Source organism: Epinephelus fuscoguttatus, linkage group LG2 (genome assembly GCF_011397635.1).
Source record: "Epinephelus fuscoguttatus linkage group LG2, E.fuscoguttatus.final_Chr_v1".
In the NCBI taxonomy this organism is placed as follows: Eukaryota; Metazoa; Chordata; class Actinopteri; order Perciformes; family Serranidae; genus Epinephelus; species Epinephelus fuscoguttatus.
The window spans coordinates 20,646,400-20,718,488 of NC_064753.1; the positions used below are offsets into that span (position 1 = coordinate 20,646,400).

General features: G+C 41.1%; 1 protein-coding gene across 1 annotated transcript; it reads right to left on the reverse strand.

The window, feature by feature from the left end:
- Nucleotides 1-1,411: 1,411 nt before the first annotated feature.
- On the reverse strand, nt 1,412-49,752 carry spata17 (spermatogenesis associated 17). Its single transcript, XM_049602105.1, has 10 exons — nt 49,652-49,752; nt 48,547-48,636; nt 47,296-47,377; nt 45,792-45,842; nt 42,956-43,059; nt 35,979-36,102; nt 28,027-28,269; nt 20,914-21,062; nt 19,638-19,746; nt 1,412-1,797 (listed from the first exon to the last, which is right to left on the reverse strand). Exons 1-9 carry the CDS (start codon nt 49,717-49,719, stop codon nt 19,665-19,667), a joined length of 993 nt encoding a protein of 330 aa, XP_049458062.1. The 5' UTR covers nt 49,720-49,752; the 3' UTR covers nt 1,412-1,797; nt 19,638-19,664.
- Nucleotides 49,753-72,089: the final 22,337 nt, after the last annotated feature.

Genomic DNA, 72,089 nt, shown 5'->3' on the forward strand with positions numbered 1-72,089 from the left:
CGTAGTTACAACAGACCTAAGACACAACAAGGAATCAGAAATTCAACCCAGCTCTATTCCATCTATCGGGAAGCAGTGTGATATGCTCATATATGTGTCGGTATAGTATGGGAATAGGACTGCCCCTGATTAAGAATTTTCCTGGTTGACCAATAGTCGTCATTTAGTGCCATTAGTTGACTAGTCGTCCGTATGTAGCTTCTTACATGTTTCAGATGATACATCATGTTTGTAGTCGACCAATGAAGATGAGTTTACATATCACCTTGGGTTCGTCCTTCACTTTCTCAAAATGATCCCACACTTTGGATTTCCTGCCCGACATGTTATCAACTAGCCTGTGTAATAACCGCAGGTGCCTGCCCTGTAAATTAGGGGCCGTACACATGCCGCGTCTTTCACTGCCTGGAAAACACGAAGTGGGATGCTGGGTGCTACCCTTGTGCCTTTTCTGTGCCAGCTTTCAAGAGCGCAGTGGCAGGTTGCATCTGAGGTTTTTAATAAACCTTAACATCATACAGTATAGCCTATTTACCTGAAATCCTGAGTGCAGAGCTGATCTTCTTCCAGGCGCTGTTTGTAAGGGTGTAGACCTATCGTCCGTGGGACAGATGTAAAGCCCTCTACCCTCTGGGTAGCCCTGCACTAACGTGATCAACTTTTCCGTATTTATCAGACTGAATATTTACAGAGGAAAGGAACGATATCTGTCGACTGTATTTGGTTTGTAAAGTGACTCCTGTCTGACTGCTGAGCAAGGCCACTTCTTGTGTCTGTCCTTTCAAATTAAATTGCCACATGGTCCAGTCATATAGGTTTTGATTTATTTTCACAAGGTGCAGCTCCTAATAGAGTTTCACTTCTTGTTTTTTTTTTTGGTATTGTTTTTTTCTGCGACTAAGCGACTGTTGAAATCTTGCCAACTAATGACCTTTCTGGCCGACAAATGTTTGGTCGATTATTGGGGCGCAGCCCTACACAGGAGAACTGTTTCACATCTTTTCCACTGCTGCAAAACTTGTGGGAGGTGGAAAAGTTGGTCTGTCATTAAAAAGTAAAAGCAACTAAGTGCAATGGAAACAGATTCATTAAATAGTTGATGATGTAACATTACCGTCATTACACAGGCCACTGCAAGCTCTCTTTGTTGTTTCTGGATGGTCTTTAACACACTTATGTATGCACACAAGGCTGTTACCAGAACTCTTCCGAGAGCACATAGCTAAGTATTAGTTGCTCAAAACTCTCTATTTCCAGTCTGCTCTCTGTTATTATACATCCACTGTTTTCCTTTGTCTGAGGTTTGACTGGCGCTCTCCAAATTACTTCATCTTGTTGCACCCTATTCTGCAGTGGTGTCTGACTGGAGAATCAGTCCCACCTACCGGTTTGCTTATCTCAATAAACTAACTTCCAGTATTTCCATAAACAGTAGAAGGTGGAAAAGCACATAAATGTACATTTTCTTTTGCTAATTTTCTGAAAATTCAGTTAAACCGGCACTACATTTGGATGGAAACCCAACGAGTGACTCTTACTTATACACAAGTTGAACTATACATATGACGTATTAGGCGGCAACACTAAATTTAAAGACTCAACAGAAGAAAATGTTCACATGAACCATCAGGCACTGAACTAAACACAATATAAGAAATGCAATAAGCAATCTTTATTTGTACTTCTCTTAATCTTCTCAGGCCAGGAGGAGGTGTGTCACATAATGCTGCCTGCCTTGGAGAACAGATGAGCACACTCATCAAAGACGTCGTAGTTGGCGAACACTGTCTTGAATGGCTGGAGAGGAGGAGAGGCAAGGCAGAGAGGACACGAGGAGGAGGGATGGAGAGAAAAAAATGGGAAAAACAGAAAAGGAGGATCATTATGTCTGCTTTGCCTTGATTAAGTTAAAAACTCACATTTCACACATGAGGCAAGTAGATGGTTAAACCGAAACACCAGCGTTCACCCACTTCTAATGTGTCCTTTTTCATTTTTCACATCTCTTGTGCAAGCTAATCACAGACCCAAGACAATTAGGGGATGACCTGACAGAAGACTGTCTTTTATTTACGTTTATTCAGTGGCTGTTGATCTCACCTGCTGTATTTACATACGGATAACATACTGCAGTCTGATAGGTCACTAAAAATTAGAGTTGACAGGATGCAACGTGTTGTTGTGTGATATGATCACATTTGGTTAAGGGCAGAAAGCCAAACATGGCTTTCCACTGACTTTCTTCATCTACTTCTCAACAAAAATAACATCATCCAGTGATTGCTGAATGACACTAGACTGCCATGACAGTTTACCAGCGTTTATAAACAGAGATGAAGGTGTACATCCATCCATTATGATTCATAAACACACTCACCAAGACCATGTGCAGCCTCCTGCTATGTGTGTGTGTGTGTGTGTGTGTGTGTGTGTGTGTGTGTGTGGGTGTGTGTGGGTGTGTGTGTAGCAGTGAATTGCTCTTTTCATGAATGACTGTGACAGGTTTCTCATCAGGCCCTGAAGCCTCCTCGCAGTTAGAGACCATGTACAGCACAGCCCCCAAACAACAAACACACACACACTCACATGAACGCAGACCGCACTGGGCAATGGTGTAAAAGAGAGAGTTTTCTGTAAAACTACAGAGAACCAGAGATGTAGTCAGTACCACATACGAGTGTGTATTTGTGTGTGTTTGTGCGTCTGCACCGGCTGCTGGAACTAAGCGGGGCTCTTAATCACGGTTGTAACGGGCAACATTACCGGCAGCGGCAGCAGGCTAATGATGAATACCCGAGTATCCGTGCAAACCCTGACCTCCTTTTCTGCTGCGATGCACAAAAAGCTCTCGCTCTCTCACCAAAACACACACATACACGTGCATCTGTGTATACACACACACACACACACACAAGTTTGCATCAACGCATACATTCTGACAAATAAAAACTGCAGAGGCAAACCCACATGGATAAAAATGCTTGTGCGCACACATGCGCGCACACACACACTTTGTTGTTCCATAGGTGTTTCGGAGCCCGCTTTTATAACCAGCTAGAGTGCTCGGGGAATGCACTGTGCATGTGTGTGTGCGTTTGTGTGTAATGATACAACCTGTTCTTCAATTTGCCCTTTTAACCAATTACTTGGATTACCTAGAGAGCAATGTGATGTCAAAAAAAAAAAGTATCTTCAGCTCGGCACTGGATGAAGACAGCCAGAGAAAAACTGTGAAGTAAATGAGAGGCAGAGAGAGAGAGAGACAGGAGAGAGAGTGGAGTATTAAACAAAATGTAAATGAGAGAGAAAGAGCCGGAGAAATAGAAATAAAAGAGAGAAAGAGAGATCAGTACATGAGAGAGACAGATGGTAAAAAAAGAAGCAAATGAGAGAGATTTTGCAACAGAGGGAGTGAGTAGTTATAAACGAGTGTAAAGTTTTGATGAAGGACAAACTAATGTCAGGGACTGGGGCGGTTCGGGCTTCCTGCTCCCCGGCTACCACATGTGATCCCGCCTGTCACTCACACTCCATCGCCATGACAATCATCGTAATGCCGACGCCTGGGGGCGGGGACAAGCCTGTCCTTGTAACAAACAGAACCCCTCCGTGATCTGACGCCAACAACTGCGGAGAAGATCTCACACAATTGCACACACACATGCACACACCACACTGCGATGCCACACAAACAGAAACTCTAACATACAAGAGTTGAGCAAATTCCAGTATAAATTCAGCTACACTTTTCAGTAACAATTATGTGATGTGATGTGTTTCTGTCACAGTGTCACGAGCGTGCTGCATGTTTTGTCAAACCCATTCATTGTGTAATTTGCAGCATGTGGCCACATGTGCACCTGGAGACGTGTGGGTGTGTGCTTATAAATGTATTCATTGTATGCATTCAAACTGTGCATGTGAGTTGGTGATTGGTGTGTTCACATATCATATGTGTGTGTGACAGAGGAAAGAGAGAGAGACAGAGAGATGGCACAAGTGTGCGTGTGTGTGTGTGTGTGTGTGTGTGTGTGTGTGTGTGTATGTGTGTGTGTTAGCCATGGGGTAGGGAGCAGGGACTTGTCAAGCTGAGGAAGAGATGGCAAACTGGATGGTGATGCCAGCCCTGTGTGACAGCTCCTTCACACACATACGCACACGCTCGCACGCACACACATACACACACGCTCCAACCCCTAAAACCTACCCTAGCCCACACTCCAGAGCTGTGAAAGCTGGGACGCAGAAAGAAAACGAGACTGGTGGGACCTCCTTTTAACTGGAGGCTGGTGTGTGTGAGTGTGTGTGTGTGTGTGTGTGTGTGTGTGGGAGATGGTGGGCTGGCGGCGATGGAGGGAGGGAGGGGGTTCAAAGTGTCACATCAATTTGTGGCTGTGCTGTTTCTGAAAGAGGCTAACCCCACTGCCACTTAAGCTTAGCACAACAGTGAACAGCATACTGCCAGACAGGACACATACATACGGTGTGCACGCACACACACACACACACACACACACACACACACACACGGGCTATATTTGCAGAAATGTAGGCACACACAGTTATAAAGTTTCTACAGTATTCAAATTCCAAATCCTGAACAAGGTGTATGTGCACCTTTGCCGTTTTGAATTACTGCTACAGAACATTCTTATTTCAGTAGAAAAAATAAAGTGTGTTCACTCAGCATCGTGTGCCCAAGTGGAAACCTCCAGGACTGAAAACTGAAGCCAACATGGAAGTGCCAAAAACTGCAGTTCGTTGAAAATCCACTTGAGGCTGGCTCCAGAAATCAATCAATCCCCATAGACACTCATGTTAAAAATGCCCAACTTTACAGCAGAAATAAACACGTTTACATGTTAACACCCTGGTACAAAATGGTTTTGGTTCATTCTTTGAGGGACAGGCTGTCTGTTGATAGTGTCCTTGGCTTCTCATTCAGATCCACCTCTCAGTCCACCACAGCGCCAGCCTCTTGTCCAAATACGGTCACTACTGGCTCCAAGATGGCGAAGATCGAAATGCCAAACTTGAGGCTTCAAAATGGGAGTCAACAAACCAATGAGTTACGTCATGATAGCTGCGTCCATTACGTGTACAGACAATGCACATGCCATAATACAAGACAATATTTCTGGTAATTTGACATGTAGGACGACATAAGCGCAGCAAGGTTTGAGAAGCACCATGCAAACAATCGCCAAAGAGGCCTCAATGCATTTTAAGACTGATTCTCACACCTGCAACCACACATGATTGAGCTGAATGTCATTTTCTGTAAATCTATCAAAGCGTTTGCCTGAAATTATATTTTGGTGGGATGCTCCATTGTGCCTCTGAGCCCAGAGCGCAAGCAGCCAACTGAGGTGAGGTTGCTGGTTAGAAGCTCCCAGGGGTGACCTGGCCCGGGCCCCAGACCACTTTAACCACTCGTCTCCATTAACAGGCTCCCAGATATCATTATGCTCCCTGGGGACCAGGCGTGCTCTAACCAACCATTTACCCTCTCCCTCTCTCCTCCATTTCTCCCTCTCATCTCTCCCTCTCTCTGCCATGATGTTACTCAATGAAAAAAGACAGCGGGGAGAAAAAATATGAGATTGATTTATTTGCTTCAGTGTTCTTTGGGATAGAGTCCTCTCCCTCTCTTTCTCTCCCATTTCTCTCTCTCTTTCTCTGCAAACTGAAACCAATTAGCGAGCAGAGCACTTGTAGCGGGGAATGTAGGGCAAGCGAGGAGTAATAAAAAAGTATTGACTTTTCTGTGACTGTACGCGGCGTGAAAGGGGTGCTGCGGCCTTGTCCGACATGAAAGGAGCTCCATTAATTTCACTTATTTCACCCAGGCCCCTGTCAGGAGGCCCTAATGCGTCCCAGGCGCACTTCTCACATGCAGACACTCAGACAGTGCAACGCAGCTCGAGCATGGTTACTAAATGAGTTTACATTATATATCAGAGCAAGAGAGAGAGGGGAGCACAAGAGAAAGGAGTAATTTCTAATTCCCTGGTTGAGACACAAAGCGAGGCCTTTCATACGTAGCTAATTTTGCCCCAGCCTCACCTCCTCAGCCCGCCTGCTTCCTCTCTCTCGTAAAGGCCGTAGGTCCAGGAAAATGACCCACAGCACCAAAACAGGGCCAAATTATTTCAGCCTAAGGATACGATAGGAAGACACTTTGGTTTCTATTTCCTAGTGACCAATCAGTCCACCAAAAAAGTAAAGCAAAGCAAAAGTCAACAACATATATGTTCGTATAAATTTTGGCCGCAAAGGTGTAAAAGGCCTATTGTGAAAACAACACCTCTCCTTTTTCGAAACAATCTTATTTGAAGATACAGAACAATGGTCTTTTTTATTGTGGATATTTAATAATTTCTACAAAGACAATAGAACGCTTGCAAGACATTGGTTTTCATGCAACTGCACGAGGAAAAAAGGAACCTTTTAGAAATTTTATTGGTGCTATTTTTCATAGTAGTATGGTGGCACATTAGACCTTGTTTCAACTTGTACCCCTTTTTTCCACCATAAAGTGTTTATGCAAGGATTTTTTAAACATGGGAAAACCTTCAAAAATAGGTGTAAGACTGTTTTCACAGTAGACTAGCAGACCAGAGCTGTGTACATGACTCTGTTATAGGCAAGTATGCCTTTCCATTTGTTAGTTGTTTCCTTTTTTACTGGTTTGTTACGTTTAACATCACAAACACACTGGAAAACAGGTTAGTAAACAGTAGAAAGTGCATAGTGGCCAGTGAAAATGTTGCGGTTGGTACTTTTGTATATATATCTGTTACTTTTTCAGTTTCTTTTTCCACTCAGTGCAGACTAATGTTCTCGTGCTGCTTGGACAGATACAGACAGTATTTTGTGGCAGTGCGTCATTGTATCAAATTGCCTTAAACACCTGGGTGTTGTATTTCCATCACTGCCAATTGGTGCCAAACGGAGCTGGAGCCGAACCCCAGGAGTTAATGCCGATTGTACCCTTTCCCGTTAAATACAAAACCCAGATGTTGGCAGGTGTTAGTGGGATTTTTGTGCAGTGGAAAAGGAGCTTTGCAGAGAGTCTTGAAACTTGTCTAACCATGTCAGCAACCTGCCACTTCCTGCTTTATTATTTGCCTAGGTAAACTGCACAAATCTCAAAACACTTAAGCAAAACTCTGCTTTCTTGTCACAATGCTTCCATGTTGGGTCCTAAAAAACCCTTTGTTGTCATTTGTACCATTCAGAACTTAAATCCATCTCTGACATACAATGAGTCCTGATTACATAAAACCAGTTAGCAATGAGAGGCTCCATAAACCTTTCTCATCTGGCTCTGGAGGTTGGCCTACTCTCACAAGGTAAATTCCAGTTACCTGGAATTTTAGCATCGGTGTGTGTGTGTGTGCGCGCGCACACACATGTAAAGAATGTGTGTGTATGCCAGAGATAGATGCACCCCACGAGTGTCTGTGTAGGTGTGTGTGGGTAAAAAAAAGAGCGAAGAGTGAGAGGCTATCTGCAGACAGAAACTAATCAGTGTGTGTGAGATAAGAAAGCAGCCTTTATGGTGTATGGTAATCAGCCCCCCCTCGGCCTGCCACCGCCATGCATAATCACCACGACTTATTCACATGATTGATGAAATATGGGTCTGTGAAATCCGAGCTGCTTTTGTTATCATCCTGTTTTTCCCCTCTCCCCCCTCTCTTTCCTTTTCTCTCAATCTTTTTTTGTCTTGTTCAACCTCTCTGTCTCTCTAAACATCTCTCCCCTGCTCTGCAGTGGTCAAAGATGCTCGGGACCATGTACAAACAAGAAATTACACACACAGCATGAGGTCCCTCTTGAAACTACGTACATGCACATACACATACACACACACACTCAGTCCACACATACTTTTCTCTCATAAGGTAGTAATATGATGCATGAGAGATGCATGAGAAAATCGTCTGAAGAGGAATATGAAGAAAAGTAAGAGGGAAAAAAAGATAAGGGTAAAAGGAACGAGTAAACGAGAAGACACATTAATTGATCTGTCCTGCAGAGAAGTGCTGGCTGGATTAGAGGGGGATGAGAGGACAGAGAGAGAGAGATGGAGTGATAGATGGAATTAGATGGATAGATGCTTCAGAGAGCTCTTGTCATTGACACTCAATCGCATTAATCAGGGAACGGATGCAGAATTCCCAACTAATGCAACATGAAGAAACAAAGAAACCATTTCAACAAAAAGCAGCAGCATGTCCATACGAGGACACAACTAATGAAGGAATGAGCAGCTGCAGCTGACATGTGTCTGTATGTGGTGGAAAAAAGTAATAAATTACAGTAATAATCAGGGAAACTCTCTCATACATGAATCACCACCATGTAGAAATGTTGCCTTCAACAGAATAACTTTAAAAATCTAACCATCTTTATTGACATAACTGACCTCACTGTCTTGAGTTGTGTTGTGAGTTTTGTAGTGCTCTTACAAAGCTAAGAAACACGACCATGTTCCTTCAACATTACCAGAAATGAGCTGGGTCTGACTACTGCGCTATGATTTACCTACCAAACCCTATTGCTGCCTGCATGCATTTTATCTCCATCCTCCAATGTTAGTTTCTGAAAAGGCCTCAGCAGTTTTGGCCTTGCAGGTACAACAGCAAGAAGAGTTGGCAAATCAAGGAGAAATGTACAGCATGAATGAGTGTAAAAAAACAACGTAAAAATAAACGTATCAATGTATCACTTCAGCGCAAATATAAGTGCATATTCGTTGGACCTTTTTTCTTACAAATAGATTAACTCAGTTTTGGGCATAGTATACTTCTCTGCTCAGCCATGAATTTTCATGTCAGGTTCAGCTCTACCCTCTAGAGAGTTTGCCAGGGTAAAGTAGAGCAGAGCACTAGAACTCATAAAGGAGGTTGAGCATGAAGAACTTTTGCTGCAATGCAAGGCAGCGTAATCTGGCATGGTGCAGGACTGTCCAATGTAATGAAAATAATGTAAATGCAGCATTTTGTCTGTTTACCAGGTAATCACTGTGCCAAAAAAGATAAATAACTAATAACTTTCCAGAATTGGAAATGGACCACAGTGCAGTGTTTTGTTTTCTGGTAAGGTTTTAAACTCCTAGATGTACTAACCGGCCTTCTTGGATCATATCACTGTCTCATCGATACCACTCTCTCGCAAGTGTAGCCCCTTGCGTTGTTTTAAGACTGGGCTGCTTTCTGTCTTAACTTGCGCTTAGAAAGGTAAAAAGGCTTCACCTCAGGAATTGCATGGTTTAGGCTAACGCACAATGTAAGATAGGACTAAGAGAGACAAATCTTGGGAAGAGAGCTAGGGACTAGGACTGATTTGGGTTGAGAGTACGCACTGAGGCAGGGTGGGGGCTGAGACTGAGAGTAAGATTAAGACTGGGGCCGGGGCTGGTGAATTAAGGCCCCCAGCCTCAGGGTGCTATTACACATCTATAATGAGAAACGGAGAAGAGGGGGGCTTGTCTTTGCACCTCAGCACACCTTAGATTAAATATGCACAATTCCCATGCAAAATGGGCCAGGAACAGCCGGGACCAGCGTTGATGTCTAATCCCCTGTGCTGGAGTTGTTTCAGCCAGGGTTAACAGGCTCATCAGTCAACACAGACTGCTTAGCACAGGACATCAAGGCCATTTGCAGGTTTAAGTGTTTGTGATTGCTTCCCTTTCCAGATACCATCGCCAACCCCAGCCCCCCTCACATGCTCCCTGTGCTGGCTGGTGAGCATATGAGCCTGCAATAAGACACACACGGGCATGCACATATATCAACCATCTAATGGCATAGGTAAAGGCATGGCTCCCACATAAACATCAGGCTTCTTATCAAGTGTACGAAACAAAATATATGAATCGCTAACATATTGAAAAAACCCACAAAGACACGTGCCTTCACGCATGCACAGCCTGTATCTCCAGGAGACACGTCTTTCATCTGAGAAATGAGATAGATGGACAGACAAGGAGAAAAAGCAACAAGAGGGAACTCCTCAGGAGAAACAGAACATGCAAAAGAGGAAACAGGCAATGTACGAGAATCAAAACACATCTTCTACCTGCTATTAGAAAATGTATTCTTTTGCTCTTTTGAATGCAAAACACACATGTAAGTCTATGTGTCCTGTCTGCTGCATCCTCTGCATCCATCTACACCATACCTTCATTTCAACCATTTGCATTTCACAGCCAGGGTTGACTTCTATCACCAACACACTGCTGTATGATAGGGCTGTCATGTTCCTCAAGTATGCATGTGTGTGTGTGTGTGTATTGTGCACTCAGCTATTTGATAGCACACACACCCACAACACACAGTTTGTGAGAAAGGGGGTGGGGGTGGGGGGCAGGAAAAAGTTGCAGCTAGGTACTGCAGATGAAGAGGACAGAGGAAAAAGAGAACAAGTGTGAAAATAAACAAGACAGCAAGGGAAAGAAAGAGTGATGGCAGGAGATAGAGATAGAGAAAGGCAGTGATTATACCACACTACATACAGTATGGTTCAGTGGAGCATATCTGCACAGGGACAGGCAGTCCATTAAAAGCACAGACATCCTTATCCTGCTTGTCTGCCTGCTTTCTCTTACATCCATGTATACATGGTGAGGAAACTATCTAAATAAACCTGAGAGCAATCTCCCATCTCCATTTGCCTCAGAATAAGCATGATGACAATGCATTTTATACAGTAGGTATCTTTTATTTTCTTTTGTTGTCTGCTGAAACTAATGCTAACAAACAGTGAGTATTAATTAAATATAGGTTACTGACCTCATTTAAATTGGGTGAGTTGCTCGTTTTTTTTTTCTTTAAAATGCCCTTTCTCTAAAGCCCTAACTATATAATTACCATTTATGACTGGAATATTGGCAATACTTGGCAAGATGCATTTAGACTGACACCAGCACTTTGCAAAACATAAGCATCTCTACTTAATCTTTCTATAATGCAATATACTTTTGAATTTTAAAGTGTGTTACAATTCATTCTGCTCTGCTAGGTGTTGTGTTGTCTTGCGGCTTGTGTTTAGCAACTGCAGTTCACTTAAAATAGTTATATTTTTTTTCATTCTAGAAAAATTCGGCTTTCATCCAAAGTTCATATCCTGGATTCGGCTTTTATATGCATCCCCAACTGCAGTGGTACGTACTAACGGTAACTTTTCAAAACCTTTTCCTCTTCAGCGTGGTACGCGTCAAGGCTGCCCCCTCTCTCCCCTATTATTCAATTTAGCCATCGAACCTCTGGCCATCTGGCTTCGCAGCAACGTCAAATTTGAAGGCATTGTTCGCCATGGTAGAGTTCATAAACTTTCACTCTACGCGGATGACCTCTTATTATACATCTCTAACCCGCTTTCTTCGCTCCCCACAATATTAGATACACTTGCTGGCTTCAGCAAGTTATCCGGCTATAAATTAAATCTCCAAAAGAGTGAATTATTTCTAGTAAATCCTCTGGCAAAGACTGTCTCTTTGACTGCTTTTCCCTTTAAGGTGGCCTCTGGAGGATTCAGGTACTTGGGGATACATGTAACAAACTCTTTCAAGGATTTATTTTGCAAAAATTTTCAGCCATTACTGGACAAATGTAAGCTTGATTTATCCCGATGGGCCTCCCTCCCTTTATCAGTTGCTGGCCGTACTAACTTGATAAAAATGATTATTTTGCCTAAACTTTTGTACCTTTTCCAGCACATTCCAGTCTTTATAAACAAAACATTTTTTGTCAAACTAGATCGTCTCCTGAGTTCCTTTCTTTGGAACAACAAACCTGCCCGTCTCAAAAGAACAATTCTTCAGTTGCCAAAATCGGAAGGCGGCCTCACCCTTCCAAACTTTCATCAATACTACTGGGCCTGTAACATCGCAAAACTCCTTTTTTGGCTTAACTGTAATTCACTCACTGACTGCCCCCCCTGGGTCCACATAGAGCTCTCTTCATCCAAAAGCTCACTCTCTTCTGTAATATGCTCACAACTCCCTGTTAATTTGTCAAACATCTCCAACAACCCTGTTGTCTCTGACGCTATTAAGATCTGGCTCCAATTCTGGAAACATTATGGACTCCACAGGGCTTCGACCTGTGCTCCAATCTTAAATAACCATATCTTCCCCCCCTCTCTTTCAGATCCTGCTTTTCGTTTTTGGGCTGCTAATGGTCTCATTACTTTACCAACACTCACCTTTTTCGTTTTTTCCAAATCAGACATTTTGTGCAGAAACAATTTCCGCATTTTCCCAATCGCCCACCTGAAGCCGAAATTGACCAATTCCTTACACTGTCACCGAACCAGAAGCGAGTTGTTTCTGTTATTTTTGACAGAGGGTTATAGGCACTATACGAATACTGTTGTATCACATGAAGTTCCAATTGCCATGTTACTCTTGTTTCTTCGACGCTTAGGTCACACTGGTTGTCTCTTGCAGAGATGTGTACTACTGATCTGTATTTGTATTGTTGCTCAAGAAATTCAATAAAAAGATATATTAAAAAAAAAAAAAAAAAAGTTATGGCGTGGGAGCCCTTCTGTGTGGAGTTTGCATGTTCTCCCCGTGTCAGCATGGGTTCTCTTCGGGTACTCCGGCTTCCTCCCACAGTCCAAAGACATGCAGATTGGGGACTAGGTTAATTGATAACTCTAAAATTGTCCGTAGGTGTGAATGTGAGCGTGAATGGTTGTTTCTCTCCATGTATCAGCCCTGCGATAGTCTGGCAACCTGTCCAGGGTGTACCCTGCCTCTCGCCCGATGTCAGCTGGGATAGGCTCCAGCCCCCCCGCGACCCTCAAGAGGATGAAGCAGTTAGAAGATGAATGAATGAATGAAAAAAAAGTTATATTTTAAGATGGATATCACAATAATTGACACGGTCTTTCTTTCTAAAGCATAGTTACATATAAACCACATAATTTCCTGCTGAATTGTGGTGCTCAAGTCATGTTAACTTGATGCTATAATTTAAGGACTAAAATTTTTCTGAATGACCAATTTCACTTGACTAGCGCTTGTAGAAAAAACTCCCCCACAAAATGAGGATTTTAATGCTGCAACATTTTGATGACTAGACCTTCATCAGGCAAACAGCCACACAGCAACACTGTTTGCCTGATAAAGGTTTAGTCACCAAAACGCTGCACCATTAAAATCCTCATTTTTGCAAGTTAGACAGTGTGCAGGAGTTTTTTCTACAAGTTTCATTCTGCTCATCCCTCTGCTACACACCTGTTTGGAAAAAGATGTGCAAAGTATGCCTTCATACTTGTCTAGCCCTGCCACTTAGCTTGAAAATTACTCAAAATAAAAGCCCCATAATTTCTAAAGGTTCATGTTAGGGCTGGGCGGTATAGAGAAAACCGACTATCACAATATTTTTGACCAATCGATTAATATTACAACAACAATGACTATTGCTGCTTTCACAAAATATTTTATACAATGAGATTTTTAAAAAGGCAAATATTAGAGCAGCTAGACAGTCTGGTGAGTTCAGAAAATTATATCACTTTACTGTAAAAACTTGAAAACCAGGAAAAGACAACACTTACAATATTACGACATCTAAAATCTAAGACTGTATCTAGTATCAAATCTTGATATAATATAGATATATTGCCCAGCCCTAGTTCACGTGTGCTTTTTTTTTGGTGGGGGTGGTTGATTTTTTTTCCCAGCTTATGGACTATAAATTTGTTTCAAACTTGGTGTGACAAGGCCTTGATTTAAAGTAGGCCTGAGGGTTGCATTCAGGCCTAAAGAAGCAAATCTGAACCCACTATAGAAGTTATGACTATTTTTAATAATAAATTGCCGACACCGTTTTTATTTATTACTTTTAAACAGGAGCTTGACATAAATTCATTCGATTAAGTTAAAAAACTGGCCTGAAGTGACCTGAGTTAATCTGGTCAAGTCAGGTCCAACAGCTCTGGACATAAATAATAAGTCTAATGTCATTCATTCTCTTAAGTCACACCAAAATATGATTGCTAATCATTTAATTGAGACTGTCCATTTAATATCATGCTGTGTGCACTCGGGCCCTCATCGTTACTCTGTATGCAGGTCTCGCAGTGCAAAATGCCACCGTAATGGAAGCAAAGTGTTGGGTTAATTGATAAATCTGAGGTCCTGAGTAGGAAGGAGTGTGGCGGGGGGAATGTTTTACGGCTGTGCAAATGAAGGGGCTGCAGAGTTTTACACATGCCGTAAAATGGTTATGGAGAATTAGCGTTCTTTCTTTCTCACCGCAGTAACCTGGACACTAATGCAGCAGAGCAAGAGAGATGGATTGACGTGATAACGCAGGAAATACATACACAGAGACACACACATAAAAGGTAGACACATATGAGTTCACACATTTGCTGCCCCACCTAATCCCATTGTCTCTAGTTGTGGCCTATTTCGGTTTGGGTATTAATTGCTAATGAATACTGTTCCCATTAAAAAGATCCCTCATACATCAGCTGTATGCATCATGGTGATACATTATGGCTGAGGCCATTAAGAGTGAGCGAGCGTGTGTGTGTGTGTGTGTGTGTGTGTGTGTGTGTGTGTGTGTGTAGACACACTTTTCCTGTCCCCGTTGCCTGAAGCTTTGCACCCACAATACCATAATGATAATAAAAAAAACACACCAGAGTATTTGGGAGGAGAGTGTGTTGTGGCGAGAGGAAGTCACGAGGACAATGCAGCTGCAACATTAAAGTGTATGAGTGGGTAGGCTTTCGGCAAGGGTCTGTGTATATGCATGTATTTATTTGTGTGCATGTGGATTGTATATGTCTGTGTATGTGTTCAGGAAAGCAGGATGTGGAAATGTGTGTTCTGGTGTGTATCAGTGTGTGTTGGTTCTGATCAGACACTAGCTTTTGAAAGTTGTGACGGGTGTCAGTCTAATGCGAGGGGAAAGAAAGGCTCGGAGCGCAGACAGACACAGACGTGACCACTCACTGTAGTGTACTTGATTAGCACGTAGCCTCCTAATTAGCTTTCCTCTATGGTTACAGGCAGTACCGCTGGTGACATGGCTAATAACACAACCACAAAATTAGCATGGAGAGAGAGGGCTTTCCCGTATCTGCATTTGAAATTAGGCTTTGCTGGTGCATTTAGCTGGTGTATCTTGCAATGAATTTTACATTGCTGGCTGTATTAAATGTTGTAACTATAAGAAGTTTAGGCACTCACTTACAAGACCTGGCCTTTCCTAGCCTTTCTTGATCACAAACAGTTCATATTCATGCTATCTTTGAGTGAGGAATGTAATCACCTTAAGAGAGCACCGTCCTTTCAAACAAGCGTAGAGTGAAATCTGCATTCTACTCTGATGTGGAGGAGGCCTATAGATCCGATTAGATGATGCATGACGACCCATGTGGGTTGACAACAAATGCAAGTTTAACCAGCATCACTGTGATGGTATGACAGAGTTATTAGACACAAACAGTAAAGTAGAGGCTACAATTATCAAGAGAGCTCTCAATTTCAGGCTGGTGTTGAAATATGGTGCTTCGAGAGAGTTCAGTAAGAGATGAGGGATGTAAATGACTAAAGGACAGAGCTGCAGAGGAGGGTCTGAGGTCTATGAAGCTCATCTTAAGCTGGTACCCCGAGAAGTCAAGGCAAGGGCACACAGGAGCTGGAGAAAGGGCTACCATCACAGCCCCTCCTTGCCTCAGCTGGGGCCATTGAGCTCTTGAAAAGGTGGGGACTGACATCTATATAATTATGTGTAGATGTGTGTTTTCTGACAGTCAGGACTACATTTGCATGGATAGATTTTCTTACAGTGACACAGATGGCTAAGGTAAATAAAGGTCCAGGAGTCGTGGGCTATTTCTAGGCCTTGGTTTGGATTGAGGATGCTGTGTGCATACTGCCAAGAGCTGTGATGGTCAAGCCAGAGAGCCGTGGTCTGGATCTAGGAAAAAAACTGGGCTATGTTAATGATGAGGCTTCAGGCTATGTAGAGGGCTGAAGCAAGGCTTAGGGTGATGATTACAAACAGGGCTAGGTAATGTGGCAGAGGCTGGGTGAGAGGGCTGTGGCTAGGGTTTGAAAATAATTAGGAGCATGGCTGGATAACATAGCTAGATAATGTGGCTGGGGGGAGGCTGGCCGGGCACGGTATGAAGATGATGAGTACCAGGGTTGAGCTGTCCACTCCATTGGCCCTCTGAGCTGTGACACGAAGCTCTGCTGGCTGCTGCTGTAGCTGGGGGTGATGCCAACGATAGGACTAATGCACTAATTACCACAGAGCGAGAGAAGAAAGAGAGAGTAAATAGAGGTAGAGAGAGATATACAGAAAGATGAAGCATCAGACAGAGACGAAAGGGGGGGAATCTGAGGTCTGATGTGCTCTGAGTGACAGCAGTATGACACGGCTGGGCTGAGAGCAGGCACCACTATCTTAATCATCTTCTTCAGCAACATCCTGCCAAGCAGCAGCAGCATTATCACAGAGAAAAGGAAGGTCAAGTTTAGCCAGCATGTATAAATGTGTGTCTGGATGGTATGTATGTGTGTGTGCATGTCCATGCATGCATTTGTGTATGCATGTGCATGTGTGTATGTTTGAGCTGTACCCGACTATACCTGAATTATGTCAGTCAGTTCGCATTAGGCTGTTCAATAGGAATATACAACTATTCGCAGTGTGAGAGTTTGAACAGGGTTTGGCTGAACATTAAGGGTGACGTTCACATAACAACATAAACAAGCCAAGTTAGCCCTCCGAGCTAATACATGCTAACCACATTAACGACTTATCGGAAATGTGCAACAAGATTTTTTGCTGACACTAGATATCAAACAAAAGCTGGAGACTGCATCATATTAAACTGCTATGAGCTGTAAAATCACCACCTCTAAGCAGACTGTAGACGAAAACATTATCTCGGAGCCTCACTGGGCAAAGCCTCTCTTTCTCCAGGTGGCTGCCTCCAAATCAGTCCAAAAAGCTTTATTGGCATGACATTTGACACAATTTAGAACAGTGGGAATTCAGAAACAATTAACAACAATGTATTATTACAAGTGCATAGACATACATTTTAAAGGAGTGTGATCTGTGATGAGATAAACTATATATTGTTGTGTTGGTTGTCTTTTAGCCTGTGACATGCATTGACATATGGCTGCATCTATGGCTCTGACACTATTTTCTCCAGCAGATGTTGTATTTTAGTCTGGTCAGAGAGTGAATCAAAATCTTGGAGTTCACATTTAATTTTTGTGAAGAACTTTGTTCTGATGTCTTCATATGTGCCACATTGTAGCAGGAAATGTTGCTCTGTCTCCATCCGAGGACAGACCTGACACAGCCTGTCTTCTCTAAGCAGCCAGGTCTGTGTCTGCTGGTCTCTATGACCAGGCTGTGATCACTGAGTCTGTACATAGTCAGTGTCTTTCTCAGTTTCTGATCTGTCACAGCTGTTAGATAGTTTGCCATCGTGTACCGTCTGTTCAGGGTCAAATAGCAGTGAAGTTTGTTTTGGATTTTTGTGGTAGTTGTGCAGTAGTTGATGTAGTTTTGTTTTTTGTCTGACTAACTGGATTGTGTGAGGGTTGTCCTGAGGCTTTGTGCTGTGAGAAGAGGTGAGCCTCACGACCAGCTGACACATCCATCTCACGCAGACTCACCCTGGGTCTAGGTCCATAGCTGCCTGTACCACAGAGCAGCGTGAAAACAAAGAGCACTCACTCTGCAGCTACATCTGAAGGCCGAAATAGGCATATGTGTTTTTGTTTGAGATACATTTTTTGTACCTAAGGCACTAACCAACAAGCACAAGCCCACCACCAACATGGAAGGATGACCTGATGACATACACACGTCAAAATATCAACTGGTAGACACATTCCTATCATCTCACAATATATATCATCATAATGTCTAGCTATGATGTTTCACAAACCATACAGTTTATTTGTTGTTTTTGGTTTGCTGGAAATAGGGAGGGCACAATGACGGTTGACGCTTGTCTTGTGGTCTGCAATGCGTCTCAGCTTTAGCCAATGTCTGTGTGTAAGGTCTCTAATTTAAATGGTGAGCTCAATAAAATCTTGATATTCCACACATGCACAAACACAAAAGGCCCTACAAGCTTCCCATCAATACTGTATTTTACAAATTTAGCATAGCTGCACCGAGCAAAACTGATTACTCCCCGGGCCCCTGTTGTCAGCTGCAGGAGACCCTATTCACTCGCCCACTCCCCATACTTATTTATCTCCACTTCCTGGGGCCGTGTTAGTTCATTCCCCTGTCGCTGCTCTCTCTGTCTTCCCTTGCTCTTCTCTCTCTCTTGTTTCACTCCTTGTTTCCGGGCAATTGGGTCTGGGTGCTGGTGGTGGGGGGTAAGAGGTTGGGGTGGAGCTGCTGGGAACTTTGTGTGTGTGTGTGTGTGCGTGTGTGTATATGTGTGTGTGCTGGGAAGTGAGCTAATAAAGGACGGTGATCCATGAAAGGCCTTGAGCAAAGACACAGTCAATTACCTAATGCCTAGACCAGACCGCAGGGCCCACGCACACACATTCTCTCTCCAGCATACTCTCACACACACACACACACACACACACACACATATACCCATGCATACACCTCATTTACGTATACATGGAGAGGGGGCATTGGAGGGCATAACTGGGAATTGTGTGTATGTGTGTGGGTGGGTGTGCATACGCGTGTGATGGAGAGCGGCGATTTATTAAATTGCTGTCACTTTTGACAAATTTGTGCAACTCAAGTTGAAAGGGTTAGGCTGCACAGCATCTCTGTTTTCCCTCTGTTCTTTTAGACAATAATACCTTCAGACTAAAACCCAGGTAACCCCACGGTTATACCCATGACTGCCATCAGTCTGCATGGGCCGAGAGGTGTCGCCTGACCTGGCCTTATGTCCCTGCTCTGCACCGGGGTTTAACACAGGTCTGGCACTGAATGACTTTGATGTCAAAGGGTGAACGTGGGTTTCTATAATAACTGTATGATCCCTATAAAATTATATAGGATTACAAAATGTTCTTTCTGTTTCAACCATATTTTTTACTCTTCTCAATCTCAGGGTCATTTGACTGTGGATTGTACAGTTCAAGTTGTTGTATTAATATGAGGTGACATAAAAAAAAATGTATCCTATACAGTCATGTTGAATATAGCAGCAACCTCTTTGAATGAAGTGAAACACAATAACACTGTTAGGTAGAAAGATACATTTATACATGATCTTGTATAATTGCTTTTTTGAGGCAATGTGTTTGGTTAACCAAGTCTTTGGTGAACAACATTGACCACGTGTAGTATCAGTCTGGGACCCATAAATGGATCATAAGAAGGTTTACCACATCTTCATTATCCTGTGTGATACACATGGCTTTAAGTGTGGGTCTCTGTGTATGTGTGTGTTTGAAGGCCCGTCAGAAAAGGAAGGATTCATCACCTACAGTATGCATCTCTGCACGGCATGATGGCCAGGTGGGTGTGTGGTCTCCAAAGATGACTTAATTTAGGTACATAGTAGGTATAATGATAAAAAAAAAAGAATAATAATAATAATACTAATAATAGTGTTTGTGTTTGCAGTTTTCAACCTACCTCCTCTTGAAGTCAGTGTGTAATCTCCTATCTGACGCTCTTGGTGTAGGCTGGCTGAGTTAAGGAATTGTTGCTGTGGTTCAGATGGTGGGGCATACTTCCTGTTCCTCTGGTTGTCGAATGGCAGCAAACAACAAAAAGTTAAATGTCAAAAAGGTCACAGTTAAACTCAGGTTAGTCATTAGTAAAATATAAAACAGTGGTTAGGATGAGCATGAATCCATACTGCAGACAATTTTATCTAACACAAAAACAACACAAAATATACTGACAAGACAAAGGGGAAAACTGGCAGGCCTGAAATTGTGACTTGGTTAGCTGCTAATGTGAGTTGGTCAATTTGCAGCAGCTTGTTCTTCATTTCAGCTCCTTCAGCAAACACACCCTCCGTGTTTCTCAGTAGAAAGCACTAATAATTTTTCACAATTTTGAAACCTAATTTAATATACTTGGCTTTTTTTTTAATCATTCAAATTTGGCTGGGTATCCGGTGACACATTTTTCTGTAGTGAGACAAACTTATAACACAAATTTACTTTTGCTTTACTTGGACATTAAAAAAATTCTATTTAGTTATTTGATTGCAGTGGGACACAAGACTAAAGAGGGTTGGAGTGATGAGAAAACTGGGTGGTCTTATATTATACTGTAGTCAGGGAAAGTATTGTGTGAGACAGATCAAACAGAGGGTTAATAACAGTGCTTCACACGCACGCACGCATGCACACACACACACACACACACACACACGATTGAGTGGATTAGCCTGTGAGTGGTGATGAGGTTGTAGCCAAGTGTTTTAGCACAGACATACACGCACACACACACACACACACACACACACACACACACATATACATACACAATTCCTAATTAAAACTAATAAAAGCTTTGAAATAAAGCAGGAAGAGACTGTTTATAATAAACCCGGTCTGAAGCAGTCTTACAATAATCTCCTGGCATATACACATTAGTTTTTGTAACAAGGATGTGTCCATTTGCTGCTTAATGTCGCATGAATTTGCCTGTGATTGTGTTGAGTAAATACAATATACATGTGTCCACTCATGTATGCTTTCACAAGAGTGTATTCCTTAGTGTATATGACAGAAAAAAAACATTTATCAAACACTTCTGGTGTTTTTGTGTGTGGGATTGTGAATGCTTTTGTAGTCATGTTGTGTGAGTGTGTGTGTGTGTATGTGTGTGTGTGTGTGTGTGTGTGTGTGTGTGTGTGTGTATCTGCATGTATTATGTGTCTGCGTAGTATGCTTACAATGTGCCAGCGGGGAGTCTGATGACCTCGTGTTGGTGAAGCTGATTCTGGGCCTCCTCTAGGTGTGTGTAAGAGGTCTGCAGACGTAACGTCAGGTCAGGACAATGCACGCGCTGCTCCCACACTTCCCCCGGCTCTCTGAGCAGACCCTGGAATAATCACAACCACCAACACACACACAGACACACACAAGAATCAGATAATGATCACTGTATCTTTCCATTTCAACCCCCCCACCCCTTTCTTTCTGTGATCCCTCTCCCACAGGTAGTGATGGCTTACAGCTAAAACCAGAGGCCAATCCTCTTCATCTCTTCTCCTGTGACACAGAGTCCAAGAGAGAAGCAGAGAGGGAAAGAAAAAGAGAATGAAGAAAATGATATCAGGTGAGAGAAAGTGGAGACAAGGAGATGAGGAAACCAAGCACGCCAGAGTAAAAGTGAGACACACACAGTGTGTAAGATAATGAAAAGAGAGGGAAAACATACACACTTAGCTGCACATCAACTAGTCTGATTAGTCTCAAATAAACTTAAGGTTTAATCAGACTTTATCTTCCCCAGTTCCCAATGATTATCCTTCACTGTCTTTTTCCCCCCACAATGTTCTCCATTCATTTATCATGTCTTTGGGATTTGTTTCATGTGCTCAGGCAATATTGTGACAGCACTGAAGCCTTTGAAAAAACAATTTCTGAAAAGAAAAGATAACTTCACTGACACTGACATCTAACTTTGTCATCAGTGTGTGAAATCAATATGATGGGACAAATATAAAAGATACTAAATAAGATACTAAAGCATACAATGAAAAGACAGCCCTACAGGGCACTGTTAGGCTGTCTTGGCTGACACGCCTGTTCAGTGTCGCATGGAGGTCGGTATGGTGCCTGCAGAGTGGCAGACCGGGGTGATGTTCCCCATCTTCAAAAAAGGGGACCAGAGGGTGTGCTCCAACTATCAGGGTATCACACTGCTCAGTGACCCGGGTAAAGTTTACTCCAGGGTGCTGGAAACGAGGCTCTGACCGATTGTCGAACCTCAGATTCAGGAGGAGCAATGCAGATTCCATCCTGGCCGCGGAACAGTGGACCAGCTCTGAGAGTCAGTACCTCCAAGTCTGAGGCCATGGTCCTCTGTCGGAAACTGGTGGTTTGCCCTCTCCAGGTTGGGGGAGAGTTATTGCCTCAAGCAAGGGAGTTCAAGTATCTTGAGTGAGGGTAGACTGGAGCGTGAGATGGATCGGCGGGTCGGTGCCGCTTCTGCAGTGATACGGGTGCTGCGCCGGTACGTCGTGGTGAAGAGGGAGCTGAGCCAGAAAGCAAAGCTTTCAATTTACTGGTCCATCTATACGTCCCAACTCTAACCTATGGTCATGAACTCTGGGTAGTGACCGAAGAATGAGATCGCGGATACAAGCGGTGGAAATTAGTTTCCTCCGTGGGGTGGCTGGGCTCAGCCTTAGAGATAGGGTGAGGAGCTTGGACATCCAGAGGGAGCTCGGAGTAGAGCCACTGTTCCTTCGCGTTGAAAGGGGTCAGCTGGGGTGGCTCGGGCATCTGATCAGGATGCCTCCTGGGCGCCTCCCGCTGGAGGTGTTCTGGGCACGTCCCACTGGTAGGAGGCCCCAGGCGGACCCAGAATACGCTGGAGGGATTACATATCTCGTCTGGCCTGGGAAAGCCTTGGGGTCCCCCAGGAGGAGCTGGAAAGTGTTGCTGGGGAGAAGGATGTCTGGGGTGCTTTGCTCAGCCTGCTGCCCCCACAACCCAGCCACAGATAAGCGGATGAAAATGGATGGATGGATGGATGGATGGATGGATGGATGGATGGATGGACGGACAAAAATAATATGTTTTTTAAAGTAAAGAAAAACACGTTTTCAAGACAAAATATGACAATACTACAACTCACTATGTTTTAAATGGTATATGGTAAACGGACTTGCACTTGTGTAGCACCTTTCTAGTGTTCTGACCACTCAAAACACTTTACACTACAGAAACACATTCACCCATTCACACACTGGCGACTGAGGCTACCATACAACACGCAACCTTCTACTCAGTTTAAAGTAGTGAGCATATGACTGGATAAAGGAGATTTGGATTATACTGCACAAGTTGAGTGAGAGTTTGTAAACATACAGTATTTTTGATACTGTTTTGTTTTTGTTAGACACCATCCCTGCTTACTTCAATTGACCCTCCGATAAACCCCGCCCCTTTGTGATGGTCCGACAAGCTGTCGGAGTAAGCATGGAGCCCACGCTGTAACTAACTGCACTCCCTGAAGAAATATTATCATATTTTTGGAAAAACAAAATAGTGATTCCAGAGAGAACCAGACAGAGGAGTCTAAAAAATGCTATTGAAGGATATATCCAGGATGACAAACTGACTCAGCAGCAACAACAGGTTAAAAATATAAAGATAGTTAGAAGCTAAAGCCGAACTATAGGCTACAGATCACAGAGTAAAAGTGAACCACCACATCACTGCAGATTGCCACAGAAAACAATGAATATAAAGGGAAACTTCACCAATATTGAACCAGCTTTGTGGCATCGCACTGTGTGCAGATGAGCAGTGTTTGGCTTCGCACCCGTGCCATTGCTCGCATCCGGACCTCCACCACCAGATGAGCAGGGATCTCCAGGGGAAGTCAAACAACGTTCATCCACGCACAATGTGATGACACATAGCTGGTTGAATATCAGCAAAGTTTCCCTGTTTCCCTTCACTGGTTCCTGTACAGCAGGTTTCAGTCTTTTTTTTCACTGTTAAAAAGCAAAAGCATCATGTGTATACATTCAGTAGGCTATATCGTCAGTAGCTAGCTCGCTAACCCTACACTTTACAGGGTTTGATTTTGGTTTTGGAACAGGGAAGAAACGTACATATCTTTTTCCAACCTCTCCAGGTAATGAGTATCATCAATACATGATGTGCCCCAAGCACAACATTTAGCTCCAAATCCACAAAACCAGCCTGAAAATGAAGGAAATCTGAAACGATTACATTAAAGACAACGGAGCACAGCTGTGTTGTTGTTAAACAAGCCAGCCTGATGCTATGTAATGATTGGCCAGTCTGCTTCTAGGGGCGGGACTAAGTGAAGGGTCATTTCATGGAGACTGTTAGCCTTTTTTGAATTCTCCTTTCATTGTGGAGTCATACACGATGAACAAAGTCAAAAATTCAAGGTAAAATGTGGTCACTAAGTAATATTCAAATGGTCATTGTACAGGTGAAAGGCTCCTTTTACAGTTTTTGGCATGAATTAAGATCTATATAATGGATGCATATGCTATACCAGAATTAAGCTTCACAGACAATGCCTCTAGCAGATTAAATTCATTGTTGTTTTGAGATTTTTCTGAGGATTTTTATAAATATAAAAAAAGAAAAAGATAGAGGAATGCCATCATTATCTTTAATTCCTTCTTAAACTGCTTGAAAAATATATATCCTCTTCTCACTCTAACATCCACACAGCTTTTTAGCACCAAATCTTGTGCTACAAACAAGTCAGTGAAACTTTAAACAGCTGTCTGTCAATTTCATTCCTTGTGCCTCTTCTTGACATTGTGGCTCCTACCCTGGAGTGATGGGTCTCTGATGTCTACTGACATATCAAAGTTGCAAAGAAAAGAAATGTTGTTTTTAGAAACAAATTTTTGTGGCGTTCCCTGTCTAACCTCACATCGCTCCTTACATTGCCTTAAGACTTCATCATGCGCATCACATCACTACAGGCATCAAATACACTTGAAACATATGCAACAGAATGGTTACTGTCTTAACATGTAAAAAGTGATCTTATTAAAAAAACAAATCTTAACGGGTTATATTTTTCATGAGGCAGCTTTTATGAAGATGAAAGGAGGTAAAATAAGATTAATGGTTAAATTTCTTGTCATGTTTCTTTACACAATATGCAAAATATGTTGGGGAAAATGTAGTCTGTAGTGAGCAAATAGCAGAGATGCTGTTTCCAATATCCATAGGTAGTATTAGTAGTTTTAGTGTGAAATGTTGACAGTTCAGCATGCAAGGACATTTTTCAGTTACTAATACTAAACAAATGTTAAAACTTATATGTGTCTGGCTGAAGAATAACAGAGTGCAACCTCTAAACATGCATGACTATGTAACTCGTAAAGTGTATATGCTCTTCTCTGCATGTAAACTTTGCGCAGTGTAGATTAACTTAAATGTTGTTGCTTTGTTTGAGGTGACCTTCAGTTGTTGTTTGGTGTTAAAAAAGGAGGGAGGATGACGGGGGAGAGATAGAGGGAGGGACAGGGACCCTGTCCTTGCTCCTATCGCCACGGGATCGGTGGCCTGGCCTGACCACTTCCACAGCCAGCACCTCAACCTTATCCATCACCACTAGATAGTTATCACACCAGGGAGGGAGGGGGAGTGGGGTGTTGGGGTGAGTGCAAAAGAAAGAAAGGGGTACTTCCTGCACTAATCACACACACACACACACACACAGAACAGAGAGGGAGGCAGAGACAGAGGAAGACAGACAAGTATAGATATATAATGTATTCTTCTCCATGTCAGCAACAAGAGACTTTCCTGACACCATTAATGAACTCAGCATACCTACAGCCAGCTGGAGACATGTCTGTGTGTGTGTGTGTGTGTGTGTGTGTGTGTGTGTCTGTCTGTCTGTCTGTCTGTCTGTTAAGTGCAGCTAATAAAATGAAACAGATCCACGCCTCATTTCTGCTCACTTATGTTTTACATTACTAGAAACTAATAATAGGAAAAGTGCCTTGCCATAAAGACCTACAGAGCGTAAATAACACAAATGCTGAAATGGCTCTCATTAAATAATCAACATACACACTGATATGCATGCGCACTAGTGTTGTTAATATACTGGAATATCTAACATCAATATAATACCTTACAAAATATGGATATTCAATACTATTTTAATACCACTGGGTAAAAATGAAGTTGAGGGTATATCATTTCAAATTTCTTCCAAAAGATAAACATAACAAAATTAGAACATGACAATGACTACTTATTTTTTCTTCATTAGTAGAAGAGACCAGCAGAGTGAATCTCACTCTAAGATAGAGTGAGAAAGTGCAGCTGGTGCTGGTGTATCGATACTGCAGAAAATGAGTACTGAAAACATGTTAAACTGTACTTGAATAAATTCTCAAGAAAGAAAACTCCAATGGGATGCCCATGTTTCTTTGCCAAATTGAACTCCCTGGATCAATAACTCATAAGCGAAACATTGATAAAACACAAACGACGCATCTTTACAACAGAGACAAAGAGCTACATTTCATCAAAATGATCCATCCTCCTAACTGGACAGATGACGTTGCTTTATGTGTGAACTATTTCATAAAATTCACCCTTATACACTGTAGTGTAACCAAATATTAACGTCAATCTCAGAAAAAATGTTTTTTATGTGCCTATTGTTTTAAAATTCAAGAAAAGACAAAATGATGAGGTAAGTCCTAACATTTGTCTAATTTCAAACAAAGTTATGATTTTATCAGTTTTGTCAGCTCTCAAATTATTGACCCTTACACTATTTCAATAAATCTTGTCATACATGATGTCAAGTGTTTCTTTCTATGCCATACAGGTGTTAAAAAGATAGAATGCATGTGTTCTGGGATGGATGAAGCATGGGGGCTCAAGGAGAATGATGAGAGGCAATACAGGCACACTGTATTTAAATTTACTTAACGTCTATTTAAGGTGGAGCTTTTAGTTCTAATACACCGGTGATAAGTTAAATAAATAATAAGACATCATAACGTAATTGTAATATTTCATGAGTAAAATCTGAATCTGCAGTGTAACCAGTAACATGTCTCTCTCAGGTAAATGAATAGGACTATGTTTTCCCCTTAAGGAGAAGTACACAGTAAGTAGTATACCATTGAGTCATTTATTTTGTGCTTTGGCTGACTTTTGTAACTCATTTTTTGGGGGAGAATGAGTAAAGATAGCAACATAATTTAATTTTTCATATCTTAAATCATGATGATTCTATAGCTTATTGGGTCCAGGTGTGTTGCTCAGGAGCCAAAGAAACACACTGTTGAGTGTGAAGTTGTTTGAATGAGTGTTCTGGAGAAAGCTGCAAGCAGCAATATCACAGGCCAAACAATTATAGTTCCTGTTCTGAACAGGCAGGTTTTGAGTGGGCACTGCACTAGTTCAAATAAATCTACAAATAAATCCAGTTGAAAGGTCATACAAATCAAGCTGGGACTTACCCATAAAATTGTTTATAATGAGGTCCCCAAGTATCCATCCAACTACTTAAATCGCCTCAGAGACAATCACAACTATTCAACAAGAGGAAGCCCAACAGATTTTATTCTTTTTAGATTTAAGATTTCAGAGGGCAAAAAGATTTTATACACGTATGCAGTTGAATGGAATGACCTTCCAGTATCTGTGAAACTTAAGCACAGAGAAATGAAGAGTGGCTATGAAGAAATGGCTAGCAAATAGTCTCTCAGAATAAGGACCTTGCACACGTGAACTCAGTGTTGTCTGTGTGTTATTTCTTTTACTCCTTGACGTGATAAAAGGGATATTACGTTGAATATCCCCCCTTTTGGACAAGCCACATTGAAATGATGAGGAACACAAATGAGAGCTCTTTATGGGACCGGAACCCCCTTTCAATGTATGTACAGACACAGTGCAGTACAAAAACATTTGACAGTGACACATAGCCACACAGTCACACTTACAGTACTCAATGAAATACAGACACTAAACGATTCTGTGCAGCAGTAGCCCCCAAGAGAGGTGTCTGCCATGCTTTAATGATGTCATTCTTCTTTAAAAGGAGTTTTAAAGGATCTCTGCTTTCATCAAGAGCCATCTCCAATGGGACAAGAAGGGGATGTTGGGGGTCTTAAATAATTAGTATGACACCTTGTAAAACTATTACTCTCTTTCAGCCCTTATGCATGCTCTATTGCTTTCTTTTTTCTCACTGTTCCCTCTTTTGGTCTGCGTCTCTTTTATATTCTCTTTTACATTGCATTCTGTTTCTCTACCTCCACCTGTTCATGTCTGTCATGGTCTGAGCTTTACCATCTCACCTGCTGTTTCTTGCTGGCGATGGGGGGCAGTATGGGCCTTAAGGAACAGCAGGATCTAGCGGTTTCGATCCATGGAGATCCAAGAGTCCCAGGGAAACTGGGGGCTGTTGGGCCAGCCGTGCCTAGGGGATAAGCCTTGCCTCTGGGGGCCAGCCTGGTGGGGAGTTGGTACTTGACCTGCCTCAGCAGTAGTTCCATCTCATGGGGGACTGGCCTGAATGGAGAGTTGAAGACCCCTGGGCACTGAATGAAGAGAGACGGAGAGAGAAGTTAACACCTATATCACAGAGAAAGTGAGAGATTGAGAGAGGCACAGAGTATCAATATGAGCAATGTGATATGGTTAGATGCATACATACAGCCACTGAGCATACATCAGATGTATTTCTGACTGGCTATGAGGATAATACTTGTACTCAATGTTCCTGCTTTCTTCTTAAATAACAGTGTAGTTGAACTGAAAATATCTTGGAAAAGATGAGCACGGTTGAGGGGACGACATGCATCAGAGGTCCCCACGCCAATTCAAACCAAGGACGTTGCAGTTGGATTACACTTCACGGGTTCTGAGGCACCAGGATGTTCTCCTGGGTGTTTTACTCCCCAAACACTATAATGTAATAAAATCCATTTGGAGTTTGGGAAAATCAAAAAGTTGTTTTGTTTATCAGGGGGACCATCAAATAATAGAACAGCCACCTCCTGGGACATCTTAAAATGAAACCAACAACTGTTAGTCATTTAAACTATTACAGGCAATATTCTGAGGTAATGTGAAACATCAGTTTTGTTAATAACTTTTTCAAATAGCTTTTCATCAAAGTTTTGCCTTTTATTGCCCTTCATATCATCCATATTAACCTAAACTTTGTGAAATTCATCATACTGCGTCCCTGCTGACAACAGTTGTTGATCTTCATTGCCTCAAATGTATACATCATGGCTCCGGGCCAAACAAATGTTGCCAGGTTAAACATTCAGCCATGTGTGCACTTCACACCAACTGATAGACAGATAACAACAAATTACTACGGGGACAACCTAGCTGCATTTGTGTCAAATGTAGCACAATACAAGACTTGAATCTAGTTTTTTACTCAAACAACACACACACAAATACACACATACAAAACGTTGCCTCCCCTGTTCTGAAGTGGGGTGAGATTTGCCACAGACAGCCTCAGTAATAATTATTCAAATCACAGTGATCCTTTTGCCTGTGTGTTAATTACCAGACCAAAGCTTTGAGTTGGAGGACTCTGTATCTACTCTATATGCTAATAACACCGCTTGCTATTTAGGCCACTCTAAAAGACTGGGACAACGGAGGGAGAGGAGAGAGAAAGGGCATAAGTGGGAAATTGCTCCAACTATATCGACCCAAACCTCACTCTTTTTAACATAACATATTAACAGGCTGGTTAATTAGTAAACGTTTCATTATTACACCATGAGTACTTTTGATTGTTAATGTCAAGTGATTCAGAGTAAGTAGAGAGAGATTAATTTAACTCCACTGACCCTAATTTCTTTAACCACGGGTTGTAGACACAACTGCATCACAGCAGATCTTTAAGTGATGGGTCCCTATTTTGGTGCAGTTTTTTTACACATTTATTTTCATTGGGTCCAAATAAATGTACCAACTCTTAAAAATGAAGTTATTGTCATGACTCAAGTAAGCAAAGGCATGCATGCTTCAAATCATAATTTTAATGTAATTAGGCCAGATTCACAATTGGTTGAGGTTAATTTTTTACAATAATGCCATCAACAGCTATTTGCGGAATGTGTAAGGTCCTTTCCTTTCAGGTTGTATATGAAAGCAAGAATCTAATTATTAAAAGAAGTTCTCAGTTTATATAATCATGTAAGCAGTAGGGATGTGACGATCCATCGATGTGGATCGATGTATCGATTCAATGATCAACGATTCAATGAGCATCGATGGAAATTGAAAACATCAGTCCATTTAATCATCTTTAGGGTACACCTTTATTTTGAAAGTCTGTGTCACTGTCAAAAAGCAGCGGGGAGATGGCAAGCAGCCGAGATAAAGACTGTGAGGATGTCTTTTACAGTGCTTGGTAATAAATCAGCCGTGTGGAATTATTTTCGATTATGGAGAAAATATGGGTCAACAGACGAAGCACATGCTGTATGTAAACAATGCTATTACGAGATAAAGCACAACCTATCTGCCGGGTTGGGCATCTCAATCATATCGATCATAGGCCCCTGAATTGCATTGCTCAAAATCGTATCACGGCAGACTATTTTGATATTGGCAAATATTGTATCAGTGTCCAAAGAATCAATATAATACTGTATCATGATAAAACTGGTGCTTTACACCAGTAGTAAGCAGCCAGACCATTGGTGATAAATATTTGCAGTTGCAGCATCATTTAGACATGTATACCCAAATATGACTATATGCAATGAAATCTTTTAAATCCATACATAAAATGAATATAAACAATTTGCTACATTTTACTAAAATTAAATGTATTTGCCTTCTCGTCTTCTAAAATCACTTCTAACTCAGTGTTTACTCATGCATAAATTTAGCTTTAAAAATGACACATTTTTCCTTGACAGATCATTTTGGGTGCTGTATATCTGAGCCACCAGAGAACCATTACTGAAGCTTGCACCAACTCTGCGTGCTGACACTGTATTCCTCATATGAATGTATCACTACACTACTAAAGCAGCACTGCACTTGTTCCTATACATTAACACTGTCCTTTAAGAATAAAGAAATAAAGGTCCTGACCCTTAAAATAATCACAATGACAAAATGGCAAACAAGAAGAGATTTGACTTTTATTAGCGTTTTAAGTGTTTAAGAGTGTGTTGACTGAATAGAATGTACTCTCAAAGTTTTTTAAACAATAGACCACTCAGGATCATCTTAAGAAGTGGCACTCAAAATCCTCAATATCAGGATTTTCTGTGTGTTTAAAGACATTTCTTTAGTGTTCAGTATCAGCCTATAAAATGCATTCGGGATGAGTGTACACACCTAACTCACACAGGAAGGGAAAGAAGGCAGGGGACACACAAACACATACACAAACATAGTTCTCAGCTCTCCTAAAGATACACACCATACACACAAACACACACATGCGCACATGCAAGCCCAAAAGTACCAACCTAGCTACGGGAAGAGCAATGATGTTGACCCCAGGAACACACCATCTCTGTCTCTGTCATGGGGACTTGGGGCCTTTTGGTAAGCTGTGTGTGTGAGTATGTGTGAGTGTGTGTGCGTATGTGTGTGTGGGCTGGGGTCCGAGAAGTGAGGAAGGATGAACTGTGTGGGAGAGCCATCTATTCACTGCTGACAAGGTCAAAGCTACGAAGGGAAAGAGTCCCCTGCCATATGCAGAGAAAGAGAGAGAAAGATATAGAGAGGAAGAGATGGACAGAGGGCGGGGAAGAGCAGGCAAACTTTTCTTCTTGCTTTCTTTCTTTCTCGCTTATTCATAAAATGCACATTATAGTTTTATATTTAATGATGAAAACAATAAACATATGGGTATAAAAAACAGCCAGTCCAAGGAATTTAGGATGTCAAACATAATCTAACAAAACTCAAACTCCACTGTACGGCAACTTCATAATAAAATGTTAAGAAGTTGTGTTGTGTACGTTAGCATCTTAGGTGAACATGGACTACCTGCAGGAAGTCGGCAGTAAACCAGATGATGACGATGCTGGTTGCACAGGCATGAAGGAGAGAGGGAGAGCAACAGAGAGAAAGAGGGGAGTAGTGGTGCTGAATCAACAGTGACCAGTGTGCTTTGTCTTCATTATGATCCCAGTGGGGAGCCACAGAGATGCGTGGATGCCACACACACACACACACACACACACACACACACACACACACGCGCGCACACCTGTGCCAGGGGAAGCACTAAAATACTCCACTCAGCACATCAGAAGAGCCATGAGGACACATACTTACTCATACACGCATACAGACAACTCAACTCTACACAGCCCACCTGTGTTAGACTTTTTCTCTCTCTGCAGCCTGTTACTGAAGGAACTCCCTATCTGAAACTCATATCCCATTGCTTATGTGAGACCCTGCATCTTTAGCTGTGCATGTGCCAAGGGGTATTGCCAGGTCTGAGAAGGTAACCAATGCAAGCAGAGGGAGACTCCGCTGGTCGCAAAAAGAAGTCCAACTGTATACAAGTCCATGGAAAAATGTAGGGAAAATTACCCAACTTCTGACTTGATTTGTTACCTCAGTAAATATTTTTATAATGAGGTTACAGTCTAAATCACTAGTTCAAGTCTTCTTTAATACAGCATGATGTTCATTTTGTAAAATATGCTCCAATTTAGAGTAAAACAGACGTAAAGCAGGGCATGCTTCAGGGCATCACATTGTGACTGAAAAAGTCGCTACCACAGCGGTGTCCTAAGGTTTTCAATCAGCTCCACCCTCCGCCCATGTGCATACATGTGTATGGGTACACATAAGCTTCATAGTACAAAGTTCCTAGTGAGACGCTACCTGTATAGTTTTTCCACATACATATCAGACAGACACAATGACACTAGATAACTACACATTTGCTTTAAATATAAATGGGTTAACAGTGTGGGTTTTTTTTTAATGTGGCTTTCTTACATGTTTTTCATGCGTACAACCTTAGTCAAGGTCACTGTGGGTCTCTAACGAGAGTACTGCACTACCTAAATTAACCTGAATTACTATATGATTACTATACTTATTGGAAATGTTACTTTATGTCTGGGTAAAGCAAAAATAAATATGTGTAAGTTTGTCACATCACAGAATAATGTTACGTTAACCATCCATCCATCCATCCATCCATCCATCCATCCATCCATCTTCTAACCGCTTCTTCCTCTTGAGGGTCATGGGGGGGCTGAAGCCTATCCCAGCTGACATTGGGTGAGAGGCAGGGTACACCCTGGACAGATCGCCAGACTATCGCAGGGCTGACACATAGAGACAGACAACCATTCACGCTCACATTATTATCAATTAACCTAATCCCCAATCTGCATGTCTTTGGACTTTGGGAGGAAGCCAGAGTGCCCAGAGAGAGCCCACGCTGACACGAGGAGAACATGCAAACTCCGCACAGAAGAGCTCCCACACCCGGAATCGAACCGGGAACCCTCTTGCTGTGAGGCAACAGTGCTAACCAACACACCAACGTGCCGCCCTTGTTATGTTAACCCCCCATTCAAATTTGAATGATTAAAAAAAAAAAGAAAAAAAAAAAAAAAAAGAGCAGTATTCTCTGCTCTGAGATGCTGGGGGTACAAAAAAGGAAGACAGAGCCACTGCCAGGCCACTGCAAGCTATAGACTCTCGTTAGGAGCTAAGCCTGCAGCACAGTAACATACATGTTGGGAATAAGCCACTGTGTTGTATCAGACTCTCGTTAGCAGCTAAATCAGTAGCACACAGCACACATATCCCCCAAGCCAAAGAACAAGCTAGTCCGCTGTGATAGCCTCTTAGCAGCTAAGCCAGTGGGACACACAGACTATGGTTGCAACAAACACACCTTAAGAAGCAGGGAACAAGAGCCACTGCATGGCGATAGCCTCTCATTCATCAACTATCAACAGCTAATGTTAGCACAAAGCACACATCCACATCTGTGAACAGTAACTGCTGGCAGGACAGGTAGCCAATTTGGGCTGATAAACTGAAAGGTACGTTAGTGACAGCTACTTTACTTATATTCATATGATTGTGGCATTTCACAGAGATGTAATTCATGTATTTATCAGTCTGAAAGAGCTCAGAGAGCTCACGGAACATAGCTAACTCACCTCTACAACACACTAGCTACATGAAACGTCACGGGTGATGTGTGCTGTGCTCTAACATAATGTTTGTAGTTACGTAGTATTTATAAAGTAGGTGAGGGGTTACAATGAGGTTTGCTCTGTTGCATCATACCGCATGTTTTTACGCTCACCCAAAAAAGTCCTAGACACAGAAATGGTGTAAACAGTTTAATGGTTTAACACCACAATGCAGTAACAGTTCCCAGTCTGTTTGCATGTTTTCAACAAGAATACAATGTGTTTAGAAAGAGGTCAGTGATTTTGCTTGACCCAGACTTTAACCCTATGCGCCCTAGGCGTTTTTGGGGTATTTTTACTGCCTTTACTTTTAAGCTCATATCACAGTCATTATTAAGGCTGCATACACATGCTATATCTTGTTTTTTTTTCAGGACAATCTGGGCTAACCAGACTTGCCATCATTTCATGTCCTACTATGTGCCTGTATTTTATATTAATTTTTATATTAATCAAAAAAACAAATCCGTGTAACTAAATTCTTACATTTTTATGATGTATCTCACCATAGCAAGTTGGAAAAAGACATATTCTGCCATATCTGAAGAGGGGAGACTCTCTGGAATCTGGCAATATAAGAACCATGATGGTGGGACATTCTGTCACTTCACAGCTGTCCAAAACATGTGGTTTGTGCCAGGCGGACATGATTGCCAGTATTTTTTCATTATTGCAAGAAATTCCATTGACTCATTCACAAGTCAAAAATGTGTTTTATCCGAAAGAAACATGCAATATTTACATCTAAGATCATAGAAAAATAGTCAACCAAGTGCAATGATGTCCTTATGTCCTGGGCAATATGGAGATATTTGCATCTTGAAAGCTGGACTACAAATGTGGAGAGACAGGGAGAAACACACACAAGTCTAAGACATGGTAAGGTACGATATTCCTCACTATATGAAGTGACTGATAACAAGATCTGTATAATGGATTATAAAGAAATTTGTCAGGTTTTTATATTGTAGACAATTAATCTGGATTTATAGCATGATGGGATGACAGCACAATGATGTGTGTGGTATCACTGGAAAGCTCTGCTCCTGCGCTTTCATGTGATATGTGTGGCATTTCTGTGCAACCCTGCATTCGCGAGTAATCCATCCAAGAGTAATGTGTGTGCAGAGCTGTATGAAAGCTCTGTTATACATAATTTTAGTGTAAGTTTATCATTTTTTTTTCGCTGTGAAAACATTGGACTACTGACAAGTGCTTGGTCTTGTCGGAAAGCTATGATTCCGCTGTTTTATGTGATATGCGTGGCTTCTCGCTATGACGCACGGTCGTGGAGAAAATCCACAGAGAAGAACAGGTGTGAAATTGGATGCACTATGCGTCGTTCGGGCCCATAGGGTTAATTACTGATCATTAGTACAGTTATACCAGTACTATATTTACCTATTGCTGATACTGATAGTGTGTCAAAGAATTTCAACCATAAATGTGCTCTTTTCAAACTTACATGTCTCAGAGATAATGTCCATACAGGACGATAGAGTGCTTAACATGTGATAAAATTTAAAAGGTGAAACTTTATCCCTGTGCTATTTGCCATGTTGAATCTGAAGTTTTAAAAAATAAAATGTGTTTTAAGAAAGAGTGTTAAGAAAGTTTATTAACCTGAGATTAATCAATTACCTGCCATTAAATTGGCATCACTTTTTCCACTTTAAAGGATCAACAGCTGATCTGCCAAAGCATCACCCACTACCCACTCCATCACATAACAGACCACAAACATCCCACTGCTAACGTACTACTGGTAACTACTTTATACTGGACAGTGGTTGCTATCTGAAAACATAAGTCTGTTGCTGCTACTGTTATTATTTTGACACTTGGTGCAAGTGCTGGTGTAAAGTCCTGTTATATCATGCTGGTTTGTGTTACAGCCTGAGGTTTGTTTTTTTTTTACATGCTCAATATGACACTGCTTTCTGATTGTAAATAAAGGTTGCTTTGACTTTATGTAGCTGTGGTTATGAAGGTATCACAATTTAATCTTGGCCTCTGGTCAAATATTAGTCTTTTATCATAATCATTTATGTGTGTTTGTGTTCCCATAGACTAACCTGCTTTGTACTGAGGAGGTGGTGTAACCGGTGAGCTTGGTAGACCTTGGCTGTCTGCTCTTTCACCATCTCCAAGCAGTCTCTCTTTCTCTTCTGGAGCTTCTCAAGTTCATCCAGCTCCATCCTACAGGGCACACACATCATTCACAGATAGTTTAGAAATTTAAAATCCAAACTTCCATTTTATTCATCTCCATGATGGGTATTTGACGGGGATCAATGTCAAACATAAATACAGCAGATTGAAAATACACTGTAAGTATAATTTCATGGTTTCTTCAAAAGTCAAATCAATCTAATAATACAGCAGCTCATGTATGTTTGCTGAATTACAATAACTGGATTCCTCCTAAACTTCATCCATCGTAACTCTATATACTTGCTTTTCCTGACCAAATGAACCTGTTATGCTACACATAATTATCTAAAGATTAAGCTGACCTTATAATTTTAACACTATATAATGTGCACAATGTAAACTTCATGCAAGTACATCTGTGCATGTGTGACTGTGTATCTAAAACACGGTCTTCTGTAAGCTGACAGTGTCCTGAAGTGTCCTTCAGATGTATGAAAAACTGCCTAATGATAAGAGAGACTGGGACAGACACTGAAATACAGAGGAGCTGCGGGAGAAAAACAGGAGAATGAGACTGCATGGAAGGAAAAAAGCAAAGTAAGAGCGCAAGAGGCTATAAGTGGGAGGATGATGGATATATTTCATCACCGCAGCCAGGACAGGTCTGTCTGTGACATCTGTTAAGCGAAGCTGGCTAAATGGGATGCATTAAAAGCCCATACACAGCAATTTCATTCCGCAATCACACAGCCTTATTGTTACAAGGGGGTAATAACTTAAAAAGGGAATTGGAAACAATTACTAAAACACACATGCCATGGTGGTGTGAAAATACACACACCGACACACAGCTAAGAGTAAAGCCAATCTAATTCCACTACAGAAATACCAATAAGAGTTTAGCCATAGCTCATCAACAATCCTTCGTCTCTTTTTTTATCCCTCCTTTTTTCCTCTCCTTCGTCTCTGTTTCTTTCTCTGCCCAACTTCTGTTTTCAATTACAAGCCTCCACAGAGGAATCAGAATATTCATAGTGTGTCTGTAATGTGAGGTTAACACATTCTGCGGCTACTGACATTTAAAAAGAAATCACAACACCGTTCCCGTTGCCTTTGCATTCTCATTCCTTCCTCAGCACCAGATTAAATTACAAAATAAATGAAATATGCAGAGCACTGTGTGTGTGTGTGTGTGTGTGTGTGTGTGTGTGTGTGTGTGTGTGTGTGTGTGTGTTTGTGTGTTTATACATGTGTTGTGGATGAAACCAAGTCTAAATGTGTCTGTGCGTGTTTATGCAATGCAATACTAAGCGTAGTAATTTAAGACCGCGTGTATATGTGTGGCGGTATGTCTATATGTGCTTTTGTGTGTGTGTGTGTGTGTGTGTGTGTGTGTGTGTGTGTGTGTGTGTTAATATAGAGGTTACATGGCCTCTATTTGTCCATCTGGCTAACAGGAATATTAGTTATTAATGTAAAATATAAAGTTTTGGTTTATTGTGGGACAGTCTGGTTCACAAACCATTTGGTGCATGTGTATGTTGACAGTATGTGTGTTTATTTCTGCTCGTTCATGCATTAATAACGCCTTAAAAACTGACTGGCTATGTTTTGGGAGGTCAGGACCTGTTCTCACATATCTGTGTGTGTCTGAGTTGACAGCATATAAGTGCAACTGTATCAGTGTGGGTGTATCAGCAATATGTGTGTGTGTATCAATGTTCATACTATGTGTTCACACACTTTTGCTTGTATGTGTGTCCACACATCTGTGTCCTCAAGTGTGTGTGTGTGTGTGTGTGTGTGTGTGTCAGGCTGAATGGGTGACCTTTGCTTCCCTGCCCCCAGCCCCAGTGTTATTAATTGCTGTGTAGTGGACAAAAGCCAAACAGATTTGTAACGGCTGAAGGCACCTCGATCTGTGTCGACCCAACCAGCCGCCACAACATACAACCCTCATTAGCCCTGTTCGGCACACAGCACGTGCCCTGAGTGTGTGCGTGTGTGTGTGTGTGTGTGTGAGGGAGAGTGCATGTGTGTGAGACAAACCACTGGCTTGGAATTCATTATATATATTGTTGTTATATCGGGTTTATAAAACATAAGCTTGATCATCTCGGTCAAAGTAACTTCACTTCTGTATATGAAATTATACAGGGACTAAAATACAAATTTGGTGTATTTTGGCTTTTATTTGGAGAGTACACTGTGCGTGATTGTTACGGTTTAGGGTGGAACGTTTTCATCAAGATTTTACTTACCATTAATTATATACCAAGAATACAGAGGCCGATAAAGTCATGATTGTATGTCCCTTGAGTAAGACAGTTGGAAAGCCAAATTTAAATGTACATCATGTGTATAATCATTGGAAACATTATTTAAAAAACACATATTCCTGCTACCACAACACCTCAATAAACTTTTCTTTAAGCCTATTACTGTATCTCAACGACAATCAATGCTATTTAATCTGAAGCTAATATGAGACTTAAGCATTCTGAGTTGCTGTCTTTTGGTATGAAACACACTCTTTGTGTTTCTTTGGACAGTGTGTCTTTATCAAGTTGCAGTAGACAGTCACAAAAAGAGGGAGTTTATATTGCATTACATCTTTGCAAGGAAGGAGGACTGCGGATTTAGTCCCCCACCCTTCACACTGAAAACGTATAAGGAAATTATCTCCGTATGGCCAATATGAACAGGAGGAGTGATTACAAAGAGCGAAACCTGTTTCAATGCACACATGGGCACTCATTTTTGAAAATAAAGCTATTTTTAATGCGTTTTGGCTACTGGAAAAGATATTTAAAGTTGTTTAATTTTACTTGATAATCATTCAATTGTAAGGCAATGGTATTACTACTAATGTGCTCCAGTTGTGCTATCATGTCAGTTCAATACATTAAATATTCATTTGTTACTTATACAGTTGTGCAATCAAATTGTCATTTGATATATAAATCACAGTTGTATTTATTTTGCACATTATAGTATTTTTGATTATTGCATATACTCCATTATAATGATCAATGGATGGTTATAATGTGCTTAGCATGCCGTTTAACGCAGTACAAGCACTCTGACTTCAGACTACTTTTGATAGCGGCTGAACTGTTGGACAAGCTAATCAAGCATACCTCAACTACTTTCAAATAACTGAAACACATACTGACATTTTCACCCTGGACTGTTCACTTATTTAAATGGCTAATATAGTACAGCTAAATGTCTCACTTGATCCTACATTATTTACTACCTGGTTCACAACGGGGCATCAGGGGCTGATGGGATATCAGAGAGCGAGGCATTGTGGGACGGCAGGACACACCTGCGGTCTTCCAGGCCAGCACCAGAGCAGCTAATTGGCCAGGTTCTAAATATTTAATGGAGGCTTGACCTGATTGGCTGTTTTAATTGCTCCAATTAAATGATTCAATAGCTGGCGAGGAGGGGGTAGTTAGCCAGTCAATTTAGACAGTGACCAGTTCGATGTATTGAGCGTTCAACACCCTCATAACACAGTGTTTCCATTTAAGTGACTGACTGATTGATTAACTAATTCACTAAAGTGATAAAACTGATGTTGCAAAAATATGTGAAAGCAAATCATGACTTTTTGTTGGAATAATCTCCAATCAATATTCATAATATTTAAAAAATGGAAAAAAAAAACCAGTTTTATACATTTTACTTTCCCCATTGTTTTACTCTCTAAAGTAATCTCCTAAAGAAGCAGGAAGAGCACAGAACCCAGATTATACTTCCACACACACACACACACACACACACACACTCTCACACAATACACAAATCCAATCAGACTGAAGGAGTGAACTTGTCTCCACCCAAACTGGATCAGAAAGAAAGAGCAGCAAAAGAAAGACTGATGCATAGAAGCGGAGAGTGATCGCAGGGCAGGCGTGCAGGCAGGCCGGCACTCTCTCCACCATAGCAGCTCTCCTTTCATGAATGTCCTTGAGAGGGACACAAGAAAGGGAGGAACGAAGAAGGCTGGAGTAAAGAGAGACAGGAGAAAAGTAGAGAGCAGTAGAGGGACAGCGTAGCACCAGTGGAGAAGAAATTAAAAAAAACACACTACTGCTGCTCAGCCTAGCAACACAAGTCCATAAATTCTCCCTTGTTCTCTTTAGGATAAGTTAAAAGATTTTGCCATGTTGTTGCAACATCACAGGGAGAATTATTTATCTGATTATGGCAGTAATAATTACCCAGCTGTTTATTGCAGATAGAGGAATAATTCATGCAGTCAACAGGCCGTGTTGGTGGCGGCAGCGATGACACCAGCACATTTAGTAAATATGCAAAGCGGGCTTGCTCCGCTTTCCTAATTGCCCCCATCGTCCCACTGCATGCCCTTATTAAAGCCCAGGAACTTTAAGTGTCTCCCTGACAAAGTGATAAATTGTTGGGGTATCAAGGAAAACTGTGGCAGAGTGGGGACTGCGCCGGGGTCCTGACTTCATTAGGCTATGCAGAAGGAGAGGAAGGATGAATGAGGATGGACAGTGAAGCACAGTGAACCGGTGGCAGAGAGAGGGAGAGAAAAGATACGGAGCAAAATAGATTGAGAAAGAGAAGGAGAAAGAGAGAGGCAGAGATTGAAGGAGGGAGGCGGAGTGAGGGCAGGGGATAGAGGAGGGTGGCGTAAGTAGCGTGTATTAGCTGGATGCTGTACCTAATGAAATGACACAGATGGTTTTGTGCAGGGGAGATCTGTCATGAGAGAGAAAGAGGGACTAAAACAGAGAGTCAGAGAGAAGAGAGAGAGAGGTTCAGCAGTCTATGTATTACTCCTATATCATTACCATGCACAGCGATCAGCCTGCACTAAATGGGGACCATTAGTCCAACTTTGAATAATTTATGCAGCAGGTTGGACAGACAGACAGACGTACAAGAGGGAGGGAGCATGCTGGTGGATTAAAAAGCGGACCTTTGCGGGGTGAGTGATCAGGCAGCGTGCGATCCGAGGGCTCCACGGCTAACACAGAAAGGATATTTTAAATAAATGCCGGCATGGCGTTAATTGATCGTGACCCCTGCAGCACTAAATAAACATGTGATTAACTGGAGAGAAAGTGACCTCAACACCCCAAACCACTGTGGAGGAGGGGCTGTGTGTGTGTGTGTATGAGGAGACTGGGGATGTCACAGAGTTGATAATGACACAGTAAGACCAAACCAAGGTAAAATGACATCACATCTTGTCCTCATTGAATGTATTTTTCCTTACTTCCAATTATCTCTCATCTAATCTGCCCTTTATATTTAATTTCTAGTCTAGTCTATGACAGTCTAACAATATTTTGTTTCAACATTGGGGTGGACACATATGAAACGGGGGGTTGGAGGTTCTCTGCCATCAAATTTTGAGCATCAAATACTTGATTTCGTGCATGCTGGTGAATTTTTTTGCAACAATTTGTGCAATTTCTACATCAATTTAGGCTGGAAATGTTTTTAATTTCATCAAAATAATAATAAGTCATCTGATACTTTCATGTTTTATTGGGGAGGGCAAATGTACATGTTCTATATTATGAAGGAGACTTGTCCCTTGTGTCCCCCCTGAAATTTACATCTATGCTAAGCAGGGTCCAAAACAATGCAAAATACAAATGTTACTAATATGAGCTTCAATATGTGAACTAATCTGATCCAGCCTGACGAAGGTTAAGACAAACATTAGTTGCTGATTTTGTTAGTTTTCATATTATCTTTCATGTTAAGTCATAAGTCAGTCACAAGCTGTGTAACCTTTGATCGAATTACAAACTACAACTAAATTGTCTCCATGACACATCTAACTATACAAAAGCACAGTTTTACTATTTTTACTTTTTTGTTACTGGAATCGTGTCAAAACACTTGACAAAGTTGTGTGTGTTTGTGTCAAGTCTATTTGTGTGATATAACACTAGTGGCAACACTCTTAATGGACTTTAACAGCCTAGTTCCCCCCTACCTCTAAAAGGGGCAAGGAGTGTGGAGGAAAGGTGGAATGCTGGTGGGGACGTGAGGGGGAAAGTCAGTGATCCAAGGAGCACTTTAACAAATTTACATTTAATTTTAGCTGAAGCCTAAAGATATTTTCTGGTAAAATATATTAGCAACATTAAAAATGTGACTATTAGCTAAACGTGATGGTTTTTTTTGTCAAAAATAAAAGATGGCGTATCTCTAGCAGTAAGCCCCGGAGCACAGGATGTTTTATTAATGCGCGAGCTGCGGTTCAAATCAGAGGCTAATTTTTAATTTCTTCACATCGTTCACTTCTCTCTCTTAGCCTCGAGCACTTTAGGGGACTTCTTTCTCTCTCTCTCTCTCTCTCTGCTTTCCTCTCTATCTCTTCGTCGCTCTGTCTCTTTCATTCCTTCACTCTTCCCTTACTCTTCCCCTGTCCCTGTTCTCTTCCTCTAAGGTAACAACTGTGCAAGTACAGATCTTACACCTTTCTCTCTCTCCCTCTCTTACACGTATACACACACGCTCTCACACATTTTAAGGTTACGGGTACACAAGTGCACCTTTAACCAACTGCCTTTACACTAATCAATTCAATTCATCTTGACTGACGTGTACCAGCTGACTCCCTTACTGGTCCTGTATTGTTCCCTGGGCAAAAATATATTTTACCACAACACATAAATGGTACAAAAACACAGCGAGACAGATAGTGAGACAGAGGAGAGAAGTGGGAAAATACAGAAGAAGCAATGAAGTTTCAAATTGTAGACCTTTAGAAAAAGACACACCTTGCTTATTTCTTGTCGCTGAGGCAACTGTCGTATTGTGCTGTACGTGTACCATTCATTCAAACTGTCTGCTCTCTTGAGCCTCATTTATACCACTTTTATTTTCCGTCTTTTTTTACCTGACAAGTTCATTTTTCCTGGTAAGTCCTTCCAGATAGTGCTTGCGTGCATAGAAGTTATGAATGTACTTCCTCACAAAGAATCCTCTCCATCTCCGCTGGATCTGTGAGGGATTAAAGCATGGCAGAGGTTGTCTTCAGATGTTTTCCAACAACATGAGGAAATGTGGGTACAGAAAATGTAGTATGGCAACTTTGATGCTTAATTTTTAACAAATATGAAAGAAAACACTAACACTAAATAGGGTTGCTCCTCACAAACGGCAAGAAAAAGTGTTAGGTATGTTCTATCATGCTCATATTATTGTTTTGTTTTTTTTTGTTGTTTTTTTTTTGCTCTTCCATCATATACAACGTCCAAAAATTGGCAGTCAAATACGAAGTCACAGAGACGAAGACATTGTTATGTGTCTAAATACAGTCTTGCCACTAATTTTTCTTATTACTTAAACTTGCAGAGGGCACTTAAAAAGCATAAATCAACATATGAAAATGATACAGATGTTGGTATTAATACATGTAGGAGGGTACGTTTCAAACCCTGTATAACCATGCATGCAGTTGTTTCAGCTGCAGTGATGAAGGGACAATCCAAGGGAGGACAGACAGCTGTCACAACTCCATACGTTTAACTGTATCAGTCCACATTGATTGTGGAGGCAGCAGATAGCTAGGCACACACACACACCCACACACACCAGTGGACCGTTTTAAAGCAAGGGGGCGGATGTCCTTCAGACTAATTAGGAGATTAAAACAATGGCAGGTAAAAGAATAATCACACTATGAGAAGAGAGAAGGGGAGAGAAGAGGTGGAGTGGAGGATGGGGGAAAAACAACAAAGAGCAAAATGAGAATTAGCATTGATCTGCCAGTCAATAGATAATTTTAAATAAAGTAATTGCCGCCTCCCGAGTTCTTGCTGACCTTTGTTGACTAGTGAAATCGATGCTGTTGAATCTAATACAAATCCGAGGTGCGGCATGTAAACACTGGTTTCTATTACGGCCCTAATACATTATCCTCTGTTAGCTACCACGCCGTGATAAAGACAACAGGAGGGGAGAGAAAAAAGAAAAGACTTGAAATTGATTCAAAGGAAGTGTCACAAGGGGATTTTGAGATGATTGTTTCTCCCTTTATGTCCCTCTTTTTCGATTTCCCTATTTCTCTCTATTTACAGACAGAATATTTACTTAGTAAAAGATGATCTGTCATTCATTTCTGCACAGGGTCTCTATATTTCAGTTTTATACATATGAACATATATATATGCTTCATTCTGTCCAAAAGGCCGATGAATCAGAAGAAAATAGGAGATAATAGTTTAGTGCTCACAGTAACGGCAGTATTTTGCAGGACAGAAGCAATACAAGAAATCGTAGTTTGTCTTTACATCTGGTACACACTTTAAAAATTGTTAATCTAAGCTTCTTTCATCTTTCAACAGGTGGCACCAGAAGCTAGATCCAGTCTACTTTCACAATATCCTTTTAATATTTACTCTTTCTAACCTGCTGAAATATGACTTTACACATTACCCATGACATATCCTTAGAAGGAGACAGTGCAATGCTCAGTGACAACTCCACCGCTGAGGCCAAAGCCTCTGTCAAGGGCGATGGTAGGAGGGTTTCTAATACCTTCACGTATGTCTTTAATGGCGGGAGAAACCGAAGCACTCAGAGAAAACCCAGACGGACAAACACAATAAAATGCACATGCTACACAGAAAAGCCTAATTTGGCCCTTGTGGGCTTCAAACCCAGTACCTTCTTAAATTGTAAACCACTGAGTCACTTTGCTGCACATTCACATACATTTCATTTTCCATTAAAATTCCTATTGCTTCCTTTAGGAAACTTTGGGTATTTTATATGGCTAATAAAGGCCTCTTTTCTCCAACTTCAGAAGCTTCTGCTCCCTTCTACATGGTGACATCACCCCTAACCTTTCACCCTGTGACCCAAAACAGCTGGGTCAAACACTACTCCTGGATCTATATCTCTCTTATTATGTGACATTTATTGAATCAAGAGGGTGGTCAGCTTTATTTGTTTGGGTTTCTATTAGGTGTAAAACTTGAAGCCCTCAATTTCCAGGCTTTTCCACTAATATGAAAATACTGCAACCACCTCTGTCCAGCTGGACGGCAACACACCTCTTCAATAAACACTAGTGGATTTTTTGTTGGCCTATAAAACCCTTTTAATGGTTTAGGCAGAGTGAAACTGTTAGCCAAAAGAGGAGGCTATATGGAATTGTAAAAATATAAGGTTTCTGTGCAATATCCTCATGTAAAAGTGCCAAAGCATCACTCACAGCCACAGTGTTATGATTTATGAGTTGAACAGTAGTACCAGTAGGGGGGATATAGGGAACATTTGATGGGTTTGAGCAGTGACAGAAAATTTTTAAATAAATTAATGTTGCTACAACTGAGATACAAGCCAGATAAAGGGATAGCATTCACAGGACAGGGCCTCTTACCAAGCACTGTGCATAAATAAAATAAGGTTCAGTATAAGTGATGCACATGGACCAACTGTTGAGAAATCATTAGGATAAATGGTCTGATTTTTCTTTACTGTGTATTATACCTGATTCTAATAGGCCTAAATGATGCATAAAACAAATTGTACAGGAATGTCAACTCATTGAGAAAAAAAGAAAAGAAGAAAAGTCGCTATGATGAACATTTTCTGAAGTGGTGTGATGAAGTGCTTACAGGCTGCTTATTCACGGGGCCTCCCATTCACAGCACACACAAAGAAACAGAGTGTCCCCCCACCACGACACTCCATTTGCTAAAACAAGACACTGTGGTGATATTTACCCTGACCGCCATCTCCTCGTAGAAATTCATCTTCATGATAAAATATGCCGCCTGTGAACACAAAGGAAAAGATGGCGTTACATCTTGTCTCCCAGCCCTCTGATCTGTCCACAGCAGGCGTCAAAGATAAAGAGCTCTTTATACATAATACATTGCACAGAGGCAGCACAGATAGGGCCACTGTAGAGGGGAGGGAGGAGGGAAGGGGGCAGAAAAGGAGAGAGGGAAAGCAAGGGAGACAAGAGTAACAAGAGAAGAAGTCGGGGGGATGGAGAGAGAGAGAGAGAGAGAGAGAGAGAGAGAGAGTGGTTAGTGGGACTTTGTATCAAGGGGAGAACGGTACTCTCTTAATACACCAACGCAGACAAGGGCCAAGAAAATCTATGGTAGTCAAGCAGCGAGCTAATGGAGATGTATGATGGCCAAACGCTCTCCTCTGGATTTCATAATCAATGACAGCACTGCCAGAAGTGACAAACAAAAGGCCAGAGAATATTCAGCGGCGCGCTCAACGAGCCGTCGCACACCAAACGTGCAGCCGACCACTGGGGGCACATTTCAGGAGCAAACTGGAGAGTCGGCCATAAAAGGGATTCATATCTCAACACGTCTTTTTTAATAATGACAGGGAAGAGAGGGAGGAGAGGGAAGCGGAAGGAAGACAAAGACTTGAAAGGAGGTTGTAAATTCAGCTTGATGTTTTGAGATGAGGCTTTGTGCACGTCACATTACACATGATAAGGTCCGCGGGAGTGAGACAGAGGAAGACGACAGAGAAAGAAGAAGAGAGGAAGACGAGAATCTCTCAGGGCTAATTCAAAATAGTGCACTGTGGCAATTTTGAGTGATTCAAATTAGTGCTCGTCTGTTTCCAAATGAGACCAAACAGCCTCCTTTTAGCCCATATGTGTGTTGTGACACATCCTTCATCGTTTATTTCAACACCCCTCAACCCCACCCCTGCTATCCACCCCCACCCCCCCACCCCCCCCCTTTCCATTTCTTGAACGCCTCCCAAACGGCGGCTGGCAGTTATGCTTTAGCAAACAGTCAATTTACAGGCATGATAAATAGCTTGTTGTGATACGTTTACAAAACTCAATCCAGGGGAAAATTATACGTGAGAGCGCTGGGTATTGGATCCGGTATCAACAATCTGTTCAATTAAGAAGCAGTTGGAGGCAATATGCTGAAAATGGGGCCTTGTTTTACTAAAGCACACACACACACACACACACACACACACACACACACACTTCTCTACTCTTTCCTTCTCTTTATTCCTCTCCATGCTTTTTCTATTTACATCCCAGGAGTTGTGATATAGATGAAATTCCTTATCATATTGCATCATATTTCCTAAGTGCTAATTTCCCAATGTGTAATGAGTGAATTATATTTCTTAAGGTCAGACGCAGGGACTTAGCAATATCGCAATTGAATTCTAATGCATGCTATCATAACATAATCAATATATCTATACCCGTTCCAGGCGCTGGCTTACCTTCACCATTTGTCTGAAACGTGCCCTTGCTGTGAAGCCCCGCCATATCTTCTGTATAATGATTGCCTTCTTGTGCAGATGGCTGTAAAAAAAGTCAATTTGGGGAGAGGATTGGCGGACATGTATTTTATAGTGGTTGAAACACACTGAAAAAAGTTATGCAGCTGCACATGGGAGGAAATTTAATTGTGGATTTCTTTGTTTGATTTTCACTTAGGCTATTTATGCTCAGAAATGATTACAAAATGAGTACAAAACAAAAACAATTCAAACCCTCTGGATATATGAGGGAGCTGCAACCAACAAAAAATCCTAAAAGCTTGGTATAAAAACTGCATTCCTGTATATTATGCAGTTTAATTAATTAAATCACAAAATTCCCTAAAATCACAAAAAAAATGTGAACTCTGTTTTTTTTCTGAAACAGAAACAGCGCTTTTGTTCTCTGCATGCAAACTTTCAGCTGTAAAGGACTTCAATTAAAAGGTCAGGGAAACATTAAGCTTACAAACACACGCTCTCAAGACACACAAACACACACACACACACACACACACACACACACACAGAACATTTCTGCTTCTCCAGGCTTTTCGATCATGTCCGATGAGCCTTTCACCCCCTTTAGTCGGCGGCGCACATTTGTATTCATCTTCAAACATACTCTAAATGCGAGTCCACTGCGATTCTCTGCTTCCAATGAGGCCATCAATTTCCAAAAGGCCATTCATATGCCCAGAAAATCAATGCCTGTAGTGGGGATAGCACAACCCCAGAGTTGCACTTAGGCAGCTAAAATTGTTGCTAATTATCCACTTAACGCATTGATCAATTAACTAAAGTAATCTGAATTAACCTACTGTCTGGAAGTTTGTCTGCTGACCCTGCAGAATGGTGCTGGGGTCACAGTATAGGAACAAGCACAGACATAGGCACATTCATTTTTCTGTGTGCAAAAGGAGCATAGAGTGCAAGCGACATTTATTCCTCCAGGCCATTTGCAAAGCTCTAGAAGTGGGATAATTATGAGGGTGAGCTAGTATCAGGGTTTCCCTTGAAATTAACTCTTACAGTCCTGCCTGAATGTTTTTCAACCCCTGAGGGAAAAGGCAAACCTTAAATTGGTATATAAAATATTAAGGCTTGTGTGCGTTTTTTAGCCTATGGCATATAAAGGAGAACCAAAAATCTCTGGTTTACAGATTTACATTGGACGAACACACTCTCACCACACACACACACACACCATACCTGAGGTAAGCCCGCACCTTGCAGGCTCTGAAGCAACTCTGAATCCGAGTGGCGGCCTGGTTTTCCCTCTGTCTGTTCTCATCGGCTTGGCTAAGGTACACAGACACATGGAAATAACAGTGTCAGAGTCAGAATAAGGTTTATTGCCAAGCAGGTTTTCACTGAAAGGAATTTGCTTTGGTTTTTGGTGCATAGATTGAACATAAAACAAATATATTGAGAGAAAATAAAAATACGGCAAAGCACTGCAACACTACAGAACATAAATAGATAAAACCGTAACAATAGAAATATGTAAAAAAGACACTTTGAAAAGTACTATAGCATAAAAAATGTGTACAAAACAGCAGTTTCAGAACCAAAAAAGTGTACAGTTGTGCAGGATCTGCAAAAATGTTAGTCATGGGATGTGCAAAAGTTGACAGTAGAGCAAATGTGTTAATGTAAGGCATATAGTTAGAGTCTATGGGGAGGGGGGGGGGGGGAATAGGAGTCCATGTCTAAGGGGGCCCGCTGCAGTCGATAAGAAACTGTATTTGTGGGGTGAGGCTTTGGTGCTGATGGACCGCAGCCTGCTGCCAGAGAAGGGTGTAACAGAGTTTGTGTCCAGGGTGGGATGGGTCGGCCACTATCTCTCCTGCCAGCCTTAGGTACCTGGAGGTGTACGGGACCTGGAGGGACGGAATACTCCTATCTGCACTTACAAGTACGTAGCTAGACTTTCCTGTGCTATATGGGTCCCGTGCGTTGTTTGCTTCGCAGGTGCTTCTGAGTTTCATTGCTTTCGTTATGGCACCCAAAGTATTGGTTGAAGCACCGTATTTACTAAAACATGACAAAAATATCAAGTCTCCGTTTCTGTAGCGAGAAACGGCTGTTTGTGTAGCGTCAAAAAAGACAGCTAAAGCTTGAAGCTGAGCTAGCACAAACATGACATGCTAACTGTCAAAGTTAACTGAGGACAGCACGACGCTTTGTTGACACAACGTTACCGGGTAATGTTAAAGTTAACAGGTGTAGCTTAAATTGTCAACCATTTAACAACAGTCGTAATTATCTTTCACATCTTAATGAATCGTAAGCTACTCTTAAACATGAAATATACCGGTTTCTGTTGAAATATTCCTTCTTAAACTCTTCAACTTCACTGCTAATTTTCAGCAGCTCCGCCATGTTTAACGTCACTCTGGTAACAGTTTGCTTGTTGTCATGACGACGCGACGGTTTCCCACAAGGTGGTGGAGATTAAGATGTGTTGCGTTCAAAGCACCTAGAGAGTCGGGTACTTTTACCGATAACCTTTTGAAAAGTAGGATATCCGCCTTCTGTTGAGGTAAAAAGGCACCTGCTTATTTTATGTAACCAGTCAGGGTGGAGTCCTAATATGTAAATTCAGCCTTTTATTATTGTTATTTATATTTTCTTATTTATTATAGATAGATAGATAGATAGATAGATAATTCAGAAAGTTTAGAAAATTTATAATAACATATATTTCTAAGAATTAGGTCAGCATGTCCCAGCTGGCAAATGACCGACTTTCAGCTTTTGAAATTATGTCAGTTATTTCAGCATTAAAACAACATTTAAACAATGTTTGATTCTGAAGTTTTTAAAAAGATTAATAATCAACACTGAAATTTCACAAAGATCTGTTGTTGTTGTTGTTGTTGTTGTTGTTGTTGTTGGTTTTTTTTCACAATTTTGAAACAACATTTAAAGTTTGTAAAACAGCATTGCAAAATCAACATTGGTTCATCTTTCAAAATCAAAACTTAATTCAACAGTGATTCAGTCATGGTGTAGGACATTGGTTTAATAGTGAATAAACATTACAGTGCCAGCTGGGACTATATATTCTAATCTTTTTATAGAAAGGCCTAGATAATATTTGTAGAAAAATGCCTTATCCATTACCCATGTGCCAGTCACCATAATAAATTGTAAACACCAAAACTAAAGACAGACTTTGGTGTCCTCACTAGTTTAGATATTAACCTGCCATCCACTCTCTCCATCTTATCCAGTGTGCTGAAGCAGAAATATGGTGTAAATAATAAAAGAACAGGGGGGAAAAAATATCCCAGAAGCAACATTTTAAAAATGCCTGCTCTGTGGATGCAGATTGTTGATCTGAGTATTGATCTGTTAGCTGCCTCACTTCTTCATCCATCCTTCCATCCATTCCCCTCCTTTCCTGACGTTATCACCCTTCATCATACAGTTATCTGTTCATTTCTCCCCACTCTTCCTTGCTTATTTCCCCTCCTCGTCACTCCTCCATTCCTCTTCAGCCATATTCACCTGTCAAAATGATCACCTCAGCGGGGTGTGTGTGTGTGTGTGTGTGTGTGTGTGTGTGTGTGTGTGTGCGCTTGTGTATCTGTGCGAGGAAAGACATCTGTCTGGCCAATGGTCAGAGGAAAAGACTGTCTGTATTATAAATTACTCCTGAGAGACAGACAAATAGTGAAAGTGAATGAGCGTGTGTGTATCTGTCTCCACGCTCTTTCATGTCTGCACCAGCATTCCTGCCTCTCTGTGAGCAGGACACTGTGCTTGTTTAAGTATCTTTTTCTGTCTCTCTGTCTTTCTCTCAGGCCAATTTGCTGTCTGAGGGCCGCCACAGTGGTGAAGAGCAGTAGGCAGATGTCCTAGGTAGAGTTATGGCTGGAGGGGCGAACCCATGGTGGCTCAGCCCATCCATCGAGGGGCGGCAGGAGGGCGGCCACCCTGGTAATTACCGGAGAAATGTTGTTGTGACAAGACGGTATGAGCGGCGTGTGTGAGTGAGAGAGACAGAGAGATTTTTAGGGAAGTGTTGTTTTTGACGAGACTGTAAGGACGGCTGGAAGCCATTCGTCCTGCCACAACACTGATTAGGTGTCACCAGGAGTGTATCTGTGAGAGAACGACACAAAAAAGGAGAGTGAGAGCACTTCATAAAAAGACATGCTGTTTACACACTGTCTAATGACCCACTTCTAGACCCAGCCAGACCATCATCCTCTCTACATCCCTCTACTCTGGAAATACACTCTTCCATCAGCTTCCCCTGTTTCTTATCTCTTCCTCTGTACTTTCACCTGCTCGCTCCACTTCTATGCTCTCTTTTTGCTGCTCAGCGAGGCAATGATTCCCTATCCAGGATTACCCATGTATACCCTCACTCTCTCCCTCTCTCTTTCTCTCCTGCTCCATCTCTCCATACGGGGCATGTCATTTAACATGCCTCCAGTCACCTCTCACAGTCAGGAAGCTCATCCAACCAGTCATTCTCCATGCCCATTGTTCCTAAATGAGGGCCATATGCGCTGTGGCCAGCTCTGGTCATAAAGACACACACACAGACACGCACACACACATGTCAGTGGTGATACCAGTGTCTGTGGGTGAACGTGTGTGTGTGAGACTGTCACACATTACTCTGCACAGCGCATGTGTATGAATCATTATTGTGTGTGTCAGTGTATGAGTGATTATATGTGAGTGTCTGTGTATGTGGGCCTGACTCTCCGTGTGTGTGTGTGTCTGTGCATGTGTGCTCCTACAGTCACAGTGGGGTGCGGCGGATGGAATGTGTGTTTCTCGGCAGGACCAGTTCGGCCATTATTATTAAACATCTGTCCGCAGCACATTAATTCCCCCACTCTGACGCATCCCTCTCTGCCCAGGGATCACTTAATTGAAATCCATAATGACTCTTTCTTCTCCTCTTGCCCACACTGAGCAAAGTGAAGCTGGAAAATATATTTGAGACCAAAAAAGGAGTTTTTTTTATCAGCTTTTATCAAATCACCACTGTCATATTTTTAGCAGCACTTTTCATGTGGCACTAGAAACCATGATTTTGTGTAAAACAAAGAAATGACAGTGAATGTATTTCCAATATTTTACTGATAAACCAAATTAATGTGTTGAATTGTGTGTTTTTGCTGGTCAAATAGTCCCTATACAGTTTAAATAATTAAGTAAATTACATAGAAAATAACAAAACAAATTAAATACATAGCTGAGAAAAGATTCATGATTAAAATTTGTCTGAGAATCAGAGAGCATTCAGATATATGACTGCATGATGGATGATGGTAAGATATTTCAGTCCAGACCAACTCATCAGAGAGCAAGGAAAAAGCCACATGTTTGCAAAGAATCTGTCCCAAATCAGTGAAGATACAAACACTGTCTGGGCTGTAGGGGCTTTCTTTTTATCTTGGGGTATTCAATTCAATAACTTAATACTTTTATTTAAGCTATGGAAACATTTTTAAATAGGGAAAAGAGCTAATTAGAAAAAAATAATTAAAAGAACACCTATTTTGTTATGTATTCTCCCTTGGTGCACATATTCTCAATAGGAAAGTTTTTTTGGAAGGTCGCAGTGAGAAACCTGTCCCAAAGCCCGCTCAAGTTAAATATATGTGAATCATTCGATAAACTAAATGTTCATTTTAGACTTTAAGACAAGGACGAATACAAAAGAGGGTAACAAAATGTTTGATTCTCCAAAATGAGTTTAGCCTTTTCTAAACTCATTTTCATCAGAGCTTTATTGAATCTTCTTTATGGGATAATTCACAGTATTTTCACCTTAGGCCTTATTTCCCCAGTTTTTGTCATCGAGATAATTAAAATTCCCAATCACATGCACACGGCTAACTCCAAAAAGTGATTAAAACACTTCGAGTTTGAGCTGATGTCATCTGTGTGTGATTGAAAATGCAGAGGGGGGCCCTCAAACCAGAGGCTCACCTAGGGCCTGAAAAGGCCCGAGGCTGGCCCTGGTCTTCTTAGCAAAACTATGCAAATTGCTCCCTAATATTTGCTACCTGGGGCTGCTGTTACTTTTTACAGCGGCAATGCTTTTAAACCAATTTGAAGCCATCTCTTCCCCTCTCCATCCCATCCCCTCCCTCCCACCTTTCCTCATTCCCAATCCTAATATCCTACTAATGGATAAAAACTATGATTGTGCCGGTAGAGGAGAAATATCATACCTTTATTAGCTCACCTATACCCATAGAGAGAGGCAGAGAGAGAGGGAGAAGTAATGAATTGAGCATTGTGTAAAATAGTTTAATGCAGGGGTGGTTCATCATTATTTGTGGCGGATTGCGTACAGACAGGGGTGATCCATTAGTGTGGTCGTTTCCATCTGTGTATGCGTGTCTCAGTGTGTGTATGCTGGTGTGTCAGTGTGTGTGTGTGTGTGTGTGTGTGTGTGTGTGTGTGTGTGTATGTCCCACCCAGAAGGACATTCGCTGCTGCCGGCCCCACTGTCACAATGAGAGATTCATCACCACACACACACGCATACACACACACACACGGGCTACAGTACACATGTGGCATTATTGTTCCATCATTACTCATCTCATTCTTTTTTTTAACAATTTGTCATTTTGCTGCCTGTGTTGACACACACTTGCACATACACACAGATTCATATGGCAGCTTGTTTCTGTGCAGACCGTCAGGGCCAGAATTGCAACATTCAGTTGGGTCTGACAAAATCTAAATGTTGTTATCCAAAAATATAAATCATCATAAATTAAATCTCTTCCATTTTTTTTTACTATCATTGGGCTGCAACTTAACTCGGAGTGAGAAAATTCTTCTAATGTGTATTAGCTATCCCACTATTTATTTTTTTTTTTTTTAACTGCAAAGTCTGTCAGACTTATTAAAACTATATCTAATGTTAATTAGAGTTACAGTGATGTAGAAAGGGTCTTAAGATAGATAGATTGATACTTTATTCATCCCTATGATGGAAATTCTTGTATCCATTTGCTCACAAAAAAACACATAAGCACAAAAAGTCACATAAAATACACAACAACAATAAACAAGGTGCCAACAGAAATAAATGAAAGTAAAAAGGTTATTGCACTTTACTTTCAAATGTATGGAAAATTTAGAAACCTATACGTCAATCCTATAATACAGAGTGCATTTCAAATGGCAGACAAACTGCCCTTCTAAACTAGGCTGAATAATTACAGGCACAGCATGTGTCAGAAACAAAGCCTTAGTGAATGATGTGGCCGCAAGAGTTTCTCATAAGTTTCTCTTATTTGCTAGCTTTTTTTTTTCATCACAGTCATTACGCTTTTAACACAAAGGAGGGGAAAAGAAAACAGAGCAGGAATCAAAGAGGAGAGGGAGAGAGTTAAGATAAGGGGAGACATTTTTAGTTGCGTGATTGCCACATCTGATGGCCATTCTTTTACCCCGACACATCCACACCCACAATCACATTTCCCTTTCAAAATAAAACCCTCAGTAGTTTAATGGAATGTAGATTTTTTTTCCTTCCAGGGACTCAATATTGGAGAGGGAAAATAAATCATCCAGTGCATACTCTGATCATGGCAGGGTGTAGGCATGCATCTGAGGATTCTCTGTCTTCTCCCTCTCTGTAGCACTTTAGCACTTACACTTCACTTGTTCTTTTCATCTGCCCAAACTATTACTATTACACTCATGTCTTGCTCTCTTGTTCTGATTTGCGTCTGTCTTGAGCTCGCTGTCTTTGGTTCGCATTTGTTGTCCACACGTTTGTTTATTTTGTTTTTTACTTTTTGCACAATCGTCTCCTTCTTCTTGTCTCTGTTTCTTCAACATCATCCTCTTTCTCAGTTGTTTTTTTCTGAGCACACACACTTCCTACTTCTGTGTGAAGTATAACAAACCTATAGCATGCCTGTGTGTGTGTGTGTGTGTATATATATATATATATATATATGTCCTGCCACCACAGGAGCTCGTCTATTTCTCTTTGCTCACAGCTAATTGGTTGGACCGTGAGAGAGAGGTGGCCAGATCTGACAGTGAGTGTGTGAGCATGTGTGTGTGTGTCAGATGTCCTCTGGCATGCCTCAGAGAGCTAATCATAACCACACTGCAGAGATTAATGAAGTCAAGAGCAATCAGCCCTGACACACAAACAGGGACACACACATGCACACACACTCACATACATGCACGCACACAGGAATGTATAGTAGTTCTGGCTCAGATACGTTGGACCTTGTTTAGTTGAGGCAGTGACATGTGGAGTGACTTAATGATTAATTGAATCTCTTCTCATGTGAACATCTGTACCTACATATGTTGCTATTGTCAAAGTTCCTCTTTGCATGCTTGCTTAACTTGTGCTCAGCCCCTCTGGAGAAGTTTTTTTGTTTAATTCCTGTGGAATTAATGCGAGTTATACTGTATGTAGAGTAGACATGCAGAGGATTTCTACCATAGCTACAGTACACAGTATAATGCTGGGTTAAAGAACATATGCTTTAATATAAAAGCAGGGCGGACTGATGTCTATGTTTGCTTTTATTATTCATCTAATTGAATACAGCTCATCCCTTTCCTGATGCATGTGGTGGCTCTGCAGAACTCAAACTGGATGGGACATAAGTGTAGCTGTGTTACCTTCAGCCTCTGTGAAGCCTCTTTAGAGTGAACTTGAGCAAGGAACACAGTGGCTGATTTACCAATAAATCTCTCAACTGTCATTAAAGCCATGAGCAGTGAAAACATTGTTATTGTTTCCTGGTAGTGAGCGGGACAAAAAATCTCCCAACACTCTGTCTGTCCAACACAGCCTCACTCCCAACTCGCCAAATACTGATGCTTGGTCAATGGCTGTCAGTGTCAGATACCGACCGAGGCACCCTTTAGCGGTATTATGAGATGACACTAGGTAGCATCATTTTTTGATGCTCCAGGTAACTGCCATAGTAGAAAAAGCAAGAAAGTCTGCATAGAGTAGGTCAGAGTTGAAATGAATGAGTCAAATAAACTCCAAACTAGACTATACTAATAGTCGGGGGAGGGCTGTTTGTTTTCTGTGTAAAACCCAAAGTCAAGTGAGTTTTAATAAAAATGTAGAATGCTGATATGTATAGCATACTACACTAGCGATGTATTTCAAACAAACGTGCTGATGCTGCGCTCTATTTACCTCAGATGTCGGCTGAGAGTGACATCACACCTGAACTAATTGTGCTCCAGTACAACAAGTCAAAAAAACAAGATGTTGTTAGCAACCAATTCTAGCCAGATTAGCCATTGTTAGCAATATCGGTTGCTAACCACACATTACGCTGCATTTTGCATGTACAAACACCAAAGCAACATATCCACAGATAAAAATTGGACAGTACTGTGTGTATGACTGTTTTAATGAGAGAAAATAAGACAGTGTTAATAAACAGTATATTTAATTACTGTTGATGTGCAGAGCAGACATCTTGAATTTTGAGGTCTGGGCAAGGAACTCAGAAATTCTAATTTCCCGGTGGAAATGGAATGTATCATTATTTGAAGCCAGACCATAATGTTTTTTTTCTAAACCTAGCCATGTGCTTTTGTTGCCTAAAACTAACCATGCAATGTTACTGCCTAAACTTAAGGAAGTAAACCTAAAAACAAGGTGTTTTTTTTTAATCTACGTTCTAAGTTTATTATGAAAAGACACTGTTTAGATTTTACCAGCAGAAACTTTACATTTTCTGTGATTTATTTTGAAATGTCACAATGGATGTAACAAGAGTAAACTGACACACCATCCTGACCATCCAGAACTGCGCAGGAGGCTTACCAAAGAGTCATAGTTTGATGTGTGGGACCACTGGCCATGCGTCAGCATTTGACAAGTTGGGTGTGAGAATGTGTTGGTCTGTCACATGTTAACAGACAAAACAGGGGAGAGAAGTTAGCTGTGGTCACCAGTCGGACACTTTAATTTACTTAAATGCCTGCTGGCTCTGCTATGTCCACTGATCTGGACTGAAGAGACTGGTCAATACCAAGAAGCTGAGAATGAAGCACCACCAGACATGTCAACCACCTCACATTAGTTTTAAGTCTGGGCTTCAGGCAGGTGTTAATGGCAGTGGACTTATCTAGCTGGGGGTGCACCTGCCTTTGGGCCAAGAGGTTCCCCAGACACTGACTCTCCCCCCGCCCAATTACACACTTTTTAGGGGTTGGCTGTGAGTCCTGCCTTGGGGACTTCAGAACCACAGCCACCATCTGCAGACCCTGCTCCTAACTGTCAGCCACAATGATGACATCATCTGCGTAGGCTGCAGAAACACCTTGTGGTGAAGATATTTTTCCAGACTCTCTCTATGCCTCCCCATCTTTCAAAGGTAGGACCATGCAGGCAGAACTACAGCTGGGTACACTTTCTTTTGGAACACAAAGGGAGTTGCACACCCTAAATCATCAACACACAAACATGCTGTCCAAGAGAACACTAAATTAACACTAGCCACATAAAGGACTTCACTTTTCAGTTACTTGTGTCTGGGTCCAGGAGGTTTACTGACAACATGAGTGATCAGAGGAAGACTGATGTCCAGCCTCTCTGTGAAACAGATAAATTGAGCACTAATTACCAACCGAGGGCAGCTGCGTCTGTAACAGCCACTGCCTCAAATTTTAGACTGCTCCAGACTGATACCAAAACAACACCCTACTGCCAGAACAACCATCATCCCTGTGGATCGATAAAGCTTTTTCCTTCCTGAAATATCTTGTAATTGCTCAGTTCGTCTCTGACCTGAGAGAGAGAAACAAAAAAGAAAAGGAGGGGGCAAACAGTACATTACATTCTTCTGTTTCACAGCAAGGGGCTTTCGCCTCCTCATAAAGACCTTGACCTTTGGCCCCTGTGGGCCTCTGTGCATGATTCACGGGCCACAGAGGCCCCTGATCCCATTTATCTGTTTGTGGTGTGTGTGGGTGGGGTTGTGGTGTGTGCACATGTGGGAGTGTTTGCTCTTAAGTGTGTATCTAATGTTTGTATGTGTGCTCAGGTAGATCCAGTTTCAGTTAACTCCCCCCAGTGTCTGGCACACAGAGCTTACAGTAATAAACTTTTCATACTAGACATAAACATAAAAACACTTATAATCCATAAGCAGGGAAAAACCTGAAGAGCAACAAAATGTTGTAATCCGTAGATGTAGGATGCATCATTTAAATGATGACATGGTAACTGCAAAGCAACCATCTTTGGCAGTTTAATATAGGATTTTTGAGGCAGTGTATAGTAAACTTTGGTGGTCACACATTTGCTTTTCCACAGTCTGTACAGGACTCAGACCATGCTTTGAATGTGAAGTACTTACTGGTTGCCGGTGACCACACTATAACACGCATCAACACACTTGCATTTGTGGTTCACTGTGTGTGTCCAAGGAACTTTGACTGGGTTTGGCCTTTGTCCATTATCCTCTCTGATAGATTTATTTCTCCACTCCTATTTACCACTAACTGACTGCCATTATTGGACTATTACTTTAAAATGTTTTTGTAAAGTGTGTTGTTTAAATGTAAAGGTGGTTGTCTGGACTACTTCAAATAAAATAAATATATAAAATAAAGAAATAATTACTTAATATGCCATTTTCAATTTGTTTTGCAGGTAAAAATACTATGAAAAAAGAAACTTTTCCCCACAACGTATAACACCAGTACTCCAACTTTTGAATGGCATTCTTTATCTTTTCTTTACAGGAACTACAAAAACATAGGGAATGTGGTGTAATCAGATTACTGTAATAGAGTTAAAATATATAGTCCATTATATTCTCACTGTGCCTACTCACATACAAAAGCCTCATTCATCACAGAAGCAATCTAACTTTTAAATCAACAGAAATCAGCCCCGGCCACAGGTGACTGGCCTGGCCAAATAGCCTTTTACATGTGTGTGTGTGTGTGTGTGTGTGTGTGTGTGTTTTGCCTGTGTCTTTTGTTGTGGATTAGATGTTTTAGATAGAGGGCAGTGGGCTCCAACACTGAAGGTCCTATGAATACACTTTGTAAAGTAGCCTACGTTTCTTGTTTTACTGTTCCCATATTATTTCCCACCCAAATAGGTGTCGTAAAATTTTTGTGGAAATATCCTTTATTTATAAGAATTTATATGTCATAAGGAAAAACTTAACAGAGGACCCTACAAAATGGACACTATAAACACCATAGTTGTGAAAGACAGCTTAATATGAGCCTGGAGGGGATCATGCATTTGTTCGCGTGTGTGCGTGTGTGAGTCTGTGTATCTGTCTGTCCTCAGCTAATCTCACAAACTACTAGACCAATCAGTCTAATATTTTGTGTGCACATTTATGACTGAATGCTGGAGGCATGAAAAACCTGTTTTACTGACTTTTATACCATCATTAACTGCTGATTAGTATGGATCGTAAGCTTTCCTGAAATCAACTTGGCTAAAAGCAACAAGCCTTCCTATTTGTTGCACACCAAAATTAGGTCTTTGTTGTGGTTCGGAAAATGACATCCACAGAAAAGTTTGGCCTCATGTTGAACAGGAGCATCTGCAGATTCATTCCATACCTGATATGTTATGATCCATTAAAGTTCCACAGGGCGCAGCTCTCTGAGGTCTGCATGTAACCTGGTTTTGTTCCATCTGCCACACGGTGTCATACTACACTGGGAGCATATCAGAGGCTGTATGATTTTGTAGACTTTGTAGATGATTTTATTGATTTAGTATTTTTTTCTTGATAATTTTATGTTTACTTTAAGTAAGTATGCAGGCTATGTAGCTAAATTGTTTCCTTTTTTAAGTGTGTTTATTGTTGTTATTTCCTACTTTGTTGTGCTGGAGCCTACACACAAAGTTAATACTGTCGAAGTCCACTTATGAGTGGCATGGACCAAAGATTTGTGGCTGTGTTTCAGTTATTATTATGATTATAAAGCATATACATTTTGCATACAGTGTCTGCTTTACAGCTTCTGAAACCTGCTGTGGCACTTGTGCTAAAATTTCAAGAATTGTCCAGAGTGACCATGATCAGCATGGGTGGCCACCAGGTGGTGAGCAAGTTGTTGTTACAAGGGTTACAACTGTGTATGATTAAAAATGTGACTCAGTGCTACATATGGCAGCAGTAGATGATGAAAAATACATAGACAGTATATGTAAACAAAATAAAGAAATGGATGCAAACCAATTTACGCCAATTGGAAAAAAAATGATATAGAAACACACAGTGACACTAAAAGAGACAAAAACAGTAAAAACTCAAACACCTCAAAAGACCAAGACAAAGACACCTACCTCATGAGCTAGACAGAGCAGAAACCAAGCAGTTGATCTGAAGGCAAACAGTACATCATTTACAGGCATTACCATACCAACTGATAGCAGTGTGAATGTGTAAACCTGATGATGATGGGCTTGTCTCTTCACATGTCAGAGGCAGCAGCAAAGGTCACTGAGCACTGAGGAAGTATGAAGCTTTTAGGGAGGAGGAAAACACTAAATACTCCTAATCCCCCGTTTATTTGCCGCATGGATGGTTAAAAGCTACTCTCAGCCTCATAAAATTAAAACCAGGTGTGCACCGAACTGTGGAGAAGAGGCACGGATATAGAACGATAGCAAGAAGAGAAGGGAAGGGAAAAAGACTTAGATGATGAGGCGAGAACGATAGTGAGATGGAGAGAGAAAGAGAGAGGGAGGCGGAGAAAATGTGAAGAAGAAAGGGGAATTGAGAAGCGGTGATGTGCAGCTCCAAAACATTCTTTAGCAGAATGAGCTGTCACCTGTACCTCCTTTGCCTGGCGATCTATGGTTCACACCGGCTGCTTTTGATTAATACATCCCACCTAAATCATCGAAAGTTCCCCTTTCCTTCTTCCCCATAAAATGCAATACACAACACAAATCAGCCCCTTAAACAGTGAAGCCGGATAACAATCGGAAAATAATGCATCTTACCTGGGCCATCCCGATAAATTGTTCCTTATAACACCCTCCCTTAAACCAAAATCAATTCATCCGCCTCCAATTTTTATTAAAATCCCCAGTAATAAATCTTCCCCCAATGTTTGTTCATCTGTTTTTTGATACATTTATATCACTTTCAGTTCTGCTCCAGTGTTTCCCCTGCCTCTACAGCGTAAAATGGGAAAATCTATTTGGGGCCAATAGAATAGTTAAAGGGGTGTTATGGGTGCCTGTTCTCGTGGTGAAAATGGGTGTCAATGTGTGTGTGTGTGTGTGTGTGTGTGTGTGTGTGTGTGTGTGTGTGTGTGTATCAAGTCCATTTTAAACTGCCTTTGTCTTTCCTTAAAACTTTCAGAGTACATGCACAGCCATGTTTACAGTTGTGAGTGTGGTTGTGTTTGAGTGCAATGTTGAGCTTGGACAGTTTTGTGTTTGTGAGTGTGTGTCTGAGTATGTGTTAGTAGGCTACTGACCATTTTATGTAGCAGCACTCATCTTTTTCCTGCAGTGTTTTACTGGCAGTGCTCCTTAATACTGCACTGGGATGCTGATATAAACAAGAGAAATTAAGTTTCAAACTCCATTTCAATCTGATACTCACTGAAAAACAGGATAACGGTGATGCTGCAGGGCTAAACACAAAACATAGAATGAAAGAAAATGACACAGTGATATATACGGAGTGTTAGTAGCTAAAGAGAATACAGCAATTCCATGAAAAATCAGCACTTACCATGTTGCCTTTTGTCTGACGTCACCCAAAATGCATCAATCTATTTTACCTTTCATTACGTTCCACCTTCAAATAACATTATTTTCTGTACATCAACATCATCCTTATACTCATGCAAGGTCACACCTTCAGTTGGAGTGGCAACACTGCTGAGTTACATTAAGTTTTAAGGGTAAAGTGTACACTTTGCACATATTAGGGGCTTTTCATATTGGATTGTTTTCTTGTTAATGTCATTGTTTTACCCTAGTTTCCATTAAAGTACATCATCAAACGCTGACTGTTATTTCATTCTAAAAAAATTCACTGACTGCACATATTGCAAAAAACTTAGCAGTAATGCAATTGATATTTATAACAGTATCTTTATTTTTATATTTTGTCATTTGTTTTAGTAGACACGCTTTAGCCAAAGGGGGCAAGGTGCATCTTTATAAACAATCGTACTCTGCTTGTATTTTCTTTGCTTGTCACGTTTATGGGCATGTACCCCCAGAGTGCTCAGGAGAGGTCAGGGCTTTATAAAAAGGTAGCGTCCAGGTGCCAGATCGTAAGCAGCAGGCGTCCAAGAGACACAGCGCCAAAACACACAAATATAAGGAGGCTAAATGCCAAGCGAGAGAATCTAGGATGGGCTTTCACTTTCACTTTCACTGGCGAGTGTGTTTACAAACAGTCACCAGTATACCCTTAACAACAGTAGACAGAAACTAAAGGCTAACATGATCTCACTTATCATGGTGACTCTATTATTTGAGTCTTGACTTAGTAAAAATGGGTCTGAAATGTGAAACACAGAACTTTTTTTTTTTTCAAGATATTTTTTGGGGCAGTTTTGCCTTTAATTGATAGGAAAGTCAAGTGTGAAGGAGGGAGAGAGAGAGGTAATGACATGCAGCAAAGGGCCACAGGCTGGAGCCGAACCCGGGCCGCTGCGGCAACAGCCTTGTACATGGGGTGCCTGTTCTATCCACTAAGCCACCGCACCCCATGAAACACAGAACTTTATCATCTGTTAACGGAATAATTATTTTTAGGTATATGAACCTTTAATGGTTATTCAAATGAAACCATCTAAGACATTTTAAGGGTAAATGTCTCTTTGGTTGAACTGCTAACAACTCGGAAGAAATGAACGTATCACATTTTCAACATTCTTTCACAGCAGTCTGAGAACATTCCCCTTTTTTCCTCCATGTTTGATTTGCTTTTTTTCTTATTTATTTTAATTGATTGTTGGCATTTATATGACTATATATTTCCTTTTGGTTTTAATTTTCTTGTGTTCCTCTGAAGCACATTGTATGTCTTTGGAATGAAAAATGCAAGATAAATAAAGTTGTGCCTCCATGCTCACTGTCCGGCTATTCATGAACTTTGTCTTTATTTCTTTTAACGCGTTCTAATCACAATCTATCTGTTTATGGCAGGGTAATGATGGACGATGTAAGAAGTCAGACAGCAGAATACAATAGGAATACAATACAATAAGCCTCATCGCCCTGCATTGTCTCATTTGTTCAGTGATCAATGAATGCTTCGCAGAGTGCTGGATCAGTTGGTGCTGAGAAATGGAGAGATGTGCTGTGATTTATTCTAGGTGTTAAAAAATAATTTGTTTGGATTGATTAACGTTAATTAATTATGCTAATTGAGCAGGATGAAAACAGATGTCGAAAGTGCCCTCCTACTCATCCCTCGGTAAAACTGGTCCTTTAATTACAGATGCTATTGGTTTATCTAAAAATAACTCATAATACATGCAAATGTTTGCACACAGTATACACATGGACACAGACACACACATGCACCCTCTCCAGCATGCATGCTTACATGTTCACATAAAACAGAGTACAGTGCACATGATAAGTTTAGTTCTGATTTGATGAGCTGGGAAAACAGCATAATCTTGTTTTTCTTTTTTCTTTTTTTTTTTTTTTTCCTGTTATTCAAACGTTATTCCAGTCCATTTCAGATTGGAGGTGATATACTGTTGTATGTTTTTTGTTTGTTTCACCCATAGACTGTAAAAATAATGGACCACATTGACATCACCCATTGATTTGTGGACTCCCGTTCCAAAGCCTTGAGTTCAGTATTGTGGTTGTCACCATTCTGGTATTTTGGAGCCAGAAGTATCACTGAGTATCACTTCTGTATCACTGATGAAGAGGAAATACAGTGAAAGCTCGAAGGAGCAGTGAGCAACAACCCAGCCTACATCTAAGATTACTTTCTGAGGTGCGAACCCTAAACAGATCTGAAGTCTAGGTAGAAGTCTGTAGGGGTTAGTTTTGGTTCTTAAGATACTATATTGAAGGTTTTAGGTGGAAATGGGGCTTAAGGGGATTGACTAGCTTCTGGAGCCAGCCTCAAGTGGCCATTTAAAGGACTGCAGTTTTTTTGCTACAACCGTGTTGGCTTCATTTTTCAACCCTAGAGGCTGCCGCATGTTTCCTTAGTTTAAATCTACCTAGTTAAATTGTTGAAAACTGGCTTATGTAGAAATTGCCTTTTCGGACTGTAAGACACAATGGCAGACAGCAAAACATAACAGTGATGGAAAAAACCCAAGATTGTCTTGGGTTTTTTCCATCCAAAGTAACCCTGCCAAGACATTTTTATGACTCCAATCACTGCAACAAAATAATTGTTTTTGTTTGTTTTCATGATGTTGAACCCCTCAGTACCTGTGTACAGGACATTTTACAGTGTTCTTTCCAGCATCCTTTAAGCATGCATCCAACTGTGTTTGGGTGTACCAAGCAGCAACCTCCAGGACTGAAAAATGAAGCCAAGGTGGAAGTACCAAAAACTACAGCTCCTCTAATGGCAACTTGAGGCTGGCTCCAGAAGCCAGTCAATCCCCATAGAGCCCCATGTTAAAATGCCCACCTTTACAACAGAATTGTGTTTGTTTACAGCCTTGTTTTATATAACTCAACTATTTACATTTCATTCATTACTTCTTGTCCAAATATGGTCACTTCTGGTTCCAAAAAACCAAGATGATGATGGCCAGAATGCCAGACTACAGGCTTCAAAACGGGAGTCCACAAACCAATAGGCAAGGTCACAGGGGTATGTCCATTATTTAATATAGTTTACAGTGTGTACCTGTGTAAAACTGACAGGGAGGCTGATATTATAGTCATAAATTAAAATTTGATTTGAAGATATTATTATATTGCAATGGAATGTTCTCACTGCTGAACATGTGTGCACTTATGTGTATATGTGTGTGCACACCTGTGTGTTTGTTCTGTGATCAACCAGATTGAGTTGCTACCTTTTTCAACCAAACCCTTTGTATGTGTGTGTGCGTGTGTGTGTGTGCACGCACATGTGTGTGTGAGAATATGTGTAAGTATCTGTGAGCTCGGATGGGGCAAGAGGCTGCACTGAGTCGCATGGATTTGCTGCTAAAGTTTGAACAGTTTTAAATTAAAATGTATTGCCCATTCTCAATGTATTGATCTCAGGCCCAGCTGTGTCAATACGCCGCCCCGGCTATTTTTCCAATAACTTATAAAGATCTGCCAGCCAGGCATAAATTCATTACATAGCTCTGAGTTTATATTCTCTCGCTCTTTTTTTCTCCATCTCTTCCATCTCTTTTTTCCCTCCCCTGCTCTCTTTCCACCATCTCTCTCTTTCCCCCGCTACCTTTTCTTCCCCGTCTTCCTCTTATTTTTCTCGTTGTCACAACCCTTATTCCTCTGCTTAAGTGTTAACTCAGGAGGCTGTTTTTGCTGCTGTTTCAGGTGTGATGGTTATCGACCAGCAGCACTCCCTGCTGGGATTATGTTGTTGTTATGTAGCCCAAACGGACTCACCCAACACTAAACCCAAGGTGAAAACAAACAGTGATCATTGCTGTTTCAGCTCATTTTAAAGGATTGAGTGTCCCATCATTCTTTAGTGTGTCAGAATCATTGTGATTTGCTGCTTTACATTTATAAGGTGCTTTAGTTTAAGTGACCTTTCTTTAAAAGTGAGAGGACTTTTTTCACAATATCAAAAAGCTAAAATTATTATATTTGTCAGTGAATAAAAGTGAAATTAACTTTAAAAAAAAGTCCTCAAAAAGAACTGATTTCAGTGCCTTTCACTACACAAAGCTACATCATTTGAATCTCTAAAAGCTCACATCATCATTAACTCTTCTCTTTTCTTGCTCCTCTACTTCAGCCAAGATTACATTTACTCTCACCCTGCTCTCCTCTTCCTTTCTTCAGTCACTTTTTTCCTCTTTTCTTGCCATTCTTTCCCATTCCTGTTTCATCTCTTGCCACCTTCTCGTCTCATCTCCTCTCCTCCGCTCTGCTCTTCTCCCGCCTCCTTCCTCTACTCTTTCCATCTCTCTCCCTAATCTCCCTCCACCTCCTCTCATTGTCAATACCTATCTAATTCCACTTTAGCACCAGTAATTGGCTGATGGATAGAAGCTATGGATTGGCCTCTTCCTGATGACTGCATGACATTTTTCCCCCTCCCCTACAGCTGGTAATACTAATAGAATTCCAAATCCGCGGCACTGGGATCCTGTCATGAGTAGGTCAACCACTGTGTCAAGGTCCTATTGGAAAGCCGGCATCCAACATCTTAATTTAGACTTAGCCTTTTTTCTCTCTCTCTCTCCCCCTCAGCCTTGCCGAATGATCACTGCATGTTACCGTGTCTCTGTTTTTTGGAGTTGTTGCCTGCTATGGGACTCTGGTAGTTTTTCTTTGTATGTCTCATCAAGAAGTCATGCTAATATTTTTTTATTTTATTTTATTTTATTTTTTTCATAATACATTTGCTTCAGTTAGCTGTTATTTAAGGATTTTTTTTACATTTAAAAAGTTTCCATAAAGTTTACTTGACAGTTGGATGGAAATGTAGAATATGTTTGTCATGAACAATATGCATTACATGTAGAACTTTATTTGTGGTTTTCATTCAGTTCATTTTACAAATGAACATTATCCACTTGCTAACATGTGAAAACCAACCAGTCATGCATCTGATCTTGTTTGTTACAATGACACGTCACTGTAATTCAGTTTCCAATACTTTAGCTCTCTGGCTCCCTTATTTCTTTCAGCTGCAGAACTCCATCCATGTTATTTCTGTTGTCTAACATGCCACTGCTTTTGTCTTTCACTTTGACACTCATAAGCTGTGTCCCAAATTATCAGTATATACTAATTTTATAAAGAATGTAATGTACCACGTGCTTTTAGCACAAAAATATCAATGTATTTTGCCATTTAAACTGACGTGAAATCGTGCAATAAATGTGACATCCGATGCCTATCAAACCAACTGTGAAAAATACTGTTAAACTTTAAAGACTGTGCCCTTACTTATTTTCAGCTGTGAGCTGCTGCTGCTGCTTTGTGCTTTGCATTGTGGGAGAGTTGTGTGCACTCACTATTTAGAATGTGCAGTGTCTGATTTCAGTATACTTCATTTTGTCATCTTTATAGTGTGAATATTCCATATAGTAAAATATTATGGAGTATTGATTTGTGCAATGCAGTCTGAGTCCAAAGTCATTGAAAACCACCGCTTGGTCAGTTATTGATTAACGGCGCCCAGAGGAAACTCGGCAGGACAACAGTGAAAGTGAATGCAGCAGAAGTTTGAGTAGGGCGGCTAGGAGGGGTGGAGGATGCGTCCACTAACCACAACTTTCACCCAGGAGGTAGGTGTTCACTTCCTGTAGTATTGTAAAGCCATACCCTGTTATTTTTTTCCTAAACACTGTGTGCACTTTTGTTGCTTAAACCAAACCATGTGCGTTTGTTGTTAAAGGAAAAAAAGGTCAATTTGCGGCGTTTTACCGACATAGTGCATTTATTTTGAAAGAGACCGTATGTAAATTGTACATTTCCTGTAAAAATAGAAGTGTATTTTGAAAACAGACAAGTAACAAGTGCATGTAACAGGCAGAAGCTGTCATGGCGTCCCAGAACGTCAACAACCAACACACCCAGGGTACCTTGCACATCATTTGTGGACGTGGAAAGTCCATGACCAAATGTTGATATGTGATGAGCTCGGAGTGAGAATGAGTTCATGTGGGACACAGCGTTAGTCTCTGTCAGTTTGAAAGGTAGAGTCGTTAGAGGCTGTACCTCATCATAGCACAGCCTCCAAACTCTCAAGTGATGCAAAAGGGTTTTTGCTCTGCTTTGGATATACATATATCAGAGGATAGAAGTCACGGGTGAGGGAAAATTAAGCATTATTTTCAAAATGCTGTTTTGAAAGCACCACCACCACCAAAGAAGAAGAAGCCCACAGTACTCCTTCACTGGTTTGCTCAGTTGTTGCTTATGACAAATCTCTTGAAAAGCAGCTTTTAAGTTTATTTGCAGTGAAACCAGACTTAAGATATGATAAAACATTTTGTGCATTAGCGGATTTTATGTACGTAAAGCCCCACAAAACAGCAACCTACTTGCTTTTTGGATATTTTTTTCTTTTATGCAAATCACAATTTTTGAAAAGCCCAAAATCAAGACATTAAAAAAAAAGTCAATAATACCTACTGCATTTACCTTTCTGAAGATATTGATATCTCAACCTCTCAACCAATGGTTTCTGTGTGTGTGTGTGTGTGTGTGTGTGTGTGTGTGTGTGTGTTTTGCTTTTGAAGGATGTGACTGATGTTATCTATTTGATGTTTTGTTGTCTCTTCTGAGTCGTACCCTGCTGATCGCTTTGTTCAAACACACAAAGGCACTTGTTTGTGAGCGTGTATGTGTGCACAAGTATGTATATACTGTATCAAGGCGTACGCACCATTGGCAGCACAGCTCATTTATATCTGTCTATAGATTTTGAATTGAATTTCTGGTCAATGAGGAGGACATCTCCTTCCCCTTCTCTCTCCTGTCTCTATAGGCTATGAACTTCAGCAGCTGCCAACAAACGCAGAAAGTTTATTGGATTAAATACCTCTGGGCATGAGGTACCTTTGTGCTGTTCGCATCTATCTATCTATCTATCTATCTATCTATCTATCTATCTTACAATTTTAGTTCCAATTACAATTACATTTGTGGACTATAGCAGCCCACTGTATTGTGTGTGTGTGTGTATGTGTGTGTGCATGTGTTATAGTGATGAATTGGGGAAAAGAGGTTGGCTAAATCGGGTTGTCATGCTAATTCAGTCAGCTGACTGCATAATGCAATGCATCAGGGAGACGGACTGAACTTGACCCTGTTAAACCTGACCTTGGCCTCCGTCTTTCTCTTTCCCCTCTCCCTCACATATGTGGGTGCAGGGGTCGGCACATTAAGCCAATAAATCTGTTTTGTGTGTTTGGAGCTTCTAGGGTAGCATAGTGAATTTCACGGTATAAAAAAAGGTATAGAAGGCAGCACGACTGCCACACACATATTAAAATTAGACAAGACTGAATATTTCATTCACAGTGGACTCGTTATGTTCTTTATAAAGTGTTATTGTTTTAAGTGTTTTTTTCTTTGTTTTGTTGCTAAAAGTATTTACAGCTGTTTATTACCTTGTTTGTGAGGCAATACCGCCCAGTTGAACAGCATTGTCTATGTACAGTGAGTAAGTAGGTTTACTCTGATGAATGGCCGACTGATTTTGTTGACTTGGCATTTTGTTTTGCATGTCTTTAGCTGCTCCTTTGGCTGACATGTTAAATGAAGCACATCAATGAACTGCCATTTAGTCATCAGTAATGTCTGTATTTGCTGGGCAAGAATTGATTCTGTTAACAGACTGAAAAAAAGAACAGTTTGGTATTTTAGTTGGTCGAAGGTTCCTTCAGGAGCTTTACTGCTCATTCAAAAGGTAAGTACGTTAAGTAAATTATACATTTTGTTTCATGGCTTCACATAATATCATCTCATACATATAGTAGACCTAAAATCCCTTGGTGATTCTCAGAAGTGGGAGTAAGTAATTACAAGTACTCACATTACTGTACTTGTTCATGTACTTGTACTTTTTTGAGTATTTTTTAAAGTCAGTAATTTTATTTTTACTCAAGTATGGTTTAAGTGAAGTAACGTACATTTGTACACCCATCTGTTAATGAGTGAAAAATGCATTTATTTTTGCTTAACAAACGGACTTGGACCAGACGCCAATCAAATGCGTCACATCAAAAACAGGCCAGTCAGATAAAAATGTCATGCATTGCGCCAAAACAGTGGTGCCACCGCCAGTTAATTTTCATTCAACTAGTCCGGTCTAAAGATGGAGAGCTCCAGCTACCATCACAGACACGCCATGAATGGGACATGAAAAGTCAGAGGAAACAACAAGTTCATCCAGTTCTGACAGTGAGGATGGAAATCCCTGGCCTCATCTATCAGAGATATTGATATTATATTATTATGCAGTGTAACTGTACGTTCAAACCAGAAGCTTCCAAGGAGGCAAAGTCTCTCGGGGATGCCCAAGAAGCACAACTGTCAAAAATATTTGTGGCAGCTTTGGTCGCTCTAGTTGCTCATTACATGAATCACTGAATGTTTGATTGTGCTTGTCATTTTAAAGGAGCCGCAAAGCGGACTACTGGCTTGAAAGCAGAGTAGTTGCTGCTTGCTGTTGTCCAGTCAAAAAGCTCATAGTAGGCCTACAGAAAGTTATGTTTTGTCAGTGAAAACAGAAAACGTAAGTCAGCCCATTCAAACCAAGCAAGGAAGACTTGCATGCTACGTCGTAACATTAGCCTGCAATTCTCTCCTCTGTTACTAACATTACACGCTTTAAAACTCACCTGACCAACCAACTACCGCCGGGACGTGGTCCCAAGCCTCATTCTCTGTAACCGAACAACGACACATTATAAAGGACTGAGTGGGCATGAACGCAAGTAATAAACTTCTCGATATCCATTGTCAGAACAAGTGTGCTGTAGGAACCAAAGATACATGGCTTGTTCTCTGGGAGCCGCTTCATTGAAGCACATCAGCATTCCAATTGGTTGTCACCGAACCGCGTCAGAGTTCATTACCATAAAGTTAAATGAGTTTTAACTCCCCTCCAGACCCACTCTGGTCGCTTTGGTTACCCAAGACGCGCGGCTAATGACCAGGTTGCCCAAGTCGCCCAAGTCGCCAGGCTCTCATTGAAAAAGGAATGATCTCTGCCGTTTTGGAAGCTCCAGTCGCTGTTGGTTTGAACGTACAGTAAGCTTTGCCTACCCAGGGTCATGGATGTGGCTGCTTATAAAAATTCTGCATTGAACTTGGGGTAAGATGACTTTTACAACTAGCAGCTGTTATGTTAGCCAAAAATTAATAGGCCCAAAGATGTTATACAGGGAGACATAGCGGCACAGTGTGCTAGCCATAGCTGGGGCCGTAGGCTAGCCACACACGTGCACACACACACACACACACACACACACACACACACACACACACACACCTGAGACATTTTATAATGTTTAATGGGTTACGTTTGGGAGTGGGGGAAAAATAGATTCTTGATCACTGATCCTTTCAGATTTTGTTCATGTAGATCCAGAAAAAGTGAAAATAGTATGTCCAGTTCATTAAAGTAATTACACTTGTCCAACACATAATGAGCACATCTCTCTGCCTTTGACCTTCAGGCCTGCAAAGACTGACTTTGTTAGGAAAAAACAAATTACTCTGTTGAATATCTTATACTCCAGATAAAAACTCCTTCATGTATGAAAAACCAAATGAAATGATAAATAACTTAAAAAATAATAAAACTTGAAGAAACACACGAGCAACAAATGGTTTGAATCAGCCATTCACCTGAAGTCAAGAGAAACATTTGTTTATTTTAGCTTGCTGTTAGAAGGTGAGGTTACAAGCCTGTGTGGAATGTCCCTTTAAATTATTCAAAGCCCAATCAGGTGTCTTTTTCTCCTCTGATCTAAAGATGGGTATCAGAGGTCATTCATTCTTCCTTCCAGGGTCACCTTTCCCACTTTTCCTTTTAGCACTGACACTCTCACGCACTCCCTATCTCTTTCACTAATGTTATCTAGGACGTCGTCATGGTCACATGCTGGTA

Excerpts from the sequence above, each read along its gene's own strand:
- spata17 (XM_049602105.1), bottom strand. The coding sequence starts at position 49,719 with ATGGCGGAGCTGCTGAAAATTAGCAGTGAAGTTGAAGAGTTTAAGAAG. Across the intron at positions 48,637-49,651 it reads GAATATTTCAACAGAAACCG|CCAAGCCGATGAGAACAGAC; the intron begins GTATATTTCATG and ends TGTGTACCTTAG. Across the intron at positions 19,747-20,913 it reads AGACTCCCCGCTGGCACATT|AGGAACAGGAAGTATGCCCC; the intron begins GTAAGCATACTA and ends TTCGACAACCAG.